The sequence below is a fragment of the Cetorhinus maximus genome, chromosome 13 (assembly GCF_964194155.1).
Source record: "Cetorhinus maximus chromosome 13, sCetMax3.hap1.1, whole genome shotgun sequence".
NCBI classification, from domain to species: Eukaryota; Metazoa; Chordata; class Chondrichthyes; order Lamniformes; family Cetorhinidae; genus Cetorhinus; species Cetorhinus maximus.
The window spans coordinates 28,744,661-28,816,749 of record NC_135891.1 but is presented as its reverse complement, the minus strand read 5'-3'; the positions used below and the strand labels follow the sequence as shown (position 1 = coordinate 28,816,749).

At 44.0% G+C, this 72,089-nt stretch overlaps 1 protein-coding gene across 1 annotated transcript; it reads right to left on the bottom strand.

Moving 5' to 3' along the window:
* Window positions 1-33,226: 33,226 nt before the first annotated feature.
* Window positions 33,227-54,810, bottom strand: oprl1 (opiate receptor-like 1). The gene is made up of 3 exons (XM_078556290.1): window positions 54,731-54,810; window positions 36,099-36,454; window positions 33,227-33,747 (listed from the first exon to the last, which is right to left on the bottom strand). Exons 1-3 carry the CDS (start codon window positions 54,745-54,747, stop codon window positions 33,227-33,229), a joined length of 894 nt encoding a protein of 297 aa, XP_078412416.1. The 5' UTR covers window positions 54,748-54,810.
* Window positions 54,811-72,089: the final 17,279 nt, after the last annotated feature.

Genomic DNA, 72,089 nt, shown 5'->3' with positions numbered 1-72,089 from the left:
AGGACAGGGGAGAGAGGGCAGACCTTGGACAGAATCTTATAGTCCACATTCAACAGTGAAATGGGTCGCCAATTTCTAATTTCCTGCCTTTCCCCCTTGTGCTTGTAGATGAGGGTGATGATGCCTTTCCTCAAGGATTCTGACATGCTGCCGGCCAGAAGCATACGCTCGTACTCTTCTAGCAGGTCTGGGCCGATCCAGTCCCACAGAGCCAAATACAACTCCGTCGGCAAGCCGTTGCTTCCAGGAGTTTTACTCTTCTTGAAGGACTCAAGGGCCTTAGTCAGTTCGTCAGGAGTTAGCGGTTTGTCCAGGCTCTCCCGTGTACTGTCGTCTAAGTCCTCCGTGATAGAGGACAGGAAGGACTGGGAGGCCGTGCTGTCTGTGGGCTTCACGTCATACAATCCGGCATAAAAGGATTTGCTGATCCTCAAAATGTCGGACTGTGATGACTTTACTGAGCCGTCTTCTTCCTTCAGGCTGCTGATCACAGAGATCTCTCTGTGTACCTTTTGGAAGAAGAAACGTGAGCACGTCTCATCCTGCTCCACGGAGCGGACTCTGGACCAGAAGATGATCTTGGAGGCCTCCGAGGCAAAGAGCAAGGCTTGCTGGCTCTTCACCTCTTGGAGTTCCTCCTTGACATCGACTCCCATCGACTGCAGCCGGAGCAGGTTCTGCATGTTTTTCTGGAGCCGGGACATTTCCCTCTGTTCCTTTCTAGCATGCTGGGTGCCTTTGAGGATGAAAAACCTCTTGATCGCTTCCCGCCAGTGTGTCAGGGACTCAAAGAGGGCTTTCATGGTTCTCCAACCTTTGTAATCCCTCTTGAGCTCCTTAATGTTCTCTGGGGTCAGCAGTTGCACGTTTAGCTTTCATGCCCCCCTGCCACCCTCTGGTCTTCCTCTAAGTGACAGTCAGCCAGTAGGAGGCAGTGGTCAGAGAAAAACACCGGATTGACATCGGTGGATCTGACTGCGAATGCACGGGACACAAACAGGAAGTCTATCCTGGAACGGATGGACCCGTCTGGCCGCGACCAGGTGTATCTACGCTGCACTCCATCTGCAGGGTTGCTGAAGACGTCGTGCAGCTTGGCATCCTTAACTGTTTCCATCAGGGATCTGGACGTAGCGTCCAATCTGCTGTCGGCCCTGCTGGATCGTCCAGCCGCATCGATGATGCAGTTGAAGTCACCGCCCAGAATGTCCGGCCTGGAGGTCGCCAGCAGCAGTGGGAGCTGCTGAAAAACTGCCAGCCGCTTGGCCTTTTGTGCCGGGGCGTACACGTTAATTAACCGGAGTGGAGCATTCTTGTACATTACGTCTGCTACAAGGAGGCGCCTGCCCACCACCTCCTTAACCTTGGAGAAGATGAAGTTGCCTCCCCGCAGCAAAATACCCAGGCCGGAGGAACGAGAGTCGTTTCCTCCTGACCAGATCGATGGCCCATGGGACCACCATCATGACCATTTCCTGTAGGAGCTGAGGTGCGGTATTGCACACTCCTGCAGAAACAACAGGTCAACTTTGACCTTGGCAAGGTAGTCCAAGGTCGCAACACATCGCGTAGTAGATTTAATGCTATGCACATTTATGGATACAATCTCTACACCCATTTTAAAGCATTTAGTCTCTTACCAAACCTGTTGTCTCTGAGAGACCCAGACCTTTGGTCTGCTCCTGCATACCCATAGTGTTCACAAATTGCCTCACTTTGGATGGGCTGAGGAAACTGTCCTGAACCTCCACATTGGTAATGTTCTGCTCAGGTGGCATCTGGGGGTTCATGCAGAGAATGGGATTTGAAATGACCTTTGTTGGAGAAGCTTCTCCAATCCTCTCCCCCTCTAGGGCGTTGATGCTTCTGGCTTCCCAGAGCTGGGGTGCACTGAGAGCTTCACTGCTCCCAGATTCCTAGGGCTGGGGTGCGCTGGCCTCATCAGGTTGTGGGCAAAGTTGGGGTGTGCTGGTCTCCTCATTGTCTCCAATGTTCTGGAGCTCAGGTGTCTCGTCCTCCAACTCCCTAGAGCTTTGCCGCTTCTTCTGTAGATGCTGCCCTTTCCCTTCGTCCGAAGAGCAGCTGCCTTTGCTATCCATGTCGGATGGGAGACGCCTCTTGCCACTTGTCTGGGAAGTGGCTTGGTCCCTTCTTAGCCCCTACTTCCTTTTGGCTCTCTTCACCAGCTGCCAGTCCCCCTGCTGATTTTCCGTTGCTTCCTCCTCTGCATTGATTCATTCTCCTGAGGAGTGGGAGGTTCAGGGGGTAGTGCTGTTGATTGGCTATCTGCTGCCTCAATCTTTTCCTCCACCTTGTCTCTCTCTGTGTCCTCCTTTGTCCCGTGTTTCTCACTGGGGGGCATGGTGGTTGGAGAGTTGCAAGTGTCCTTGGTAGTAGTAACATGAAGCATTTCCTCTGCTTCCCCCTCGTTGGCTTTGGCTACCTGTGCATAAGTGAGGCAGCGTTTGGGGCAGGTCCTGTAGAGGTGGCCTGCCTCGCCACACAGGTTGCAGCACTTAGTCTGTTTGCAGTCCTTTGTCTGGTGCCCTTCCTGTTTGCAGTTCTTGCAGAGGGCAGCGCTGCAGTTGGCCGCCACATGACCAGACTTGCCTCATGAGCGACAAAGTTTGGGCTGCCCAGCGTAGACAACGTGGCCACGGCTTCCCCCGATAGTGAAGCTGGAAGGAGGGTGGAAGATGGCTCCCTTACCATCGGATTTGAGCGTGACCTTAACCTGGCGTTTGCATGTACAAATCCCGAAGGTGTCTCTAACCTCGGTGCAGCTCCCAACCTTGTCGACATACCTGGCGAGGAAGGTGAACACATCGGCGAAAGGGACTTAGGGGTTGTAGAGATGCACAGTCACCACATGGTCCCGTTGCAACGGCAGAGCAAAGAGCGGCTCCACCGTCAGGATCTTCAATCTCCGGCTGGCCTCTCTTCTCCTCGAACACCTTCAGGAACTTGATGCAAGCTGCCACACGCTTGAAAGTCACGTCGAAACATCCAGCGCTGGGGAAGTCTTGCAGGGAGTAGATCTCCTTCGCCTCAACTCCACACGCCTTCAACAGGATCCGCTTGATGATGAAGGCCCGATTCATCGGTGCTCCTCCTTCACTGTCCTTCACCATCACCCGGACGGTGTTACGTACCCCATGGTATGGGGCTCGACTGGTTATAGCCATCGCTTCACGACTACACTTGATCTTAGTCAAAAGGCCGAGATGCAATGCTGGAGCTGCTATGGGAAGAGGTGTACCACAAAGAACTGGCCTATTTGGTGTTTCAACACAGCTTCTTAAGAGAGAAGGCCTATCACAAAGAGGTAATGCTATCTTCAATATCCAGGAGGCCTGGTTCCAAATTCAGAAAAGGCACCCATAGCCATCAAGATCAGACCTGATGATGCTATGAAAGCAGGAAAAATAGGAGGTCTTCTACCTTAGCTTAATGGAGCCTGAGGTCTACTCTAATTTCAATAAAGTGTTTAAATTATGCATGTAGTTCCCAGATCAAACGAAGATGAAACCAGCTTGTAAATAAAGGGAGTTCCTAAAGGACTCAGCAAGTCTAAAGAGAGGGCAGTCACATCCAGTAGCAATATAAATTATTCATATGGATTGTGGAATCAAAGAGTTGCGTTGAAGGTAAAATAGTTACTTTATATTTCTGTTTGAGAACATCCCAAAGTATACCACGTTGTCATTGAGATGGGCTGTGGTTGTTAGAAGGTTCCTTTAGTTACTTTATCTAGCTTTTTCTCACAGAAGGCAGTTGGTTTGGTGTAGGCTGCAGCTCACTGAGTTCATGGAGCCAAAAGGAGATGAATGTTAGTCAAGCTGCACACTAAGCAGCAAAATTACTAACTTTATCATTCACTGTGCAGAATGCAGTTGGTGTTGGAGCTCAGTTGGAAATTCATGAGGGGGAAAGAAGCTGGAAGATTTGCCTAATTTGAAGATAGAGGAAGAAATCTACAGTGGTCCGCATAGACACTTGTGGCAGAAAGCAGTCAGCAGAGTTAGCTTGGAAGGCTGTGAGATGCAGTTGGGTATCTGCTGGCAACTTGAACAAGGATCTGAGGCATCCACAGTGCACGAGGTCCTAAAGAAAAGTTGGAGGGTAACCTAGCCAAAATGCCAATGGAAAGATTGCCATAAAATCTTACCTTGGAAAATAACTGGAACACTGAGGAGAACTAAAGAGGGGGCTGGGGCACACCTTTGGGTTAGTCAAAGGAAAAATGAATGAATCTTCAAGATTCTTGTAATATATAAGGGGATCTTGGGGGAAAGTAACAAGTAGAACTGAGCTTAAAGCATAAGTCTTTATGAACTATAGTGTTAAAATAGTCGTGCTTTCTTTGTTTAATCTCTTTTTTGTATACAATAAAGTTTGTTTTTGTTAAAAACATGAAATATTGTTGTATAGTTCTGTCAGTTAATTACTGGGTGTTCAGATTTCTCTTTAAACATTTACAATCTCTAACAAGGTTGTAACAAGTCCCAGGTTTCTGCACCCCCTTGAGAATTGTGCCAATTATATTTTATTTTATATTATTAGGTAGGGAGTTCCACGATTTTGACCTGGCAACAATGTATGATTTATGATATTTGCCTAAGTAAAGATAATGTGTGACTTGGAGACGAGGATCTTAGGTGGATGGTGTTTCTATCCATCTGCTACCCATGTCCTTTTAGGTGGGAGATGGTTCTGAATATGATTTGGTGAGTTGTTATAGTGCATCCTGTAGATAGTATACACTGCAGCCACCGTATGCCAAGAGTGGAGGGTGTGGACTTTACACCTGTGAATGGGATGCAGATCAAATGGACTGCTTTGCCCTGAATTATCTCGAGCTCCTTGAGTGTTGTTGGAGCTGACCCATCCAAGCAAGTAAACAGTATTCCATCACACAACTCACTTGTCCTTTGTCGGTGATCGGGAATGTCTAAGAGCCAGGAGGCGAGCCACTCACTGCTGAATACCCATCCTGTGACTTGTTCTTGTGGCCACAGTAATAATGTGGCTGGTCTAATTCAGTTTGAATGCCAAGGTGAGGTGGTTATTTTCTCTCTTGTAGAATGCGTTTAATGCCTAACACTTGTGTGATATGAATGTTGCCTGCCACTTATCAGCCCAAGCCTGGATGCAGTGCAGATCATAATGCATGTGGGCAAGAGGTGAAATTTAATGCCCTTTCCATGGCAAGTTTGGAAGTGGGTGCATTTAATCAGGCAGGAGATTGATGGGTGGAGATCCCACCAATTTCTCACCTCTGCCCCAATTAAGTCTGTGGCGAGAAAGCCTGTGGATGGCCTTTCTGCCCCATCTCCAATTGAGGCCTTAAAGTGGGCAATCAATACCCACTTAAGAGCCTCATTACCCTGGCGCTGATCTCCACCCAGTGGCAGGCATGGCACTTGCCATTTGGAAAGCCCTGCCAGGTTTGCTTGTGGGCTTCCAGGGGAGGTCAAAAGCTCTCAGTGCCTGATCGAGGGACCTGGCATTGAAAATGGGGGAAATGCTTCAAGAGCCCTTGCAGCCGACCCACCTCCCCGCTTCCCTGTGGCCCCCATCCCCCAATTCCCCTACCACAATCACACATCTGTGTCTGGGTCTATCAGTGATCTTGGGCCTCGGGTGGGTGTATTATTGACAATAGCCACAGCCTCACCTGTGACACTGCCAAGCAAATAAGAGCTGCTAGTCTCTGATTGGCCAGCAGCTCTTGGTAGGTACTTCCTCCCTGGGGCCCTTGATCTTGAAGGCCTGCTACAGATCTTGAAGCCTGTCACTGACTGGTTAAGTGCCTGATTGGCACTTAATTCAATCGGCCTTCCGAAAAAGAGATGATGCGGGGCTCTTGCCAGCTCTGCAGCTGGTGGACAAGATCCCTATTACCTCCATTAAACATCGTCCATGCACTGTTTCATTATCTGAAGAATTAAGGACGCAGCTGAACACTTTTGACCAAATAATGGAGGAAATGTTATTGATGAAGCGGACGAAGAGTTGACCCTGGGACATTGCCATGAGGGACTCCTGAAGTGATGGCCTGCAGCTGAGATGATTGGCCTCAAACAGAACAATCTTCCTTTGCACCAGGTATGACTTCAGCCACTGAAAAGTTTTCCTTTTGATTGCCATTGACTTCATTTTTACGGGGACACCTCGGTGCCACACCAGTCAAATGGTGAACATGATGGCCAAAGTCAATCTCTCTCCCCTCATCTCTGGATTTCAGCATTTGTGTCCATGTTTGAACTATGGCTGTCATGAGGTCCAGGGCCAAGAGATTCTGGCAGAACCTAAATAATCTGTGGAGAGAGAAACAGAGTTAATGTTTCGAGTCTAATATGACTCTTCTTCGAACTTTACATGTCTCTGACTTGTCTTGACATTTGAATATTACTGCTAAGAGTAACAAAATACCCTACAAGAAATGGGTAAACTGCAATGTTTTTAACTGTGCCCTTAACTAACAACCTGGGCCACACAAAGGCCTTCAACATACCTAATTAAAGACCCATTTGTGTATTTTTTTAACACAGTGAAGAAATTATTTTTCCTCATGTAAAGCTTTCAACAACAGTAAGTTGTATCTTGTACCTTGAAGTTAATCATGGTCCTGATTTATGAGCCACAATCCAATCACACATAGACATCAAGAGGCGTGTTATTATCCATAAGTCATTCCTAACAAGGTCTGTTTGAGGTCAGCAAGACATTGAGATTTCTTGTCATGGTAGGGTGCTATTAAATGCAAGCATTGCTTATATTATTCAGTTGCAGCACACCACCAAATGTGCAATGGTACAGGTGCCTTCAGAGCTCTTTTATCATTGTTGCAATACTGTCCTCAGACACTCATATACTCATTTTGAGTCAGAAACTCTTAAGCTAATTGTGTTCTATTCTGAAATTTATACCATATAACCATTCTAAGTTCTGCAATGCTAAAAGTAAAATGAAGCTTTGTCTTAGTATAAGCTTTCCTGATCTGAGTCAGAAGATGAAAGGTTCAAGCGCCAGCCAGACAGCCCCAGTGACTGGAGATTCGAATATGGTTTGTAAACACTGGGTACTCACGTCTGGCAGGTATGGCCACAGGTTCAGTGGTGGTATTCCTGCCTCTGAGGCAGAGGGTTGTGTTTGATTCCTGGTGAGCGGCAAGCCAGCTCTGAATAAGACCATAAAACATAGGAGCAGAAGTAGGCCATTGGGCCCATTGAGTCTGCTCCACCATTTAATGAGATCATGGTTGATCTGATAATCCTCAACTCCACTTTCCTGCCTTTTCCCCATAACCCTCAATTCTCTTACTGATTAAAATCTGTCAACCTCAGCCTTGAACGTACTTAATGACCCAGCCTCTACTGCCCTCTGTGGTAAGGAATTCCACAGATTCACTACCCTCTGAGAGAAAAAATTCCTCCTCATCTCTGTCTTAAATGGGTGACCCCTCACTCTGAGATTATGCCCTCTGGTCCTAGACTCTCCCACAAGGGGAAAAGGCCTCTCAGCATCTACCATGTTGAGCCCCCTAAGAATCTTATATTTTTCAATAAGGTCGCCTCTCATTCTTCTAAACTCCAATGAGTACAGGCCCAACCTACTCAACCTCTCCTCATAAGAAAATCTCTCCATCCTCAGGATCAACCTAGTGAACCTTCTCTGGGTTGCCTCCAATACCAGTATATCTCTCCTTAAATAAGGGGACCAAAACTGTTCACAGTACTCTAGGTGTGGTCTAACTAGTGCTTTGTGTGGTTTTAGCAAGACTCCCCTATTTTTACACTCCATTCCCTTTGAAATAAAGGCCAACATTCCATTTGCCTTCCCTATTACCTGCTGAACTTGTACGCTAGCTTTTCGGGATTCATGCGCTGCTAAGTTTATGTCCAGCAGGGTTGATTATATTTGGTGGGTGTCGGTGCGCCCCCCCCCCCCATCAAAAAAGTAGGCAGAGCTCTTTATCTTTGGATGCAGCCTAACTGGGAGAAGCTAGCCACAAGATAAAAACTTCGAGGGTGGCAACGGGTAAGCGTAGTAAAGATTGAAGAATATTATGTGAGATTTGATATAGAACCTGAGGTCAGAACATAATAGATGTGATGCTGGAGGCCGAGGTAGCTTTAACTTAGTGATTGGAAAATTAAAAGTATACGCAAAAGGAGGACCTACAGGGGGATCAATCAATAGAAAAGATGTAATATAGACATTGCTGAAACCTTACAATCTAGATGATTGATTAACTTTTCACAAACTGTCAGCAAGCAAGGTAAAATATGAGCCTTCAGCATTCTTTTTTACCATGTTCACAGTTGGATGGTGTTGTATTATCCATTGCTAACCCCACAGTGTCACTACTTCTGTGCTACAGTTGATAAATTATTTCACTCTTGGTGGCTAGAGCACAAACAAATTTGATTTATGTAGTTCCACTGTGATTTTGAAGCAGCGTTTCCTTCTGTCACTTCAAACTGGCAAAGTCAGAGACTGCAAAATTTCCCAAACAAATACTGACGAGTAACAGACCAGGGATTAAGCACAGGATCTAAACAACAAAAACAACTTACACATATAAAGTGACTTTAACGTAGTAAAATGCCCCAAAGCACTTCACAGGAGTGTTATCAAAAATCATTTGAAACTGAGTCACGTAAGAAGTTATCACAACAGATGGCCAAAAACTTGATCAAAGAGGTTTTAAGGAGCATTGTAAGGAGGAGAGAGTGGTAAGGTGCCAGAGAGGCTTAGGGGGTGCAGTTCCAGACCTTTGAGCTCAGGCAGTTGAAGGCACAGCTACCATTGGTGGAGTGATTAAAATCAGGGATGCACAATGGGTCAGAATTGGAGGAGAGTAGAGATCTTCCGCAGTTGTAGTGCTGGAAGATGTTCTAGATATAAGGATGGATGAAGCCTGGATGGATTTGAAAATGAGGATGAGAATTTTAAAGTGGAGGCATCGTTATACCAGGAGCCAATGTAAGGCGGCAAGCACAGGTGAACAGGACGGGTGAACATGTTAAGAAATAGAGATAGTTTAATAAGTTATATTTGTATTTGTGGGTGTTATGAATGAGTTTAGCTTTAATGTTTAAGTTTGATTTGTATTTCTGTATCTGTGGCCTGAATTTTGTGCTCGTCGGGCGCACGCGATTGGCGGGCCCGGAAGCGGACGTGAAATGCGCTTCCGCCCGCGATCAGCCCCCGACCGTAATCTTACGCTGGCTGGCCAACTAACAGCTAGCCAGTGTGAAACGTGCCCAGAGAAAGGCTCAGCACTGCCATTGGAGGTGGGAAGAGGGCAGGCGCTGACATCACCGAGGGTGCTGGTGAGCGCTTCCACTGAGCTCCCTGAAGGCAGACAGGCGCCTCAGGGAGCTGCAAAACTCCAAATCAAGAAAAGAAAGCCCAAAAATGCTGCAAAAAATCCCCGTGCGGCACAATCAAGCACCTGAAAGCAGTCTCCAGATGTATATTTTTATTTTAAATCCTAATGGAGGTTTCATCCTGCCTTTGGATTAGATTTTGCCAAAAAATGTAAAGCCCGCCTGGCCGATTGGCCCATCCACTAACCATAAGGTTGGACAGGCCACGAAAAATCGTGGACTATTGGGCTGTTAATGGGCTTAATTTCCCTCTTAATTGTCGGCTGGCGCTCTTCTGACTTTTGCACACACCTGTCGAGCAAAATATCGCACAATTTCACACCCGTTCGGGTTGGGCATGTGCCCGCCCACAGGACATAAAATTCTGGCCTGTGTTTTAAGAAAGGTCAAATTGATTTTTAGTTTCACTTTAAAAGGTGCCTGCATTTCTCGTGAGAGTTTTACTGCTGTGGCAGCTAAGTTAAATAAACAGGAGTAGAGAACGGGGCTGTTGCCTAGTAACTGGGGTCCAGAAAGGCAGGTCCCTCCCACAGACACACACAGAAAAACTAGAAACAGCAGTTTTGAGTTTAGCTTGAAGTCAGGACTCCAGAGAGACTGGGCACTGGGAGAGGGAACTGCAGAGTGAGAGCAGATTTCCCACAAGAACCAAAGTTCCCAAGGCCAAAGGAGTGAGAGAGAAACAGAGGAAAGTCCCAGGCAAACCTTCTAGTCGAAGGAAGGACAGGAACCTAGAAAAGGCCCTGTTAAGTGAAGTTAAGAGTGAGGGGCAGAGAGAAAGGCTCCAAGCTTCAGATTTAAAGAGACAAAAGCTAAAGAAAGCAGATTTAAATTGAAAGCAGCTTGCAAGAGGCCAGAAGGACCAAAGAGACAGCCAAAGGTCTGTAACTCTTTGCTATGGGCATGTGAAGCAGCAGTGTACTGTTGGTGGCTGAGTCAGTGAGAGGGAGTGCATGGAAGACAGCTTGAATGCATGTGGTGACCCAGGGAAACTCTTTCGAGTTATCAACAGTCACAGATTGCAACTCTTTCGAGTACAATCACAGTTCTTGGTTTCCGGGAGTGGGACATGAACCCACAACCCTCTGATTCAAAGGTGAGGGTGCTATGAACTGAGCCACAGCTGACACCTCAAAAATTTCACCATCTGCCATGGTGGGATTCAAACCCAGGTCCCCAGAGCATTAGCCTGGGTCTCTGGATTACCAGTCCAGTGACAATACCACTATGCCACCACCTCCCCTTGACCCAGGGAAGAGGAACGTCAGAAGGAGAGTTCAAAATCTTGGAGGCGAACCCTTGCGGAAGGGTCTGAGAGAAGACATTGGTTTGGGAGAAGATTCCAAAGTGAGTTCTTGGAGAGTGGAACTTGGAAACCCACGTGTGAAAGACAGAGTTCAGTGAGACTGATTGGCTCATGGTGACAAGAGTCTGAGGGGAGTTGATGAGGGATCTATAGCATCTGGTTGAGGTGGCATCTGTTGCTTGGTTTCAGAGTGTGGTGCGTCTGACCACAGGTCACAAGTGATTTACATGGACTGTGTACTTACTGTGAACTTTAGGGTATAAGATAGCTTTGTAACTTTTGTTGTCCTTACAAATCTATATTTATATTTGTAAAGGTATAGTTGTGGGTGAAGGAGTATTGTAACATAATTCATTTTTTCTTGTTTAAGAAATGTTTTCAGCTTTTGTTAAAAGATCATTAGCTGACTCCAGCGGCTCTGTTCAGTAACCCCTCTCCACATATCTAAACAAACAAAAATAAAAGTTAGGATCTATCAAGCTGGGTTCCACCCTGGGATCAAGCTCGTCCAGGGGTAATCTCAGCTGGGATCATAACAAACTGGACTTGGTGCGAGTTACGATATGGACAGCAGAATTTTAAATGAGGTCAAATTTATGGGGGATAGAAGATGGAAGCAGCCAGAAAGCATTGGATTAGTCAGGTTTAATGGTAACAAAGGAATAAATGAGGGTTTTGTTTCATTGTGTGGTTGGGCTCTAGATTGGAGTTTTGGCGATTGTCTATTCTCTCAAAGTATGCTGCTGTAGTTTCTCAAGTCCATTACTTTTTATTTACAGTAAGTATTTACACATTTGGATCTCTACAAGAGCTTCTCCTCCTTCCAGATCTCTCTTACTTCTTAGTCATGTGACATGACATCATTATTACATCAGCATGTATACTTTTGACGTTAACCCTTTAGTCTTCATCTCCCCCCAAGCCTTTATCTCTATCATATTTACATCCTCCTACATCCCCACCAGAGTCTCAGACTTCACATGGTTAGTTTCTGAGGTACCTTGCCCAATCTCGCTGATCTCGTTCTGATCTCCTTTTGAGGTTGAGGATAGTCAGTACTCTTCCTTCTGTGGTGTGAGTGTTCTTTTCCTGGGTGGCCGTAGAGCTTTTAGCAAGTCTTTCTTCTTCTTCATCTTGTCTGTTTCAATTCTGTACCATCTTGGTTGTGGAGTTTTTTCAATGATTGTGCCTTCCTTTTGTTAGCCTCATATCCATACTCTCTCCCTGGGCTTCAGCACTGGTAACTCACATGCCCTATGCCTGTGATTAAAGTTCCGAGCCTGGTTGCTTCTCTGTTCTTCCTCAGGGTTTACCCTCTCATGGTGAAATTGGGTGTGAGTTTTTGTTCTAGACATGGAAGCTGTGTTCTCAATCTCCTACCCATTAGTAACTCTGATGGTGAGAAACTATTTTGTAGTGGTGAGGTTCAATAACTCAGAAGAGCTAGATTAAGGCCTTAATCTTTCTTCAATAAATCTTTGATAGTTCGTACCCCTCTCTCAGCTTCTCCATTTGCTTGAGGATAGCAAGGTGTACTGGTTCCATGAACTAAGTCATATTAGTTTGTGGAATTGTGGAATAGTTCATTAGCAAATTGCGGCCCACTGTTAGACACTACAATGTCTGGGATGCCATTGTATATTGCATAAATTCTCTTGAGGGATCGGAAAACTGATTCTGCTATGGTACTAGGCAATCAGTTTACTTTAATCCATTGTGATCAGTAATCAGTGTCAATAAGGAAGGTTATCCCCCTAAATTCAAATAAGTCTATTTTCAGGCGCTCCCACGGCCTTGGTGGAAAAGTAGAAGGTAATGGTTATTCTTCTTGTTCTTGGCTGTTGACGGCCAATGTAAGACAGTTAGAAATCATTTCTTCTATAAAGCGAGTAATGCCTGGCCACCAGACAGATTGCTGTGTTTTCCTAGATGACAGGGAAGAATGCCAAGCTAAAGCATTCTTGGTATTACTATTCTCTCATTGGAGACTAGTAAATCATCAATGACTGTAAGGTGCTTACACTGTTCAAAATATTGTCATAGTGTCATATTAGTGGGGATATAATCTGGCATCCTTGTAGGCAATATTCTGAGATTTGGAGACATTCTTCATCTCGTTTCTGGGCTTGTTTCATTTCCTGCAGTCGTTTTTGCAGTAGCTGGTAAGTGCTGAGTGATTAAGGATCTATAATGCTTCAACCTTCTCGATGACATGTAAATCCTCTTGCTCGGTTCTTTCTGATGGTCATTATGACAGTGTGTCTGCCATCGTTTGACACTTCATTTGCAAATATGATGTAATGGAGCCATATCTCATCAAACTCAATCTGAATCACTGGATTCTGGGTGGCATCTTCACAATTTCTTTCATGTTCAGAAAGGTAACTAATGGGCCAGAATTTTCTTGCTGGCATGTGGGGGCGAGCCCTACACGCTGGCATGTAAAAAGACGTGTGCTGGCATCGGGCAAGCGACTGGCGTCACCACGCACCATCGCGATATTTAGGTGGGCGGGCACACGATGTTCTCCGATGCACACCCGCCATTAATTAATCAGCTACTTAAGACCCTTGAGGCAGCATTTGTTTGCAATTTTTCAGGGCCCATGCGATCTTCAGGACGTCGCACGGGCGCAACGGGCAGGCAGGTAGGAGACATTTATATAAACCTCGTCCACGGGCAGGATAAGAGGGGTGAGTGGGGCTGCGAGTGGTATCTGTTAGATATTTAATTGTGAAAGTTACTGCTCCTTGCCTGTGTGAGCAGGAATACTTCAGAACTTATACCAGCTGCTTGGACAGGAGTAACAGCCTTCAGGACTCTACAATAAAAATGATTTTTGGGGCCTGCAGGTTTCAGGAAGCATTCCCTTAGCCTGGGAATGGGAGTTGTGCTCTCCACTGGAGGCACATCCTCCGAGGCGGAAGGGAGGGCCAGATGGGGGAGGAGGCCAGGAGTCTACATTCAGCCTCCAGAGGAGCCACCATTGGGAGGGGAGGCGCAGGTACAAGGGGCGCAGGGCCAACAGAAAGTCCAAGGCTGAAGGGGCTGCAGAACACCTATCCTGCTGCCAGGGTTTACAGGCAGCAAAGCAGCTACCTCAATATGTCTGAGGTGCAGTTCTGAAGGAGGCTCCGTCTCTCAAGGAGTTCAGTCGCCTCCATTTGTCAGATGATAGGCCCTGAGATTCCCGCCAACTGTGTGGGTGGGCACCCCATGCCAGTGGTGCTGAAGGTCATGGCTGCCCTCAACTTCACTGCCTCCAGCTCTTTCCAGGGGTCAGTGGGTGATCTTTGCGGAGTCTCCCAGTCAGCTGTCCACACTTGTGTGAAGCAGGTGACAGACGCTCTGTTCAGGCGTGCATTGACTTCCATCCACTGCCGCTGGGACAAGGCCAGCTGGACAGAGTGAGCCAGAGGCTTCATGGCCATTGCTGGCTTCCCCCGCGTCCAGGGTGCAATAGACTGCACACATGTGGCCATCAAGGTGCCAGCAGGTGAGCCCGGTGCCTTCGTCAACAGGAAGGGCTTCCACTCCATGAACGTGCAGATAGTGTGTGGTCACAGGATGCTGATTTTACAAGTCTGTGCAAGGTACCCAGGCAGCTCCCACGACGCTTACATCCTGAGACACTCCCAGGTACCGGGGCTCTTCAGTGCTCCAGCCCGACTGGATGGATGGCTGCTGGGTGACAAGGGCTATCCCCTCAGAAGGTGGCTCATGACGCCTCTCCACCATCCAAGAACAGAAGCTGAGCAGCGGTACAATAGGAGCCACGCCTCCACAAGGGCCGTGGTGGAGAGGACCATTGGTCTTCTCAAGATGCACTTCTGATGCCTGGACAGTTCAGGGGGCGCACTCCAGTACCTCCCAGATCGTGTGTCTCTGATAGTGGTTGCATGCTGCACTCTCCACAATCTGGCGCTGGAAAGGGGGAACGCAGTGAATGAAGAAGATGTAGGCGCAGTTGCCCCGGCTGCACTCGATGAATCCAGCAGTGAGTCCGAGGATGAGCACTCACAGGAGAATACTGAGGGCATAGATGCTGACCCGGGCATACTCCAGGGAGGCAGGGACACTCGGGAGGCTTTAATCCAAAGGACCTTCAGCTAGCACACCACAGATGGACGTCCAACACACGCCAGAGCTGCAGGCTCCATACTCGATACCTGAGCACTAAATCTACCCGGGTAGGAACATTAACTAAGGCCCTTGTCAATAAAACTCAATGTCAAACAACTCACTCATAACATCATGGGCTCCCGTCCACTTGCAGAAGTAAGGAATCATCCTGAGGCATGGTTACATATCAAAATTTAATGATATAACAAAATGAACTTCAGAAACCAAAAAAAAAGGCGTTGCACATCACACCAAATCTTAATGAACTAATAGTGGGGCAACATAAAAGCACCAGTGAGAAACCCGTGGTTTGCCTAAGGTGCCTTAAATTTATGCTTACAGGTGCTATGTCTAGGTGCTGTCCCCTCGCTGGCACTGACATCTGAGACAGCCTGCTCACTGTGATGTCCTGTTGGCCTCGATGACCTTGGCAGACATCCTCTGGCCCGTGGAGCCTGTGCTGGCCCCTTCTGGGAGGGAGCGGCCAATTCCACAGCTGGCATGTCCCCAGTCGCTGCAGCCTCATCGGATGCCACGGTCACTGGCAGAGGGGCGGAGGAGCTGCTGCCCTCATCCGGAATGCCCTGAGAGGAGTCCGCAGAGACAATAGGCAGCTGCTGCATCGACATGAGGTCACTTCGGACCTCTCTGCTCACCATAGATGGATCAGCACCGAGCTGGGATACTTGGTGCCCAAACCATCTCCCACACTGGCACTGACCAGCTGAGGTCAATGCCACTGTGAGGGCTTGCAGGTATGAGCGCAACCCCAGTAGGCCCTGATTGTTCTCCTGGAGGAGCCTCACCACGAGACTCGCCGCTCTCTCCATGGTGCTCGGCCATGAGGCTCATTGCATCGGTGATGCTCTCTGTGGAGTCCTCCAGCACAGGCACCACGCAACACATTGCCTCATGTATCTCCGGCAGATCCTCCCGCACACCCTGCTGCACTTCCAGCATTTGCTGCCTCACAGACGACTCCAGAGGTACATCATCAGCCACTGACCGAGCATGTGCCTGGTCCCCAGCAGACCTCCAACTGCCGGCGCCATGGGTACTCTCTGTCTCCGCCTGCACCTCAAGCGAGTGTGAAGTGCCCTCACTGCTGTGTCCTGGGACACTAGCCAAAGATCTAATTCCCAATGAGGTGCTATTATCTGCGCTGGTGCCTGCCTGGCAGAGATGGTGTGACGCTGGTGAGTGGATTTCCTCTGGGCCCTCAGGTGTGAGAGGTGGCCCCTCTGCCTCCTCCTCCTGGCCCTGCTCCAGTGATGCTGAAAAGAAAAACAAGGACATTTGATAAGTTAAACTGGAGACAATGTCAATTTGCATGCCTGTCCCCAAATCATTATGCGCTCATCCTTCCATAATCAAGGGTCAACCCATGTTGCAAACTTCAATTACTGAGCATTCAGCAGTGCCATGGCTGCTGGGACACACATGGTAACCTAAGTGCACGGCAAACATACCTCCCCGTGGCACCCCAGCCTCACCGCCACCGGTGGACCTGAGCGCATGGCACCTCTCCAGATCCACGGCCTGCTGTTCAAGTGGAGTCAAGATGGCCAACTGGACCTGGCCTCCACCAGTCCGCACGCGCTCAGCGGAATTGTGTGCAGTCTTCTCCTGAACAGGAGAGAAGAGCATTGGTTAGTCCAACCTGTACCTGGATTCCCATCGCATCCCTGCCACCCCAACCAGAGTGGGACATTGCAGGGCTCCAGTTCTTTGTTACCCCGCAGCTGCCACACACTCATACAAAGATGCCAGGGCTGCCCCCCCCATTGCCCACATGCTGCTTCCATCACATTTGGCAGCACAACGTGTAACCTTGCAAAGCAATGAGGCACAAGCACGTGGAACGCAAAGACCAGCAGCTGGATGGGTGCCCTGCCACCTGGAAGCTCCCCTCCCAGCATGTTAGCACCCTGACTTTAACATGCTTCCCAGTTCCAGCACTCTGCCTTGGTGCAGATCCTTGAGTTTGCCCCCGATTCTAAACTTTGGGTGTCAGTGTCACACATGCTGTGGGTGCAGAACCCATCTCAACACTACCCTCTCAGGGTGAACTAGGCATGGGCAGTATCTGCTGGCAGACCAGTGAGGGAAACATGCTGTGAAGGACTCAATGCTGTAACTGCACTCAGAGTTGCTGGGTGGGGCGGTGGAGGGAGGGGGGTGGGTGGGGGGGAGCGCTTTGAGGGGAAAGGCTGATGGCTGCATTAAGTGACCTCTTGGCCAACATGGTACCCACCCTTCCCAAGCACAGAGGTTGTTGAATCTCTTGCGGCACTGGACCCATGTGCGTCACATCACATCATGGGAGCTCACACTCTCGCCCATCTCCTCCCACGCACGTTTGGTCAGGTGGGGAGGACTCCGGTTCCCGTCCCTTGGAAGCAGGACCTCCCGCAGCGCTGTCACCTCCTCCAGGAGGCCGGCTAGGCACTCATCCGAGAACCGAAGGGCACACTGCCCCGTTGCCCTATCCTCCGGCCTGGCCTGCTCCGCTGGCCTACCCTCCAGACTTGCCTGCTCACTAGAAGCCCTTTGGTGAGCCCTTCTACCGGCCATTGTGAGCAGCCTTGCAAAGGCTGCCAGGGCTTCTTTTAAACAGGCCGCCAGGTCGCCATTGGATCCGGCGGTCAGTGCACTCCCACTGCCGCCCGCCCACTCCCGCCATCCTCGGGAGTTGAGAGATACACTGGGCAGGCCTTAATTGGCCCACCCGCGTAAAATGGCGGCACAGACCTGACCGTGGGCGGCAATTGGGTCCGTGCCCGCCCGCACCTGCTCCCACTTGGCCCACCCGACATGGGGAAAATTCTCCCCATGTTTATGGTTTATGGTTTGTTTTGATTTTGAAATGCAATCCCATAGCATAGTCTAAAAAATGTTTTGCAACCTCACGTTGCTGCCAATGCTTATTTTTCTATCAAGACATATCAATGTTCAATTTCTGTGAGTCACCTAGAGGCATAGTATGCTGCTCTACTCTTGCTGTCTCTCTGCACTTGATATAAAGCTGCCCTCAGTCCTGTAGGCAATGTGTCTGCTGCTATTATGGGAAGTAATGTGCCAAGATTTCAGAAGAGATTAAAAGCTGTTTAATGTTTTTAAAAGCATTTTGCTGGTATTCGTTCCAGCACCACTGTTGACCCTGTCTCAACAGCTGCCTCAAGGGTTCATTGACCTCTGCTAAATTTGGTTGGAACTTGCCCCACTTGGTTGACCATCCCGAGGAACCTTTAAAGCTCAGTTGTGTTCCTGGGTTGTGGAAATTCTCTTGATTGCTTTTGTTTTTTGTGGATTAACTATGATTCCAATGGATTGTACTATGTGACCTAGAAACGTGATCATAGTTTTGGCAAACTCACATTTTCATTCAATGTTAGGCCTGCGTCCTGTAAGACTCCCAGGCCTGCTCTGACTCTGCGGCAATGCTCTTCTCTCGTGGAGCCATGTATGAGTACATCATCCATATGGCATATTACTCCTTCCATTCCTTCTAGAGTGTGAGACATTGTTTTCTGGAAAATTTCCAGACTGGACACAATTCCAAAAGGCAATCTATTGAAATAATAATGATCAGATGGTGTTATAAATGCGGTCAGCAATCTGGATTCCATGTGCACAGGCAACTGCCAAAATCCACTGTTCACATCCAAATTGGTAAACAAAATACTCTTGGCTAGCTTGGCAGGGCTCTCATCCACTTAGGCCATTGGGTGGATCTCACGTTCCACTGATTTGTTTAATTGAGTTAAATTCACACAGATTCTTATAGAGCCATTTGGCTTTTGGACCATAACCATTCTTGAACACGATTTTGTTGGCATGGTGACTGGTGAGATAGCTCCTTGCTGCTGCAGCTCTTCAATTTCACGCTTGACTTTATCCAAGAGTGGGCAAGGGACTTTCCTCAGTGTAAAGAGGCAAATTGGTTTAGCAGCAGCTCGTAGGGTGATAAGGAATGTGGCCTTCTGTTTTCCTGCCTCGTCAACAATTTTGGAAATTTATTTTGAAATGCATTACTGTAATTCTCATCAGCAACTTCATTCAATTTATAGATCAATTTCAGCTTTAGGCGTGACTTTCTGCTTAGTAGAGGACATTCTTGATTTTGAATGACATAGAGAGGTTTGAGGATTTCTCAGTCTTTATATTTCAGCCTTTCCATGTGCTGTGAGTGGTGGCCAAGTTGGTACTATTGATAGAGTTGATCAGCAGACACTTCTTAGGTGGAAACATTTAGTTTATTTACAAAGGTACTTATATTTATTACACTTGTACTAAATTAACCTTCATCTATTTTACATACCCACATATTTATATGGGTACTTACTATCCAACATTGGTAAAAATGCCCATCCCAAGAGGCTGCAGCTGTTATCAGCTGTAAAGTTCACTGGAAAAGTTCCATACAAGTATATTGTTAACCCAAGTGGGGGGGGAGGGAAGGGTAAAACTCCAAGAAGTATGACTAATGTGAAACAAAGCAGCAGGTTAGCGTGGGGGGTGGGGTGGGGGGGGGGGGGGGGGGGGGGGTGGTGGGGTGGGGGGGGGGGGTGGGGGTTGGGGGGGGTGGTTGGGGGGGGATGGGGGGTGGATTCAACTTCATGGAAAATTATGAAAAAACTGAAAAGGAAGGGAAGCCCAGGAGAGGCTGTTAACGTCTCCAGGACACAAAATAGGACAGAGTGTTTGGAAAGGGCTAGGAATCTAACTTCAAGCACATCAGATAAAGGGACGACAATGAGAACGGGGACGGGAAATACAGGACTGAAGGTGTTGTATCTGAATGCATGCAGTATACGAAATAAGGTAAATGAGCTTGTGGCGCAGATTGAAATTGGCAGGGATGATGTGGTGGGCATCACGGAGACATGGCTACAAGGGGATCAGGACTGGGAGCTAAATATCCAAGGACATACATCCTATCAAAAAGATAGGCAGGTTGGCAGAGGGGGTGGGGTTGCTCTGTTAGTAAGAAATGAAATTAAATTGATAGCAAGAAATGACATAGGGTCAGATGATGTAGAATCTGTGTGGGCAGAGTTGAGGAACCGCAAAGGTTAAAAAACCATAATGGGAGTTATGTAGAGGCCTCCGAACAGTAGCCAGGATGTGGGGCACAAGATACACCAGGAGATAGAAAAGGCGTGTAAGAAAGGCAAGGTTACAGTGATCATGGGGGATTTCAATATGCAGGTAGACTGGGAAAATCAGGTTGGGAGTGGATCCCAAGAAAAGGAGTTTGTGGATTGTCTACGAGATGGCTTTTTGGAGCAGCTTGTGGTGGAGCCCACTAGGAAACAGGCAATTCTAGATTTAGTGATGTGTAATGAGGCAGATTTGATAAGGGAGCTTAAGGTGAAGGAACCCTCAGGAGGAAGTGACCATAATATGATAGAATTTACCCTGCAATTTGAGAGGAAAAAGCTGGAACCAGATGTAACGGTATTACAGTTCAATAAAGGTAACTACAGAGGCATGAGGGAGGAGCTGGCCAGAATTGACTGGGAGATGAGCCTAGCAGGAAAGATAGTGGAACAGCAATGGCAGGAGTTTCTGGGAGTAATTTGGGAGACACAGCAAAAATTGATCCCTAGGAAGAAGAAGCATATTAAAGGGCTGACAAGCGAAGTCAGGGACAGCATAAAAGCTAAAGAGAAAGCATACAATGCGGCGAAGAGCAGTGGAAAGCCAGGGGATTGGGAAGCCTACAAAGACCAACAGAGGACAACTAAAAAAAAAAATGAGGGCGAAGATTAAATATGAGGGTAAACTAGCCAGTAATATAAAAGAAGATTGCAAGAGTTCTTTTAGATATATAAAGGGTAAGAGAGAGGCAAAAGTGGACATTGGGCTGCTGGAAAATGACGCTGGAGAAGTAATAATGGGGAACAAAGAAATGGCGGAGGAACATTGCATCAGTCTTCACTGTGGAAGACACGAGTAACATCCCCAAAATTCAAAAGAGTCGGGGGGCAGAGGTGAGTATGGTGGCCATTACCAAGGAGAAGGTTCTAGGAAAACTGAAAGATCCGAAGGTGGATAAATCACCTGGACCAGATGGATTACATCCCAGAGTTCTGAAGGAGATAGCGGAAGAGATAGTAGAGGCATTAGTGGTGATCTTTCAGGAATCACTGGAGTCAGGGAGGGTCCCAGAGGACTGGAAAATCGCTAATGTAACCCCCCTGTTTAAGAAGGGAGTGAGGCAAAAGACGGGACATTACAGGTCAATTAGCTTGACCTCGGTCGTTGGTAAGATTTTAGAGTCCATTATTAAGGGTGAGATTTCAGAATACTTGAAAGTGCATGGTAAAATAGGGCAAAGTCAGCATGGTTTCATCAAGGGAAGGTCATGCCTGACAAATCTGTTAGAATTCTTTGAGGAGGTAACGAGTAGGTTAGACAAAGTAGAGCCAATGGACGTTATCTACTTGGACTTCTAGAAGGCCTTTGACAAGGTGCCACACAGGAGGCTGCTCACTAAGATAAGAGCCCATGGTGTTAGAGGCAAGGTACTAGCATGGATAGAAGATTGGCTGTCTGGCAGGAGGCAGAGAATGGGGATAAGGGGGTCCTTCTCAGGATGGCGGCCGGTGACTAGTGGAGCTCCGCAAGGGTCAGTTTTGAGACCACAACTTTTCACTTTATACATTAATGATCTAGATGAAGGAACTGAGGGCATTCTGGCTAAGTTTGCAGATCATACAAAGACAGGTGGAGGGACAGGTAGTATTGAGGAGGCGGGGAGGCTGAAGAAGGATTTAGACAGGTTAGTAGAATGGGCAAAGAAGTGGCAGATGGAATATAACATGGGGAAGTGTGAGGTCATGCACTTTGGTAGGAAGAATAGAGACATAGACTATTTTCTAAATGGGGAGAGAATTCAGAAATCTGGAGTGCAAAGGGACTTGGGAGTCTTAGTCCAGGATTCTCTTAATGTTAACTTGCAGGTTGAGTCGGTAGTTAGGAAGGAAAATGCAATGTTGGCATTTATTTCGAGAGGACTAGAATATAAAAGCAGGGATGTGTTGCTGAGGCCTTATAAGGCTCTGGTCAGACCATATTTAGAATATTGTGAGCAATTTTGGGCCCCGTATCTCAGGAAGGATGTGCTGGCCCTGGAGAGGGTCCAGAGGAGGTTCATGAGAATGACCCCAGGAAAGAAAGGCTTAACGTATGAGGAACGTTTGAGGACTCTGGGTCTATACTCGATGGAGTTTAGAAGGATGAGGGGGGATCTGATTGAAACTTACAGAATACTGAAAGGCCTGGATAGAGTGGACATGGGTTAGTAGGAGAAACTAGGACCCGAGGGCACAGCCTCAGAGTAAAGGGAAGACCCTTTAGAACAGAGATGAGGAGAAACTTCTTTAGCCAGAGAGTGGTGAATCTATGGAATTCATTGCCACAGAAGGCTGTGGAGGCCAGGTCATTGAGTGTATTTAAGACCGAGATAGATACGTTCTTGATTGGTATGGGGATCAAAGGTTACGGGGAGAAGGTGGGAGAATGGGGTTGAGAAATTTATCAGCCGTGATTGAATGGCGGAGCAGACCCGATGTGCCGAATGGCCTAATTTCTGCTCCTATGTCTTATGGTCTTATGGTCAAGTACAACCATGTTCACTCTGTTTTCTGTCTTCAGCTAGCAATGTTTCATTCAACTACACCTGTCCATTTATACATTGATTTTCAATGTGTTTCCCTGCAAAATTACCCCACAAGGTTTAATTTGTTGGCTTCAACAGGTGGCATCCTTTATTAAAGAAAAATCACAAGCCCAGAAAATAGGAACCAGTACTGCAGGATCATGCTATTTACTGAATCACCCACATTACTTGAAGCAGGTTGCAAGGCAGACTCAAAGTTTGGAGGATATTAGTGTGTTTGCAGGAAAGCACTGTATAATCATTGGTGAGGAATGGGCAGAGGTGCAGAGTAAGGATGACGCTCAGTTTGATGAAGTGTAATAATGCATGACATATAGCCATTGGCCCTGATAGTTTTCTTTGTGATTCTGACTTAATGGAGCTGTCAATGAAAATTGCTTGTTTCACTGCATGATATTGCTGCAAGCTGGCCCACATGGTGATGTGTATTTTATCATCCAGCTTGATAATGCCATACAATAAGATTTTTCCTGCTCTCTAGATTGCCACTGACCTTTATGTAGTATCAGTGGTTCCTGAAGGAGAGATCTCAGGTTGGTAGATGATGAGCACAGTTGGATTCCCTGTCAGGAAAGTTCCACCTAGTGATGGTGAGACATGATGATCCACAGGACAAGATGTTACGAAGACCAACTGTGAGCTGCTTGATAACATTGTAGGAGCAGCCATCAACAACAAGAACAGCATGAATTTACATACTGCCTTTAATGTAAAAGTGTCCCAAGTCACTTCATAGGAGTGTTATAAAACACAATTTAATATCAAGCCATATAGTGAGATTAGGGCAGATGACCAAAAAGATGTAGGCTTTAATAAGGAGGAAAGAGAGGTGAAGAGGTGGAAAGGTTTAGAGAGGGTATTCAGAGCCTAAGGCTTTGGCAGCTGAAAGCATACCCACCAATGGTGGAGTGATTAAAATCGAGGATGCTCAAGAGGCCAGAAAAAAAGGACAGATATTTCAGAGAGTTGTGGAGCTGGTGGTGATTTCAGAGATAGATCAGGGAGATATTTAAAGCAGCAGTACAATAGTTTCCACAGAGAGAGTAGGGACTTGGAAAGACCTCGACTTGGAGTAGCAGTGGAAGTACAGTGAAGAGTGAGCCAAGACCCTACCTCTGGAGAGGTGACCAGAGAAGCACCTGAAAACAGATATATGCTTAATCCCTTGTTAAAGGGATCACTCAAGATCACATTCTTTAGACAATATCTTGCCCTGTTCACTACTGGAATTTTCCAGCTCCAGTCAGTGCTCTTTGTTCTCCCTACCAAAATGCATCACTTCATACTTTTCTCCATTAAACTTCATTTGCTACGTGTCTGCCCATTCTACCAACCTATGTCCTCTATAAGTCTATCACTATCCTCCTCACAATAATTCCATCTGCAAATTTGGAATTATGCCCTACATGCCAAAGTCTAAGTTATTAATATATATCAAGGAAAGCAGTGGTCCTAGAACCCACCCCTGGAGGGACCCCATTGTATATGTTCTCCCAGTTCAAAAAGCAATTGTTTACCATGACTCTGTTTCCACTCAGACAACTTTGTCTCCACACTGCCCCTTTTATCCCTTGGCTTCAACTTTTCTGGCAAACCTACTATGTGACAGTTTATCAAATGCCTTTTGGAAGCGCATATATACCATATTAACCACAGCGTCATCACCAATCCCCTCTGTTATCTCAGTAAATAATTAAATCAAGTTAGATAAACACAATTTGCCTTTAACAAACCTGTGCTGGATTTCCATAATTAATCCATTCTTGTCCATGTGACTGTTTATTTTGTACTGGATTATCATTTTAAAAGCTTTCCCACCAGCAAGGTTAAATTGATTGGCCTTGCAGTTGCTGGGTTTATCCTTGCAATATTTTTTGAACAAGTGTGTAACATTTGCAATTCTCCAGTCCTCTGGCACCATTCCTGTATCTAAGGAGGATTGGAAGATTATGGACAGTGCCATAATTTTCTCTCTTAGTTCCTTCAATATCGTTAGATGCATCCCATCTGGTCCTGGTATTTATCAACTTTAATTACAGCCAGCCTTTCTAATATCTCCTCTTTATCAATTTTTTAGCCCATCCTGTGTCTCAACCACCTCCTCTTTCATTATGACCAGCAAAACCTTCTTCCTTGGTAAAGACAGATGAAAAGTACTAATTTAGTACTTCAGCCATACCCACTGCCTCAATGCATAGAACCCCTTTTGGGTCCTAATTGCCCCCACCATGCTCTTACTACCCTATTACTGCTTATTTGACTATCGAAGACTTTTGGATTTCCTTTTATGTTATCTTCCTTCTCATACTCTATCTTTGCCACTCTGATTTCCTTTTTCACTTCCTCTCTGAACTTTTTACATACAGCCGAGTTCTCACTTGCATCAGTAACCTGACTTCTGTCATATGCACCCTTTCCTGTTTCATCTTACTCTCTATCTCTTTCATCATCTAGGTTTTTGTTGTCCTACCTTTCCTCCTCGTGGGAATGTACCTGTACTGTACCTGAAATATCTCTTTAAAAGCAACCCAGTGATCCATTACAGTTTTACCTGCCACTCTTTGATTCAAATTTACCTCAGACAGATATCACCCATTGAAATTGGACCTCCTCCAACTAAGCATTTTTATTCTAGATTGCTCCTTGTCCTTTTCGTTTAACATAAACCTTATGATCACTGTTCCATAAATGTTCCCCAATTAACACTTGATCCATGTGACTCGCCTCATTCACCAGAACCAGACCCAGCAAGGCCTACTTCCTTGTTGGTCCTGAAACATGCTGACCAATAAAATTCTCCTTCACACTCTTCAAAGGCTCTTCCTTCTATTACATTATTACTTCCCAGTTTATATTAGGATCAAGTCCACTATATATATTGCACATCTCCATATTTTCCATGTAAATTTGCTCCTCTATATCTCTCCCATCAGTTGATGGCTTCAGAATAGACCCAATAGTGTAATGTTACATCTATTGTTTCTTAAAGATTTTGTCTTTGACTACTCCAGAACATCCTCTCTCTCCATTATTGTAATATTCTTCTTAATCAATGCCTCCAACCTTCCTTTTTCTTTCATTCCCTATCTTTGCTGAACACTTTGGGCAGAATTTTGCCCTTGGTGGGCGTGTGGGCCCCACCGACTCGGAGGTGGGCGGACAGCCGACCCCTGCCACAGAAAACAGGGCCCACTGCCATTTTGAGTGGGCAGGCCAATTAAGGCTCACCCAGCGGCCTGCCCGACAGGAAGCGCTATGCGATTCCTGTGCAGCAGGGGGTGGGGGAGGCATTCCCCATCTGTCAAAGTGCGTTCTTTCGCGCATGCGCGCGAAAGAGCGCACTGCTCCCTGAGACCAAGTACTGTCTCAGGGAGATTACTGACAGGTAAAAAAACACCAAAAATAGAAAAATATTAAAATTATTTACATGTCCCCTCATGTGACAATGTCACACGAGATGGGACACGTTAATAAGAAACACATTAACTTTATGAAACTTTTAAAAAACGGACATGAAACCTCATCCCGCCAGTGGATGAGGTTTCATGTATTATCAGAAGCCTGCTGGGGCTCCTGGCCTGCCTGCCAGCCTTAAGGTTGGATGGGAGGGTCTTTAACAATCTTAATTAACCTGTCAATGGCCTTAATTGGCCATTGACAGGTCGGCGGGCGGACAGCTGATTTCGCTGTCCACCCGGCCTCCTGATAATTTAAAGGGACCGGGATGACGTCGGGGGTTCCTCCCAACATCATCCCATGTCATTTTCCTGTCGGCGAGCGGGCCCCGCCCCCAAATCACCAACGGGAAAATCCTGGCCGTTATATCCAAGAATATTTTACCCTAGATCTCTGTTATGACCATAACATCATATTCCCAGAAAACCGGAGAAATTATGACTTCTTTGCCCATTTCTGTCTCGATTGAAGCCATATTGCATTAGGGTCTCACAGGCCCACCTGGAGAGAATGTCTACAATTTCCGCAAACAAAATGTCATTTTTTGTTTGCACCTGTTGTTCTGAGATGCTCACAGGATGAGTGTTACCAACTGTGTCAAAAAATATGAATTAATTTAGCACATATTTATAACTTGTATTTATTGTTGCAGGAGACAAACATTGCAATTAACTTTCCACATTAACACATTTTTATTTTAATGTGGCATAAAATGTTGACAACAACAATATTTGGAACATTCAAGCTAGTATAAGACAAGACTTAGTTTTAATTTGAAGATTTATGTACAGCTAGTGAAAACATATCTCTTTAACTGAACTTTTCTTCAATTAACATGTAAATGCAGTTAAATTACAGATGAATAGACCAATACTTTATATTTATTAGCACAAAATATTTTTACTTTAAGTTACTGCACTTCAAATAGAATCCGCCGTGCAACACACTTTGAAATGTTGCTATATAAATGCAAGCAATATCATAAACATTTATATAAGTTAATAAATTCCCTAAAAGAAACTGCAGCAAACAGCTTTTGAAACAAGATAAACAAACAATTAATGACATGACTGCAGAAAAAATGTCAACTGCTCCCCATGAATGAGTGTCTGAGTGACTACAGTCTTAAAATGGTGCTGTGTAATGGCAGAGTACAAATGCTTAATGTATTCAGATACCAATTCTTCATTCTGCTCTCTGGCATTTGCCAGTGTTAATCTATGAAAATGGGGAAGCACCCTCAGTGAAATAGGACAGAGATAAATTTGATATTAATTTGTTCAGCATTAATATGCTAAATTCAGGGAGTGATTGCAAACCTCATTTATGCATTGCTGCACATTAGAAATTTTACTGAGATATTAGAACATATACTGTTCACAAGCATCAGCTTCAGCTCATAAATGTGTTAAATTGGAAATATGTAAAAAAAAAAATCAATGGATAAAGTAGTTATTGACATGGGAAATTGAACTGTAAGAGTGGGCGAAGAGGACCCAGAGGCAGTAAACACTACCTAGAAGAACGGGCAAAAAGAGGACCCAAAGGCAGTAACCAATGTCTAGAACAACAGGTGGAAAGAGGACCCGGAGGTTGTCAGCACCACCTAGAAGAGCAGGCAAAAAGGGGACCTGGAGGTAATAACCACGCCTAGAAGAGCGGGCGACAGAGAGGACTGAGAGGCAATACCCACCATCTAAAAGCGCTATCCAATCCAGTCAAGTCTGTGGCTTCAGAGCAGAGCAGCCACGTTCTGAGAAAGTGAAGTGTGACATTACATGAAAACAGGCAAGTGATTGGTTGGTGAATATTTTGCTCATTTAACTTCAAAATTTGTGTAATTTATTAGTAATTGTAAGGTTTTATTAGTTGTAGTATGGTTTACTAGCAGTACTAGTTTTTATTAATTATAAATTAAGAATGAATTAATTAACACATAATAAAGATGGCAAGGCAGGTAATGTGTTGTGACTGCAGAATGTGGTATTCCTGGACACCGGGGTGATCCAAAGCAAACAGTCCTCCAGTAAGTGTCTGCAGCTGAGGAGTTTTGGCTCAGAATCATTGAGCTGGAAGCCAAGCTGCAGACACCGCAATAAATCAGGGAGGGGGAATGTTATCTGGATACTTTGTACCAGGAGGCAGTCACACCCCTTAGGATAGAGTCTGTGGTCAGGGACAGGAGGGTGAGACTGCAAATGAGGCAGGTATGAGGGGTCCCCATAGGTAAAGGTGGAGGAGCCTCAGGCTTTGCAATTGTCCAACAGGTTCAAGATCCTTGCAGCCTCAATGGATGAAAGTGGAGGCTGCAGCATGAATAAGCAAACTGACCATGGCACCATTGTATAGGAAGCCATTCAAGCAGTGGGGGGTTAATAGGAATATAGTGGTAGTTGGGGAAAGTATAGTCAGGGGGATAGGTACAGTTCTCTGCAGTCAAGAGCAGGGGTCCAGATGGCTGTATTGCCTGCCCTGTGCCAGGGACATCTGCTCTGGGCTGGAGAGGAACTTGCAGTGGGAGGGGGAGGATCATGGTCCACATAAGTACCAACATCATAGGCAGAACTTGGAAAGAGATTCTGCTGATGAAGTATGTGCAGCTAGGGGCTAAATTAAAAAGCAGAACCTCAAAGGTAATAATTTCTGAATTATTACCTGAGCCATGAGAAAATTAGCATAGGGTAAATCAGATTAGGGAATTAAATGAATGGCTCAAAGATAGGTGTGGGAGAAATGGGTTTTAATTCATGAGGCACTGGCACCAGTCCTGGGGAAATTGGGAGCTATACCATTGGGATGTTCTTCACATGCTGGGACAAGTGTTCGAGCAAGTTGTATAACTAGGGTGGTAGAGATGGTTTTAAACTTAATAGTGAGGGCAAGGAGCAAGTTTGGTAAGATGTGATAAATTAAATAGAGAAGGCAAGTCAAAAGAGCAAGGCAGGATTAAGGGAAATGATGATCAGAGCATGGCAGGAAGGGACAGAGTATAGAAATCTAAGAGTTAACTAGCAGGTAAGGCTAGAAGTTACAAAAAATATAAAAAGACAGAACTAAAGACTGTATCTGAATGCATGTAAACTCATATCAAAATAGAGGAACTGACAGCATGAACAGAAATAAATATGTATCAACTGATAGTAATTACAGAGACATGACTGCAGGATGGCAAAAGACTGGGACCTGAATATTCAAGGTTACATGGCATTTAGGAAGGACAGGAAGCTAGGGAAAGATGGAGGGATAGCTCTGTTAATTAAGGATGACATTGGTACAATTGAGAGATATGACCTTAGAGATGAGAAATAATAAAGGTAAGAAGTCACTTGTGGGAATGGTTTATAGGTCCCCTAACAGTAACCACACTGTAGGACGGGGTATACAGGAAAATATAATGGGGACCTGTGAGAAAGGTATGGCGATAATCATGGGTGATTTTAATCTACATATAGATTGGACAAATCAGATTGGCAAAGGTAGCCTGGATGATGAGTTCATAGAATGTTTTTGGAACAGTTTCTTAGAGCAGCTCGTTATCACACCAACCAGAGAGCAGGCTACATTAGATCTGGTAGTGTGCAATGAGACAGGGTTATTCCTATGACCTCATAGGGAAGGCATCCTCTAGGTAACAGTGATCATAATATGATCAAATTTCACATTCAGTTGAGGTAGAGAGGAGTGGATCTAAGACTAGTGTTTTAAACTTAAGTAAGGGCAATTATGAGGGCATGAAGACACAGCTGGCTAAAGTGAATTGGGAAATTAGGTCAAGGGTTAGGTCAGTAGAGATGCAGTGGCAGACATTTAAGGAGATATTTCAGAATATTCAGAAAAGATACATTCCAATGAGAAAGAAAGACTCTGAGGGAGAGCCACACCATCTGAGGCTAAATAAAGAAGTTAAAGATAGTATCAAATTGAAAGAAAATAAATGTATAATTCTGTAAAGATGAGTGGCAGGTCAGAAGATTGGACAGAATATAAAGAATGGTTATAAGATTAATAAGGAGGGAGAAATTATAGTACGAGAGAAAGCGAGCTAGAAATATAAAAACAGATAGTAAGAATGTCAACAGGCATTTAAAAAGGAAAAGAGTAAGTAAAGTGAGCGTTGGCCCTGGGAATTAATAATGCAAAATAAGGAAATGGCAGATGAACTGAACAGATATTTTGGTTCTGTCTTCACTGTAGAGGATACAAATAACAGCTCAGAAATAATTGTGAATCAGGAGGCGAAAGGGAGGGAGGAACTTGAAACAATTACACTCACCAGAGAAAGGGCACTGAGAAAATTATTAGAATTAAAAGCTGACATGTCCCCAGGCACTGATGGATTCATCTGAGGGTCTTATAAGTGGCTGCTGAGATAGTAGATGCATTGGTTTTAATTTTCCAAAATTCCCTAGATTCTGGAAAGGTCTCATAAGATTGGAAAATAGTGAATGTGACTCCTTTATTCTAGGAAGGAACGAGACAGAAAGCAGGAAACTACAGGCCTGTTAGCTTATCATCTGTTATGGGGAAATTGCTGAAATCTATTATTAAGCAGGTTATAGTGAGGCATTTAGAAAATCCCAATGCAATCAAGCAGAATCAACACGGTTTTGTGAAAGGGAAATTATATTTGACTAATTTACTGGAATTATTTGAGGAAGTAACAAGCAACGTGGATAAAGGGGAACCTGTGAGTGTGCTGAGCTTATATTTCCAGAAGGCATTTGACAAGGTTCACATCAAAGGTTACTATGCAAAATAAGAGCTCACGGTGCACGGGGTTACATATTCGCATGAATAGAGGATCACTTAGCTAACAGGGAACAGAAAGTAGACATAAATGGGTCTTTTTGGGTTGGCAAGATGTGACAAGAAGAGTGCCACAGGAATCAGTGCTGGGGCCTCAACTAATTACAATTTATATTAATGACTTGGATGAAGAGGCTGAAATTTGCTGATGACACAAAGATAGGTAGGAAAATAAGTTGTGAAGAGGACATAAGGAGCCTGCAAAGGGACATAGATAGAATAAGTGAGTGGGCAAAATTTTGGCAGGTGAAATATAATGTTGGAGAATGTGAACTTGTCCACTTTGGCAGGAAAAATAGAAAAGCACCATATTATTTAAATGGAGAGTGATTGCAGAACTCTAGGGTACAGAGGGACCTGGGTGTCTTGGTACATGTACCAGGGAAAGTTGGTATGCAGGTACAGCAAATGATTAGGAAGGCAAATGGAATATTGTCATTTATTGAAAGGGGAATGGAATATAAAAGCAGGGATGTTTTGCTACAGTTGTACAGGGTGCTGGTGAGACCACATTTGTACAGTGTACAGTTTTAGTCTCCTTATTTAAGCAAGGATATAAATGCGTGAAAAGCAGTTCAGAGGTTCACTCGACTAATACCTGGGATGGAGGGTTATCTTACAAGGAAAGATTGGACGAGCTGGGCCTAGATCCATTGGAGCTTTGAAGAATGAGCGGTGATCTTACTGAAACATATATGATCCTGAGGGGACTTAACAGGGTGGATGCTGAAAGGATGTTTTTTCCCTGTGGGAGAGACAACTGGGGTACACAGTTTAAAAATAAGGGGTCTCGCATTTAAGATGGAGATGAGAAGTATTTTTTTCTCTCAGACAGTTGTGAATCTTTGAAACTCCCTTCCCCTGAGAGTGGTGGAGGCAGGATCAATGAATATTTTCAAGGCAAATGTAGACAGATTCTTGACCAACAAGGGAAGGATGTGATTGCACTGGAGGGGGTGCAGAGGAGATTCACCAGGATGTTGCCTGAGATGAAACATTTAAGATATGAAGAGAGGTTGGATAGACTTGGGTTGTTTTTGTTGGAGCAGAGAAGACTGAGGGGTGACCTGATCGAGGTGTACAAGCTTATGAGGGGCATGGACATGGTGGATAGGGAGCAGCTGTTCCCCTTAGTCGAAGTGTCAGTCACAAGGGGGCATAACTTCAGGTGAGGGGCAGGAGGTTTAGGGGGAATGTGAGGAAAGTCTTTTTTACCCAGAGGGTGGTGATGGTCTGGAATGCGCTGCCTGGGAGGGTGGTGGAGGCGGGTTGCCTTGCAACCTTTAAAAAGTACCTCGATGAGCACTTGGCATGTCATAACATTCAAGGCTATGGGCCAAGTGCTGGTAAATGGGATTAGGTAGGTAGGTCAGGTGTTTCTCACGTGTCGGTGCAGACTCGATGGGCCTCTTATGCACTGTGATTCTGTGATTCTGTGAAGGGAGTCAAAGTTTATCAGGAATAGGCGGAATGTGGAGTTGAGGCCACAATCAGATCAGCCATGATTTTATTGAATGGCTGAGCAGGTTTGAGGGGCCAAATGGCCTTCTTGTGCTCCTAATGCATATGTTCATATATATGTTCATAAGGATTAAAAATCCCATCCAGTGTAAGATGTAAACACCCACAAATAACGAAAGTTAAAAAGCAATTATTTTTTCATGCTGTCAAATGACAGGCCAATAAGCAGCAATATTTCAGCGTGTGCCTTGCAATAGGTTTTATTACAATCATATAGATATTTTGGAACATTGATAACTAAAGTATTTTAAAAAGCAGAAGTCTGTTTTGTCCTTACCTCTTGGCTATTTGACCTCAGCAGCATGAATCCAAAAATATTTGATGTTTTGTAAGATCAATCCATGCTTACAATCAAATAGCCCCTAACTGGAATACTGAAAGTTACAAAAAATGCTTTGCATTCAGTCACAAAAGGCAAACGTTAACATCATTATTAACTTTGTAGTGAAACAATCACAATTACTCATATGATGAAAGGATTAAATATTTCATTAACATGCAATAATACTTTTCAAATGTTCATTAATATAGCTGACAAAATTAAATACTGTTTTTTTTGTTTGTAGCCAAACATTACTGTGGCTGAGAGTTGCTTAACCCATCACAAGTTTCTAATGGGAAGCTAGTCTTATGTGAAAAAAAATACTGTTGTGTTAACTTGCCTGTATTTTTTAAATTTCCTACAATAATTCATTTCATATCAGGTTCTGACTCACTATCCATCATGATAACTCCTCACTAATTGGATTTGTTCATTTTAAAATAAACAGCACTTGATTTATTGAAACCAGTAACGTGACTGCCTTATTCATTTTAAAAATGCAGCAGAAGGTGTTTATTTTCAATGACCTATGTAATTCGAGTCAACTCCACATTTAAATTAATTTTGTTCTCCTGGTGGCCAGTAGCTGAGTGAGTCGCCATCTTTAGTCATGCAGCATTTTCTGTGCCATCTGTATTCTTACATGAGTAAGCAACACCTCTTGTGATACTTCTCATCCCGTTTGACACCTTAAGTTCTTTTTTAAAAATGGAGGGAAAGCAGAACTCTTTAAAGCACCTTTTGAAGTTTTCATCCAGAAAGGCATAAAGGACAGGATTGAGGCTGCTATTGGCATATCCAAGAGCAACACAAAAATACCAGCTCGGCATAATTGTCATGATTTCATGATTACAGACAGCCTGCACTAACACTAGAATATGAATTGGGGTCCAACAGATGATGAAAACTGCAACAACCACTAAGACCATTCTTGTGATTCTACGCAAGTTCCTGTCCTTCTCTTTTGATCCAGAAAGCACACGCACACTTCTCAACCGTCTAAGCATTAGTGTGTAGCAAACTGTTATGATAGCAACTGGAATAACGAAGGAAAAGAGGAACACAGCTATTTCAATTGTGGGCTTCCAGTAACTGTGGGGCTGTGGATGAACCAGAAGACATTCAATTTCTGTAACAAAAGAAACAGAAAACAAGTTAAGATATGTTACCATTTAAATATTTTAAATCAAGTTTGCTGCAATGATCATGTACATTTTTGCATTACTGGTTGCTCCTTTGTGGCATTTCACATGAGGGGAAGAGAAAACATGACCCACGAGTGCAGGTTTCATTCAGTGTCCATTTTAAAGTCATAGACCTGAAAATCTGACACATGTTGCCAGTGTTTTCATCACTGTGTGTTGTTTTGTATCCAAAATGGCACCCATGCCACACATATGGCCACCCTGACACCATTTTGGGTAGTTTGGTAGCAAGGGCACGAGGAACATGCATTAAAAGCATGCAGAGTAGGCGGATCATGATGTTAGTCAATGTGTAAAACTGAGGTGACTCTAGAGCCAACATTTTCAACTTCAGTGCTGCAGCTAATGCCCTCTCTTAACCTCACACAACTGAACATACAATCAGCAGCAAAAAGAACTTCCCACCAAGGCTGCTGTTAAGCTGGTAGAAGTGTTTGATAACGTGTGCTATCATTTAAAGTTGGCGAAGTCTGCAGGGAATGGATTTGAATATGTGGAAGGCCTTGCTTCTGATTGGTTCTGCTCTTAACACTTGCTCCCAGTTGTAGAGAGATAAGGGGAGGAGAACTCGGGTCTTCAGAAAACCAGCATCTTCAGAAAGCAATTCTCCTACTTCAAACTCAGTGAGGAACAGTGCATTTGTTACCTCCATTTCATTTATGTTCACTGAAATCTGCCTCCAGCTACAGGCAGACCTATGGCCTCAAAGCAGGCTGAAGACTGTGCTGTCAGTGGCTGTGAAGGTGACCATGGCCATGAACTTCTTTTTTCATGCACACATGGGCAGCATGTATATGGGAACCATGCTGCCACATGGAATGTGGCTGGGGGATGGGAGGGGACAGGAGGAGGCAAGGGCAGACCTGGGTTGGAGGGGGTGGGGGGGCAATTGGAAAAGGGGCTATGTAAGGGAGGTGCCCCTGAGGCCCAAGAAGGCCTGCTAGGCATCCCCCCTCCATCCCTGACCTCCTCCTGTGTGCCTAAAAATTGCAGCCTGGAAGGAAACAGTCCTTAAGTGGCCACTTAAGGGCCTGAACCGGGGCAAGGGCAGACCTCGGCCTCCCATAGAACTGCTTCCAGGTTAGGTTGGAAGGGTAGATGGCGGGAAGGCAGTGCTTTTTGTATGTTTCACGCTGTTAATGATGAAATTACGTTTTAATTTCAGATGCGCACTCTCAGGCCAAAAACAGCACAGGTTAGATGCATTTTAAATCCTGCCTAGGGTACCCCATCAATGTGCCTTAATCTCAATTTCTAAAGAGCACTTGGAACTGAATGACTGTAATATTTCCACTTCACAAACTTGTGTTATGGACCATGTCATGCTGAATTTGGAATGCTCAAAATCACTTCACATTGGATCCTTTTAACCAATAGACAGAAGAGCTTTCATCTCAGAAAGCAGGCTTTGAGTATACTAAAGTCTGCAAGGTGAAAAAGTAATGCATCAATCCATCAGCATAGAACTGTTACTGATGGAACAATGTACATTAAGAAACACAAGGCTGAATTTTACAGTGGGGGTGATGGTGGTGGGTGATATTGCTTCTCCCCACCACCCCCCGGAAGAAATGTAAGATGCCAGCCAACCCACATTAAACAAGGCTGCTCCGCAGCAATAACACGTTGTGGAAAGCATAAACAAGGCAAGAGTAGCCAGTGGGAGAAGTCCCACCCTCAAGAGCTGATGGCTAATCTGATTGCCAAGCAGCTCTCGCAGTCCCAAACACAGTAGTGGCTATAGTTGGGACTGCAAGAAGCCCACAGATGAAGACACCCATGGCCTCCGAACCAGGTAAGTCCAGGGTTTTGGACGAGGGCCCTAGGAAGGGAAGCGGTGAGGAGTGTGTAGAATCAGGCAGGAAGAATAAAGGAAGAGCAGCATCTTGGGGGTGAGGAGGGTGTCCCCGATGTACACAGGGCACCCCCTTCCTTCCCAGCTTTAAAGCAGTTTGCTTAAAGAAACTGCCTGCCCACTTCTGCCTTCCGGCCCACAGCAGCCATATTGTAGCATAAGCATCATATTATTTGGGTCAATTGGCTTGGTATTGACTGAGAATTATTTATTTAAAAATGGTAGACGGGCTGCTGATTTTGGCATCCATTCACCTACTCTATTATGGGAACAGATTGGGAGTGGGTGGGAAGCTGATGGACTTGCCACCTCTCATACACACTCAATGGGGGCCATAAAATCCAGCCCAATGTTACTTTATATGAATATATATCATACTCTATCAAATCTATAATATCTTAATATTTTGTTGTGACTTACCATTGTTTTCCATGTCAGCCGATCCCATAATCATTGCTGGTACTCCAATCACAGAAGCAAGTACCCAGATGCACATATTGACAATCTTAGCATTGAAAGGGGTTCTTATATCTAATGCTTTAACAGGGTGGCAGACGGCTATGTACCGATCAACACTCATCACTGTCAGAGTAAAGATACTGGTGAACATATTGTAATAGTCAATTGATATTACTATTTTACAGAGTATATTTCCAAAAGGCCAGAATCCCAGAAGAGTGTCGGTTGCCTGGAAAGGTAATGTGATTAATTCTAATGCATCTGCAAGGGCTAGATTGAAAATATAGATGTTTGTTGCTGTCTTCATCTTTGTATATCTGAAAGAAATGGATCTTATGAAAGTCATTGAGTTTTAGTAGGAATTCAAACAGCACAATTGAAAAAATGATCAGATTTATACATCACTTATCATCAAGATACTGAAACTTTGCTTTTATAAACATACAATAGAGAAGAGGCAACTTTCACTTTATAGTTAATCTGACCTGGTGGATTGACAATCCATTGGAAAATGCCGTCTTATGTTCATCCTATTGTATTTGTGAAAATTACCTCTAGGATTGTTTTACTTACAGTGAGCTGTCAGTCATTGGAGTAACTCTCTTGTTATTGTGCTTTACTGAATCTTAGTGAAAACATGGTCCCTCACTTAATATTCTACCTCTGCAACAATGCACGTCAGTAAACTACGGCACAATGACTATACTGACATACCATCCCAGTGCACAAACATGAAATATATCTTTCTGTAAATACACCAAAGACTCTTAAACAATAACATTTTTCAGCTTTACTATTCAAAGTCAAAGAAATTATGGGCTGAATCTTCTGTTTGGCGGGAGGGCAGAGTGGGAGCGGGCAGGGGTGTAACTGATCGCTGTCCGCGATCGGGCCCGCGCTGCCATTTTATGCAGGCGGGCCAATTAAGGCCCGCCCAGCGTAATGCCCAACTCCTGAGGATAGCGGGAGTGGGCGGGCAGCGGCAGTAGTGCATTGTCCGCCAGGTCCAATGGCGACCCAGCAGCCTGTTTATATGAAGCCCTGGCTGTCTTTGCAAGATGGCAAGTGGAAGGGCTCACCAGAGGGCTCCTGGTGAACAGGCCAGTCCAGAGGGTAGGCCACCGGGACAAGCCAGGCTGGAGGGTAGGGCAGCGGGACAAGCCAGGCTGGAGGGTAGGGCGGGGAGCCAGTACACCCCTTGTTTCTCAGATGACTGCCTTGCTGCCCTCCTGGAGGAGGTGGCAGCACGGTGGGAGGTGCTGGTTCCCCAGGATGGGAGGAGGCGGCCCCCTCACATGACGAAACGTGCCTGGGAGGAGGTAGCGGAGGTGGTGAGCTCCTGTGACATGGTGCGGCGGATCTGGATCCAGTGTCGCAAGCGCTTCAACAACTTGTTGCGCTCTGGCAGGGTGAGTACCATGTCGGCACTGGGCATTTAACCCAGCAGGTAGGCTTACCCTCCTGCTGCACCCCCTCCCCTCCCAAGTCTGAGTGTAGTGACTGCATTGAATCATTGACGGCATGTGTCCTTTACTGGGTGGGCCAGAAGATATTGTCCAAGCTGAGGTCAGCCTGAGAAGTTGATGAAGAGATGTGTTTTTCCCCTGCAACATGCCTTACACTGAGTCCGACATAACTGGTTTGGGGGAAACCTGGAGGAGCTGCACCTAGGCGTAGTGTTTGAACTCCAGGACATGTCCAAGTCAGGGTGATGACACGCTGGGAGGGGAGCTTCAAGGTGGCATGGCAACGAACCATCTGCTGTCCTCTGCGCTCCACGTGCTTGTGCCTCCTTGCTATGGAAGGATATACCGTGTGGTGCCTAATGTGATGTAGGCAGCATGTGTCCAATGGGGGGGGAGCGAGGGGGTGGGGAACAGGCCTAGCATCTTTTGAGTGTGTTCGGCAGCAGTGGGGTGAGGAGGTACTGGAGCCTTGACATGTTCCACTCTGGTTGGGGTGGACCGTCCGCGAAGAGAGTCCATGTGCAATTTTCACTAATCAATGCTCGTCTCTCATTTTCAGGAGAAGAATGCTCATAACATGGCAGAGCGGGTGAGGACTGGCGGCGGCCAGGCGCAGATCGCCATTCTCAGCCGCTTTGAGCAGGAGGCCCTGGCTCTGGAGAGGCGCCATGCGCCCAGGTCCACTGGTGTCGGTGAGGCTGGGGTGCTATGGCCAGATATGTATGACCAGCAGTGAGGTCAAGCATTGCTCTCCCAACAGCCATAGCAGTGCTGAATGTTAATTGATTTAATTTTGCAACATGGCTTGACCATTGGTTATGGAAGGATGAGCGCATAATGATCAGAGGGACAGGGATACACTTTGACATTGTCTCCATGTTAACTGATCCAATGTCCTTGTTCTTCCTTTCAGCATCTTCGGAGCAGGGCTGGGAGGAGGAGCAGCAGAGGCTCCCTCTCACACCTCAGGGGCCTGAAGTCTCACCAGCGTCACACCATTTCCGCGAGGCAGGCACCAGAGCAGATACTAGCACCTTGGTGGGAGTTCGAACATCAGCTAGTGTCCCAGGGCACAGTGTTGAGGGCACTTCACAGTCACTGGAGGAGCCGGCAGAGACAGAGGGTGCCCATGGCGCCAGCAGTCGGAGGACTGAAGGGGACCAGGCACATGCTCAGTCAATGCCTGACGATGTGCCTCTGGAGTCGTCCGCGATGCAGCAGATGCAGGAAATGCGACCGAGTGTGTGGGAGCATCTGGGGGAGATACATGAGGCTATGCTTGGCTTGGTCTCCATGTTGGAGGTGTCTCCGCGGTTGATTGCAGAAGCAATGAGCCACATGTCCGAGCGCCATGCATCCTCCATGGAGAGAGTGGTGCCTCTTGTGGAGAGGCTCCACCAGGAGACCCATCAGGGCTTCCTGGGGATGCGCTCTGATCAGCAAGCCCTCACATTGGCATTGACCTCAGCTGGTCAGTGCCAATGTGGGAGATGCTTTGGGCAACAGTTTTCCCAGCTCGGTGCCTATCCATCCACGGTGAGGAGGGTAGTCCAAAGTGACCTCACATTGGTGCAGCAGCTGCCTGGCGTCTCTGCGGGCTCCTCTCAGGGTGCTCCGGATGAGGGCGGCAGCTCCTCCGCCCCTCTCCCAGCGACCGTATCATCCGGTGAGGCTGCGGCGACTGGGGAGATGCCAGCTGTGGAACTGACAGCTCCCTCCCAAGCGGGGCCAGTGCAGGCTCCACGGGCCAGAGGACGACTGCCAAGGTCATCGAGGCCAACAGGACAGCAGAGTCAGCAGGCTGTCTCAGATGCCACTCCCAGTGAGGGGGCAGCACCAAGACGTAGCACCCAGAAACATAAACATAAGGCACCTTAGGCACACCACGGGTTTTTCACTGGTGCTTTTGTGCTGGCCCGAGATGAGGTCCTCATGATTTGTTTTTTTTGGATAACACTATTCTCTGTTTTTTGGAATAAGTTGGTTTGCTTGACAGAATAAATTCAGATATGTCATCCTGGCTGAGGGTGCCTCTCTTCTTCTGCATGTGTATGGTTTCCAAAACTGTAATGAGTGCTTGTTTGGACATTCAGCTTTATTAACAAGGCCCTTAGTTACTATTCCGAACCTGGAGGATTTGGCACTTAGGTATCGAGTATGGAGCCTACAGCCCAGGCTTGTCCTGGAGGTCCATATGGGTGTGCTAGCTGAAGGTTCATTGGATTAAAGCTTCCCGTGAGTCTCTGCCTCCCTGGAGTATACCCGGGTGAGGGTCCACCCCCTCAGCATTTCCCTGTGCGGGCTCATCCTCAGACTCACTGCTGGACTCATCGTGTGCGGCCGCAGCCACTGCATTAATGTCTTCATCGTCCACTGTGCCCCCTTTTCTAGCGCAAGGTTGTGGAAAGCACAGCATGCAACCACTATCAGCGACACACGATCTGGGGTGTACTGGAGTGCGCCCCCTGAACGGTCCAGGCAGTGGAGGTGCATCTTCAGAAGACCGATGGTTCTCTCCACCACAGCCCTTGTGGAGGGGTGGCTCCTATTGTACTGCTGCTCAGCTTCTGTTCTTGGATGGCGGAGAGGCGTCATGAGCCACTTTGAGGGGATAGTCCTTGTCACCCAGCAGCCATCCATCCAGCCGGGCTGGAGCACTGAAGAGCCCCAACACCTGGGAGTGTCTGAGGATGTAGGTGTCGTGGGAGCTGCCTGGGTACCTTGCACAGACTTGTAAAATTAGCATCCAATTGGATCACACACTATCTGCACGTTCATGGAGTGGAAGCCCTTCCTGTTGACGAAGGCACCGGGCTCACCTGCTGGTGCCTTGATGGCCACATGTGTACAGTCTATTGCACCCTGGACGCGGGGGAAGCCAGCAATGGCTGCGAAGCTGCTGGCTCATTGTGTCTAGCTTACCTGGTCCCAACGGTAGTGGATGAAGGTCAATACACGCCTGAACAGAGCGTCTGTGACCTGTTTGACCCAAGTGTGCACAGCTGATTGGGAGACACTGCAAAGATCACCCACCAACCCCTGGAAGGAGCCAGAGGCAGAGAATTTGAGGGCAGCTGTGACCTTTAGAGCCACTGGCATGGGGTGTCCACGCACACAGGTAGCGGAGATCTCAGGCCCTATCATCTGACAGATATAAAAACAAAAAACTGCGGATGCTGGAAATCCAAAACAAAAACAGATATACCTGGAAAAACTCAGCAGGTCTGGCAGCATTGGCAGAGAAGAACAAAGTTGATGTTTCGAGTCCTCATGACCCTTCAACAGAACTAAGTAGAAATTTCCTATTTCTACTTAGTTCTGTTGAAGGGTCATGAGGGCTCGAAACGTCAACTTTGTTCTTCTCCGCCAATGTTGCCAGACCTGCTGAGTTTTTCCAGGTAATTCTGTTTTTGATCTGACAGATATAGTTGCCTGTCTCCCTTGAGGGATGGAGCCTCCTTCGGCACTGCACCTCAGACATATTGAGGTAGCAGCTTCGCCGCCTGTATACCCTGGCAGCAGGATAGTGACATCTTCTGCAGCTCTTTCCGCCTTGGACTACCTCTTGGCCCTGCGCCCCTTGTGCCTGCGCCTGTCCTCCCAAAGGTGACTCCCTTGGAGGCTGAACGTGCACTCCTGGCCTCCTCCCCCTTCTAGCCCTCTCTTCCCCCTCAGAGGAGCTGCCTCCAGTGGACAGTTCAGCTCCCATTCCCCGGCTAAGGGAAGGCTTCCTGAAATCTGCAGGCCCAGAAAAGGCTACTCACTAGTGTGCTTACCTGAACGTTAAGTGTCCAGACAAAGCAGCTGGTTTGCCTTTTGAAGTGCTGCAGATCACACAGGCAAGTTTCAAAAACTTTCATGAATAAATACTTGACTGTGTATACTTGCGACCGCAGTGAGCCTTCTTATCCCGCCCGCGGATGAGGTGAATACAAATGTGTCCTACCCGCCTGCGCATTGCGCCTGTGCGCCGACCCGAAGGTCACACAGGTGTCGAAAAATTGGCATCAATTAGCGCCTCAAGGGCTTTAACTGGCCCATTAATTAATGGCGGGCATGCGTCGGATGTCATCGCACGCCCTCCCAGCGAAATATCATGATGGCGCGCGGTGACGTCGGGACAATCGCCCAATGTCACTGTGCATCATGTTATGCACGAACGTGTGGGGCCTGCCCCCACACGCCAAAGGGAAAATTCAGCCTTATGACACAGAAAGGCAACTATTCCTTCCAGTACATCTATACCAATAGTAGCTCTTCAAGTGGGCCTATCTATTCTAACCACATTTCCTATCTTTTGTCGTATATACTTTTATGTTCTTTCTCAAATACATATTCATTTCTTCTAGTGATAATCCTGAGTCTATGCAAAGATTTGTAGGGCAGTACAGATAGATGAAATAGAGGACCTAGCATGCCAACAGGTTCTGGTCTGACAGAAATTCATATCTAAAAATTCAGTTTGTCTTGGATTGAGAGCAAATGAGTCATCAAATGACAGTTTTCAGTGAAGGACAAAACAGCATGATAGTTATCATACAAATTGAAAGGGTCAAAATATGTACAGCATAAATATGTAGTAGTTTTCCTTAGCATAAAAGACTTTGAACAGTTATCCTCCACATTGTGCTCAAACATACAAAATGATATGCTATTCGTACTCTTATTCCACAAAAATAATTTACCCCAATAGAATTGCAAACCAACCACTACAGTAACACTGTGCCCATTAAATTCAAATAGCAGTTGAAGAAAATACATTATTAGTTCATGAATATTGAAAGATGAGACAAATGAGGCAAGTTATAGTTTGTTGCACAACCCTGATAGGTTGTCAAAGATGAAAGCAAATGTATCTAAATACTGTTCTGAAACTGCAATTATGAAATCCACTAATTTGTTTGCTGTGATTGGTAATTGTTTTTCCATCATACTTAATATAATAGCAATACTAATCTGGAGTTACCATTTCATAATCTATGATTAGGGCCAGTGAAAACCTCCTGGGATTTTATTTTTTAAACTCTGCAGAAATAATGAATTAATTTGCAGAATCACACTGGGAACACACATTTTGGAGTCACAATGTGAAACACCTTACCTTATTAACAATAAAAGCACTTGAAAATAATTAGAAAACATATTTATTAAATAAGCAAGCACTCCATTTACACGTTCATTGATTGCATACAATCTATGGTTCAAAATTTCCTGTCTGCCACAAAGATAGTGAATTTTCTGTCATTTACCAAGGTCAAAGGATTTAAATATTTTTTACAGATGCTGGGGCCTTTTCCAGGGTTGCTGGACAGGAATCTTTGGTTGAGGGAGGCTGGTAAGGAGGGAGGGAAGTTACTTCAATAATTTTCCATTCTGTAAGTGACAGCCTGTAATCGATTTCATCAAGGAAATGGCTTGAACACCATTGATACACAACTGTGTCCAGGATTGCTCAGGTGAAAATACCATCAATTGTCTCTCATTATGATATTTCTACCTAATGTCACTTCTGGCAGGATATGTCAGAATTTCCATCACAATGCCCCAAATTTCTTCCCTGCTTAACCAGATTGAGAATTTACAGGCAATTACCTAAAAGGAGATTTATTTCCTTTTAGTTAAATTTATGAGATAACATTCAAACTCATTGTGCAATCAATGTATGGTTTTGTTGCACAGTGCTTGTGGAAGCATTCATTATTACTTTAGGATTATTAGCATGTTGTGCATGCAATGTTGACACTGCCTTTATGGCAAGGCAATTTGGTATGGCCCCAAGAATTCATTTGTGTCCTCCTGTTACATAACAGAACCTGCTGATGTAGACTAGAAATCAAAAAATTAGTGTTTTATTCATGCTATGTTATGTCAGAAATAGAACTCTATAATGTGGCAGTCTTGCTGAAAAAAGGGACATGCTGTCGAACCTTCTCGTCTTGCACTCATCAGGACAGATTTGCAAGAATACCAATTATAAAAGGAACAACAATTCATACTGCATGAGAAGAGAGTGCTGATTGGTTGGCAAGTTGACTCTGATCAGTAGAGGTGCTTCCATGAAGAATGCACCAGGGAACAGTTAACTGCCAAGGTTTTGTTTAAATTCAAATCAGACAGGTCGGCTCTGATTGGTCAAGACATTGCTATGGGGAATGGCTGTTCCCAAAGCTTTTGTTTAGTTGAAAAAGACACAATGCATGGACATGCTCCTTCTGTCTGCAAAGGGAAGAGCCCTGTGTGTGAATATGTGTAGCTTCTAGCACGCATAAGTGAGTCACACTGTGAACTTAACTGATAATCTTAAATTGCTTGTAATTCTTAGCACAATCAGGATTGTTTAGCAAGTGTTGTCCAATCGTGGAATTAAATCTAATGTTGGACACTGTTATATAATCTTTGACAGCACGTCTCTTGTTTTCAGCAGCAAGTTCTGTACTATCAAATGTGGTAATATTTTAATCACGCTGCTAATTCTGATTGTGATTTTGTTTATTGCAAGATGAGGTTTTGTGTCATGGCAGTTCTATGGAGTCAGGAAAGCAATAGGTTCAGTTCTAGTCTTGTCCAGTATTTTTTTGCCTAATCCAGAGCTCAAAAGTAAGCATTTTCATGGGGTCTTTATTGTAGAAAAGATCCCAAGATATTCTAGAGTAAGGAGTAAGCAAGAGAGATCAAAGAGGTAGCTAAAAGCACTGTTGAAGTAATGGCTTAATGGAGAATTTTCAAGGTGGGGAGAGTTGTAGCAAGATTGAGGAATTTATGGAGGGCATTCTCTTCATAAAGTGGAGTGCAGAGACAAGATGGCTCAAGCCTTAGTCATTAAATATAGAGGAGAGAGAAAGGGGTGAGTTTTGTAACAGAGCTGCATTAAAAGGTTGGAGGGTCCAGCCAAGGACACAGAGCAAAATGATATTGCAAAGGTAATGAGAGGCTAAACAGTGGATAGTTAAAGGCAGGGATTTTGGTATTAATGAAGGTTGACAAGAAAAAAGGTGATAGGTGAAAGGGATTTTATGCATAATAGGGTGTAGACAACATAATTCTGAATCAGTTGGTGTTTATATAGAGGACAGCCACTGAGGAGGGAGTTGGAAAACTTGAGAGCTGACAAAAGTAGCCATGCGAGTTTCTGATAAGTTTCATAGCATTGCATCTCCCTTCTCTTAGTGAACACCTCTAATCTCAGATTTCTGCATTCATCCTCTACTCCTCTATCACCAGACTGGATCTTATTTCTTCCCCATTACTGGTCATGCTTTTAACTGCTTTAGTCTATCCTCTGGAATTTGCCGTCCATTTCACTCTACCTTGCTAACCTTGTTTTCAAAGATCTCCTTGAAGCATTTCTTTCCAACAATCAACACCCACTCTGACACCCACATTTTTTCCTTTTTCTCAACTGCTGAACATCTGTTGCCTTTCTCTTCTTACAGTGAAGCAGTCAACCAGTCATCTTCCTACACAAATGCAGCACTGTAGAAATGGAACTTGTTGTCACTGATTGGCAAAAATCACTTTACTATTATTCACCTACCACTTACTCTATTTCTCAAAAAGTTCTGCCATATTCACTGACTCATTGTTAATAATACCACGTGAAATCCATGATTATATAAGTTTGCTTCACATATAAGAGCTTATGCAATCGTCCCTTTTGAGATGAAGTTCAGCTAGTTTTATAGACTATATGTCATCTCTTAGGGATTAAAATTAGAATGTTAAGTAAGAGGACCACTTACAGAATAATAATGACAGATCAATTACCATTTCTACTGGCACAATAGTGTCGGGAAGCTGTAAGTTTTCTGTTCTTCATGTATATTCTACTTTCTATCAACAATTCAGAGCACAATGCTTTTTTGTTCCATGGCTGGATGATGTATGTGTATGATACCGGAAACCAAGTAGTTATTAAGAAACCTGCAAGCAAGTCTGATCCATTATAATTATCAATTAGCTTAAAAATTGTAGCTAAATCCACACTTTCAAACAAGCATTTTTCATTAGCATAGGACATGCTTAGTGGCTGTTTCCACCCTTTCCAAGTAACCCCCATGTGTATTTATGGCCTATGGCTCCAAGATTGTTGAAAAATATTTTATAAACATAACATAATCAATAGCAATAAAAGATTACATAATTCAGATATAATTACATATAATTATAGCTACTATTAAAGCTGAGAAACCACCACTTACTGTTAGTAACATTTGATGGTAGAGGAGATTCTATTGTTTGCTACTTAGTTATTAGAAATTAGAAATTCATTCTTTGTACACCCAGTTATGGTTTCTTTATAAATATGAGGCAAACATAAAAATTCCTGATTTATGACCCAAGTTAGCTTAATCTTCTACAAAATTGGATGTAGCTCTATCAGAAGAAACATCTTTCAGGCTAAAAATTGAACATGGAGGCCATGATTAGCCTGCACCCATTTCTGTTGAACAGGCAGAATGCTCCTCATTCGATGTTTAGCCATGTCACCGGCCTCTTGTTGCTTGTTCCTGCTTCTGCTCATGAGCGAGGCAGTCCATCTGGTCATCAGGCAGGAAAATTCTTCACAAGGTCCTGTCATTAAGGTCGGCACCACCATTCTTGTTGGATTTTTCGCGTTCTACCAGGTATCCCCTCCAAGGGCAAGCAGAGGTTCATTAAAAATGATAAAACAATAGCTCAAGGGGACATAAAATTAACTAAAATCTTAGAGCTGATTTTATGTGTTATACACAAATCAGAAATAAAAAGGACAAAACGATTTTAAAATGTGTTGAAGGAACGTAATGGGATCAACAAATACCTTGTCTACTAAAACTCAACAAGTCCGGGATTTAAGTGTTAAAATTTAAAGGTTTTCTTTAGTTTTGCTGGTACTGATAGAACTACGCCCGATTTTGTAGAAGATTAATCTAACTTGGATCATAAATCAGGAGCTTTTATATTTGCCTCATATTTATAAAGAAACCATAACTGGGTGTACAAAGAATGAATTTACAATTTCACTAAGTAGCAAACAATAGAATCTCCCCTACCATCAAATGTTACTAACAGCAAGTGGTGGTTTATCAGCTTTAACAGCAGCTGTAACTATAAGTAATTATATCTGAATTATATAATCCTTTATTGATCTTGATTATGTTATGTTTATGAAATATTTTTCAACAATCTTAAAGCCATAGGCCATAAATACACATGGGGGTTACTTGGAAAGGGTGAAAACAGCCACAAAGTGCGTGCTGTGCTAATGAGAATTGCCTGTTTGAAAGTGTGGATTTAGCTACAATTTTTAAGCTAATTGCTAATTATCATGGTTCAGACCTGCTTGCAGGTTCTAAAGCCAAGAGAGGTGTCATCTGTGGCTCAGTTCATAGCACCATCGCCTTTGAATCAGAGCGTTGTGGGTTCATGTCCCACTCCCGGAAACCAAGAACTGTGATTGTACTCGAAAGAGTTGCAATCTGTGACTGTTGATAACTCGAAAGAATCTGTCAATTAGATCATTGTCCTTTGAGGTGTCAGCTGTGGCTCAGTTCATAGCACCCTCGCCTTTGAATCAGAGGGTTGTGAGTTCATGTCCCACTCCTGGAAAAACCAAGAACTGTGATTGTACTCGAAAGAGTTGCAATCTGTGACTGTTGATAACTCGAAAGAGTTTCTAAAGCCAAGAGAGGTGTCAGCTGTGGCTCAGTTCATAGCACCCTCACCTTTGAATCAGAGGGTTGTGGGTTCATGTCCCACTCCCGGAAACCAAGAACTGTGATTGTACTTGAAAGGGTTGCAATCTGTGACTGTTGATAACTCGAAAAGAGTTTCTAAAGCCAAGAGCTGCAGGTTTGGCAATCAATCACTGATTAGAAACAATTTTTCCTGCCTTTGTATATATAGCCTGCACTCACCTGATTCCACTGAAAGTGTGGAGTGCACTGACTGGCTGAGAAGAAAACGTTGAAGGGCAGCTCAGGGAGCAAGAGTGAGGACACCTAGTTTCTTGAATGTGTAAGTGGAGGCCCTGGTGGAGGAGATCCAGAGGAAGAGGGATGTCCTCTACTTACAGGGAAGAAGCAGGCCATAGAGGCAGCTAAAGCAGCACTTGGGGGAAAAGATCACCTGAGAGATACCAACGAAGCAGCCCTGGCACGGGACATGGCTCGAGTGCTGCAAGAACTTTAATGAGTGGTTAAGGGAAGATCACATCTCACAAATACATTGCACAATAACTTTACCACTACCACCATCGCAACATTCCATCCACCATCTAGCTATACATCAACATTCACACACCTCCCAGAATTGCATCCTTCACAGGCACTCGGCAAACCTTTGACACACCTCACAGGTCATCAGCTCTGAAGAAGAGCCATAGGGACTTGAAACATTAACAGTTTCTCCCTCCACAGATGCAGCCAGACCTGCTGAGTTTTTCCAGCATTTTCTGTTTTTATCACAGATCATCAACCATGTAAGGCATCACACACACACAAATACACCTGCGAATACACTCCTTTATAATCACCAATATAATGCAAAACAGGCGGCAGCAGGACCTGACTGGTCGAGGGGAAGCACACCTGCATGATGTCACTCCCCTGTGGATGCAGTGATGATCAAGATTGGGAGGAGTCTGGGAGACGCCATCGCCAGAGACAGAACAGTTGGTATATCACTTATAGATATGTGACCACTTCACCTTCTTTATAGATGTATTTATAGATGTGCAACTATCCCTAATCCCCCAAACTAATCCTTACTCCCAAGCTCCATAAGGTCTCATCACATGCATTCTATATCGTGGCCACACATGCTGCACCCTAACTCTTACAGCTTTATCACTACAGACTCCCAGGAGCAAGACCACCTCATCCTCCAGAACAAGTGCAAGGTCCACCTTGCCCCCTCTTGCTATGGTGCAACATAAGTTCAAGCAGCTCCCACGGTATCTCTGAGCTCTTGCCTTGAAAGAGGCATGCAAAGTGTTTCTAATTCCCACAGGTCTGTCCTCTACCAGATCACTGGGTTGGCTGAAGACAGGACCCAAGATAGTGATGTGGGAATCACAGAGTTGGAACTTAACTTCTATCCAGGTGCCTACATTGCTTCTTCCTCCCTCATCACTCCATTATTGCTCTTGCCTGATGTCAGGAGGCCCAACCTGCTGAAGCCATTGCCAAGATGGTGTAGTCTGAGGTGGGCCAACAGAGACCATAGCCTACTGTTCTGCCTCTGGCGATGGTATCTCCCAGACTCCTTCCAATCTTGATCATCACTGCATCCACAGGGGAGTGACATCATGCAGGTGTGCTTCCCTCGATCAATCAGGTTATGCTGCCGCCTGTTTTGCATTATATTGGTGATTATGAAGGAGTGTATTCACAGATGTATTTGTGCATGTGTGTGATGCCTTACATGGTTGATGATCTGGGATAAAAACAGAAAATGCTGGAAAAGTTCAGCAGGTCTGGCTGCATCTGTGGCGAGAAAAACAGTTAACGTTTTGAGTCCATCTCAGAAGGACATCTGAATTGCCCTCACCTTCCAGCTGCTGACACTGGGTAGTGATGGAATCAATGGTCTTTTCTTATAGTAATATAGTAATTGAGTACAAAAACAGGGAAGTTACGCTGAACCTATTATAAAGCTCTGGTTTAGCCACAACCAGAGCATTGCATCCAGTTCTAGTCACCACATTTAGGAGGGATGTGAAGGTCCTTGAGTAGGTGCAGAGGAGATTTACCAGAATGGTTCCGGGGAAGAGGGAATTTAGCTACAATGTTAGGTTGGGGAAGCGGTGTTTGTTCTCCTTGGAGTAATGGAGATTGAGGTGTCCAAGATTAGGACAGATTTATATAAGGTGGGAAATAAAAGCTGTTCCCATTAGCTGATGGTACAAGGGCAAAGGGACACAGATTTAAGGTTTAGGGCAAGAGAGAGGTAATGGCCTGGAACTCGCTGCCTACGAGGGTCATGGAAGTGGAGATGATGAATGGTTTTGAAAGGAAAATGGATGTGCATTTGAGGGGAAAAAAACTTAAGAGTTATGGAGATACAGTGGGGGAATAGGACTGATTGATTGGATTGCTTTACAGAGAGAAGGCACGGACTTGATGGGCCAAATGCCCTCCTTCTGTGACTCTGACTCTAATCTTCATGGGGAAAGGGTTGAAAGGGTGGAATGCAGATGATGGACATTCTGAAGGGTCCATCATGAGACAACAATGCTCCAGAGCCTGATGGTGGAGCACATCTCTCAAATGTTCTCTTCAAATAGATGGTGACATGTGTCCCCCCCAGATGTCGGACTTCTACCTGGGAGCCCCTGGCGCTCTTCCTGGTCCCCCTCCACCTCTTGTGGCTCCTGAGCTTGACCCTCTGGCACAATTGCTGGCCATAACAGCTGGTCTCTCATAATTACTCTATTGTGGAGATTGCAACAATTCACCAGGAATCTGGACACCTTCTCAGCAGAGCATCTCCTGACTGACCAAAGCATCTAAATCTCTACTTGAGGGCTCCAATCCTCAATGATGTGACTGGGCAGCACTCATTTTACTTGGTGTTTGGGGCTTTTGCAGGAAAGTTATGAGCCATGGTGTCGGAAGGTATCCCTTGTCACCCAGTTGTGCACGTTACATAACATTTCAAAGATCAAAGATGGACTCAAAATTATAAAAGCATTGTGGCAGCTCCCTGCATAGCAGGCAATCAGCTGCATGATGTGCTGCTGCTGGCCACACACAAGCTGCACACTGAGGGAATGTGAACTCTTCCTGCTCCTGAACCTCCAAGTTTAAATGAGGGGCTCACATAGCCACATGTATACAGTCAATAGCTCCCTAGACAATGAGGAATCCCACGATCCTGACAAATCAATACAGCTCTCTGCCTCAGATCTTCTCTGGCAATCAGTGGTGATGTAGTCATTCCTCAGAGTGTATAGAGCTGCAGCAACCTTCATTGTTCTGAAGAGCAGAGAGGATTGTGAGATGTGACTGATATCACATGTGGCAACCTGGAAGGTTTCAGTAGCATAAAAGTTAAATGCTACGGTGAGTTTGACTGCCACAGACAATAGAGTCCTGCCTGTACTGCAAGGTTTGAGTCTTAATTTCACAGAGCCACAGATCTCTGTGATGATCTCCTTAGAAAAGGGCAGCCTCCACATGCACTGGTCTTAGGTCATGTGAATGTAAGAATCATAATCTCTGAATAGCTGGGGTGGAGGGAGCGTCCTGCTGAAAGCCCTCCTCACCCTCCTGTCTCTCTCTCTCCTGGTGCTGCTCTGCCTGCCCTCATCTCCTCCTCCAATTCCTCAAGCAGAGCAAGGGAGACCTCTAGCAAAATGCACATAACGAAGCACTGCCTTTCGGACAGTGACTGCTATGCAAGGTAGCACAGCACTTCACCTTTTTAGATGAAGTCCTGAGAGAATTTCCAGGAAAATGTTCATAGACTGTTGGTGAAGGCTTGACAAAATGTCCCAGGAAAGCGCCTGAAGTGTCTCAAAAGCCTTTTTCACACACAGGGTAGTCAGTTGATCTCTAGCAGTAAGTAAAAATTGAAAGCTGACCATGGCATTAAATTGTGCTTGAAATGCTCAAAAATGACCTGTTTACTCTTGTTCAGACGGCTGCTGTTAGAAGAGGTTGCTAAATGAAGTGCTATCCACTAAAATCACATGCAGTCTTTTTATTGAGCACTCAGAGGTAATTTAATTTTCAATCTGCCCTAATGATCTGCTGGGAGGCCATTCCTAGCCCGCACTTCAACTTATTTACCATGATGGGGTCTTGTGCTATACATCGGCTAAATCTGCGATGCAGTTTAAGACATCTTGACTACGTCGCAGGCTCTTTATTTCCTAAAGTATCTGGGGGAAAATCACGCCTATATTAATTACTTCAAGGCTCTGTTCCTATGTTATCTATGCAATCACAATGAGGCACACTTAGCAAAAAATTACAGTCAAATTGCAAGCAGAAATACATATCTATTTGTTTATCCCTTACAATATCATATTGTATATTGTAGTTGCAAAATTGCACAAAGTACTGATTAAAAGCAAAAATGATTTTTTTTGTGCTCATGTTTTATTCAGGCACAGTAATAATTGCACATGTTGTCACTTTCAACCTTTCCTGATCTCAGAGGCTCAGTCAAAATGCATTTTTCTACATAACAGTGTCAAGTGTAACATCCCTATAACATCACTCCAGTTAAGGTTTCTGAGCTGGTTAACTCTTTGCAGTTCACAAACAATACTGATCTGGTCCAAAAGTCTGTTGATATGCAAGCTGGAGCTAGTGATAAGTCATAACAAATGGAAAGCACTTTGGACTCCTGAAAGCAATAATTTTAGCAAAGGTGGAATTTAATTATTTACAAAAAGTAGAAGGGTTGCCATTACAGGGTTATGAGTAGCTGGGCCATCATCTGCCCGTAAAAAGATTCCATGGTACTACTCAAGGAATAGGGTGTCCAGCAAAATATTCTTCCCTGAACCAAACACCACTAATGCAGATGAGGAGGCTGCCTGTCTCATTAACTATTTGGAGTGCACAAACTGAATACTACATTTGACTACATAACAGTAACCACACTTAAAAAGCACTTTTGAATGTCCTGAAAAGAAAAGTGTCACTATAAAAGCAAACACTTCCCGCTTGCTTTGCTGGATACATCATATTTTCCACATTTTCCATTAGGGCTACACCACGACTGCACCAAAGATTTGCAGATTGCAGCCCAATGAATGCCTCTTTAACAACTTAATAAGTAACGCACTACTCTGAATGGACTGGAGAGTCTATGGGAATGGAAGAGGAATGCCTGTGAAGGGGACAGACTTTGTGAAGGGGGAAGGGAGACAACCTCTGAACAGGAGTAGATGGATCAATTAATGGGCCAAGCATGTTAATGAAGAAGGAAGGTTGCACCTATGAAGGAGGAAGCATCTCAGTGACAGGGAAAATGGTCTCTGTGAATGGTAGAAGTGCATTCTGTGAAAGGGGATGGTGGTTTGCTGTGAAGTCGTAAATGGCTTTGCATTAGCAAGGCGAGTGCCTATCTATGAAAGGGAGAACAAAAAAATTTTTCAGTAAAGGACAATGGCAGTTCCCGCTTGAAGGGAGAAAAAAAAACTGTTTTTGTGAAATGACTGGGATAGAATAGATCCAGGAAGGGGTGACAATAATGCATCAGTTAAGAGGCAGTGGCTAAGGTTGGCACCCTTCATTCTGTAAGAAATGATGGGAATGCAGCTCAGAAACAGTGGCTGTAAAAATGGGGAATGGCTACAATATAAGGACATTCTGGGACAGTGATGGTTTGCTGCATGTAGATTAAACCCAGGTGTTATTTATTTGTCTATGTAATTTTAGATGAAAAATCAGTCAGTTGAGAAAGAAAAATACATTTCAAATTTAACTAGAACGTCCCAATGAAATAAAACAATTTAGGGGAGCATTCCCCTTCTCCCCACTCCAAGAAATGCACGTCAGTGAGTTGGAAGTGTAAGGCAACAGATGGAAAGGCTGTGTACAATCGTAAATGTGCTGCTTTTACCCTTGGCTCCAGCAAATCTGTATTTGCATAGATAATTCTGCTCAAATTAATAATTGCTCCTGAGCATGGGTTAAAAAATCTAGGGGGGTGGGGGAGGGAAAGAAATAATCCCCATTTCACACATTTTGTGTCGAACGTAGAACCTACTTCAACTTGTTTCAGGAATATATTGACATTTGGCCCTGCTCAAGAAATTTACTGATGGAAAGGGGACCAGGGACAGCGGGGTGGAGATGAGGGGGCAAGAAGGGAAGGGCAATGAGCAAGACAGTATTGATCTACTTAACAGCATATATCCCTGTGGTTGGCATTGAGCACAAAGAAGATCCTGCCTCCCAGCTTCACCATTGTAAAAATATTGGATTCATCCTTCACATTGGAGGGAGAGAAAATGCCTGTTTTGTAGTATAAAGAGATAAAAATTGCACAAGACTAATGCATGGTTTTATTGTAACTAAATTGTACAAGAACTGTAGGGCAGGCGTACAGAGACAACCCTAATCAGTTCTTTGTAGGAAGAGGAATGTATCAACAGTATGGGCGATTTATTCTTGGATTCTAATCTCCACACCCAAGGAATCAGGTAATATTCTATAACAGTCAGGCACAACACTGTGTGTACAGCGGAGCATGGGAAATAACTAATGTAAAACACAATTTTTAATATTTATATATCTATTGCTCAGGAATGTTGACGGGTCCAGTGCTTACAATACATGTGCAAGCTTTAAAATATTTAACGAACTTAATTGGACAGTGGTTACATTTGATGGATATGAGCCTGAAAATATATAATCAGATGACCAGAATTGCAAATGAACATTTTCTCTTTCCATTCTTCTCTGCAGAACTGACATATTCCACTGTATCGCTGGTCTACTCCAATAATCACAGACTGGGCAAATGCAGTAAATGCCAGTTTCATTTTGGAAAACATAACGTACTAGGGTGCGTCTTAGTTCTGAACGTGTTAGACACTTCGTGCTGCCCTTAAAAATTAAATTAAAGCCATTAACAACCCCATCTTAGAAAAAAAACCCAAAACGCTCGAGTTGGAGAATCCGCATCTTCCCCCCCTCTCTACAAAAACAATCGTTTAATTTCGGTAACTATTATTCTTGTAACTAAAATCCTTGAAGAAAATTTAATGAATACAATGGATTCGTTGTAAAATCTTAAATTCCAAAAAGTCATATATGAGATTTAAAAAAATTGTTTTTTAACGTCAATTTGGGTCCAGATGGAGCCAAACCCCTCGTAAAATAGAAGCCTTTTTTTAAATCAACTTATTCTTCAGTAAAAGTTTATCAGCCGTGGGTCTGACTGCAAGATCAAACTGTCTGGGCGACAATCTGTAAAATGTTGGTGTTCTGTATTATACGGTACTTAATATTGGGACATGGGGGATTTATGGATTGGGAGCCAGTCTGGAGTGCCCGGTCCCCTCTGGAGGGCGCTCTAAGGCAGTAACCACAACACTAAGTTGTCCTTTAGCTTTATGAACTTTTACAAAAAAAAATGTTGAAATGCACAATATAAATATGACAAAAAAAAAAATCCAAACCTTACCTGATGATAACGTACATTACCAGACAGTTGCCCACCAGTCCCACTATGCAAACAAACAGATAGACCACAATGACGGTAATTCTGAACGTGGTTGACCGTTCCAGACTGAGATCCGTAATATTTTCAGACCAGCGATCAAGTAGAACGGTGTAATTCTCATCAACAGAATCATTTAAATATCTGTACTGTTTAAGGCTCCCAAAACCACAGACCGTGTCAATATTCATGGTGCAGCCTGACCTGGAGTAACACAATATCAAGATACAATGGCAATATGGCTTGTTCACTGATAATATACATATACGGTAAATAACTTGTAAATAAATACGTTATTACAAAGTATTACAATTGCACCCTAATCTTAAATTCAGAAATATATTTCAAACACTGTACCCTTGGCAAGCAATTGGACTTCAGAAGCCTATTTCATAGTGTAGCTTGACAGCAGATACGCTTCGATGTTCTTCCCCGAACAGAATGAAGAAACTCAAATTCTCTACAAGTTATATAATTTGAAAGCCTAAGACAGGTTTTTTTTTTCCCCTTCCCGGGTGGGGCCGGGGAGGTCCTCAGTTTCAGCGTCGCCAAGCGCTTGAAGTGTGACAGATGTAATACCTGCAGCCTGTTACTCCCGACTAATATTAAGCTGGTGCTTGTCTGGCTCCCCTTGGTTCTCTATTCCAGCGTGCTGACTCCCCTTTCAAACTGTTTCATCTCAACCAGCACCGCAGCTCGCAAGCCCGTTCCCATCTGTAAAAATGCAAGTCCGAATACCTTTGCAACAAAGCCTTTTCGCAGAACAATGCAAACATCCCCTGGATGCAGTCTGCCAGCCGCACACCAGGGGGCAGTCGGAGCACTGAACTATTCTCACCGCACCTTGATTTCCTTGGAATCTTCACGCTGGGAAATATTGGGACCACTTAAATAAACCTCTGTAGTAAAGTCGGGGATCTGGACCTGAAATTTCGAGTTGTCTGGTTCCTAATTATTTATATGGTTGTCGACCTAGGTGTAGCGAAAACGAGCAAGGGTTTACTGTGTTATTGCAGGACAACCCGATTTAAAGATGCTAAGGTTTAATTAGTTGAAGAATAATAAATGTGCTATTTAAGATTAACCCCTAACCTCTATTAACATATCCCAAAAGCCATTTAAACAGATCAGTTTGTGATTTATGATGGTCAAGCCACTCGGTAAAGCGACATGCCAAGGCGTTGTGGTCCAATACCATATAATCACAGCTATTAAATTGATCGTTTTGGTCTGCTTTTTCGTTAATAAACTGTCCTCATTTTAATTGTTCAATTAGTTCGTGGCTTGCTGTAAAAGTAATTAATTTGATTTCACATTTCCTTTGGGCACAGCATCGTAAATTATCAGTTGCCGTAATAGTTCACCTTTCCTGAATGTGCACATGCTGAATACTTCCTACAAAATCAAATGCAGACTCGACTTCCATTTGCAACCCGTAAAAGCATGTTAGACTCTCTGCAAAAAGAGCAAAATTGTCTTCGCTTTATTGCGGAAAAGATGTTAAATCAAAGCAGTGATTATGTGCGGACACAGTAGACACTTCATCTTGGTGATTATTTTTAATTCTCCATCTTAATTTGTTTTGCACATGGAGGGTGACTAAAGGATTCACCTTCGTTTAAAATCTTATCGGTTAAAGCAATCTATCCTGTGAAATAATCAGTGTTCGTTCTGTGGTTCGCCTTATACATTTAATTGATACTCATTTGTTTTCAATCAGTTAGATAAGTTGCCAGCATTGATCATTTGTGTATATGTACGACTTATCAGGGGCTGCTCGGTGTAAAGGGTGTACAGGAATATTATGGTGTACAGGAGTATGACCCTCTGAAATAGAAGGCATGATTGGGTTTGGTTCTGATGGTTTTTCCCAAGTCCAACGACCTACTAATGTTCATAGTCCAGGCTTGTCCAGCACCAAGAACTAAAGAGGATTTGGAATATGAAGCAATGAACCATTACTGAAATTAAACAGAATGCTGATCAGGCCTCAGACCATGTTGTGTTTGGCTTGTGGGTCCCTTAGGAAAGATATGCATACTTTGGAGAAAGCTAAAAAAAATTTGATTGATCAGATGATATTTAGAATAGCTAAATGGGTAAACAAAATCAAAAATACCTGGAAAAACTCAGCAGGTCTGGCAGCATCTGCGGAGAGGAGCACAGTTAACGTTTTGAGTCCGCATGACTCTTCAACAGAACTAAGGAAAAATAGAAAAGGGGTGAAATATAAGCTGGTTTAAGGGGGGTGGGAGGTGTAGGGGAGGGTGTTGGGACAAGAGAGCTGGATAGAGGGCCAGTGATAGGTGGAGACAACCAAAAGATGTCACAGACAAAAGAGCAAAGAGGTGTTGAAGGTGGTGATATTATCTAAAGGAATGTGCTAATTAAGGGTAGAAAGCAAGACAAGCAAGGTACAGATAGCACTAGTGGGGGTGGGGTGAAGGAATTGAAAAATGCTAAAAGGTAGAGATAAAACAATGGATGGAAATACACTTAAAAATAATGGAATTAGGTGGGAAAAGAAAAATCTATATAAATTATTGGGGAAAAAAAGGAGGAGGAAAAATCAGAAAGGGGGTGGGGATGGAGGAGAGAGTTCGTCTAAAATTGTTGAACTCAATATTCAGTCCGAAAGGCTGTAAAGTGGGTAAACTTGGACTGTATTCCCTGCAGATGATAAGGAGTTAAGGGTGATTTGATTGAGGTGTTTAAAATAATTAAAATGTTTAAAATTCAAACAAGGGCAATAAAAAAATAATGTGGGGCAGGTTAGGCAGGATAATTGGTCTGTATTGTACCTTTGTTCTTAGGAATGACCAGTCAGGTGAGGTACAAAGGAATCATCATCCTTCAAATGTACCTAACCTGAATCATCATCTTAGAAGAGGAATGGTAAGAAGGTTATAATAAACAGACAACTGAAGGGGAGAGGGGTGGGTGAGGTCGAAGAGGGGAATGAGTGGTCATTATTACATTCCTATTTAGGGGACTTAGCTGGGCACAAAATGTGGCTGCTATTACTATTTACAATGTGATAAATGCAAAATACTGCAGATGCTGGAAATCTGAAACAAAAACAAAAATTGCTAGATAAACTCAGCAGGCCTGACAGCATCTGTGGAAAGGAAGACAGAGTTAACGTTTTGAGTCCGTATGACTCTTATTTACAATGTACCTGACACTGGCTATTCACCTCATCAAGGATCAATTGCCCTCTGGTGTCAGTTTTAAATACTGCCTAGATGGAAAACTCTAGGCCACCTGGTGAATTTTACAGTGCCCCAGCCCCCACTTCTGACCTCTTCCCGCTGCACCCCCCACCCCCCTCTTCTGGCCAACCTGCAAACCTGCCATGGGGGGGCTTGTAAAATTCTGCCACACATTTCTTCTGGTGCATAGATTTTGAAGTGTCAATCTATTCCTCTTGCAATGCAATTTTCAGTGCATATTTACAGCCATGAAACAGACCATTCGGCACTGCATGAGCCTCCTCCCATATTCCTTTATCTAACTCCAAAAATATATCCTTCTATTTCTTTCTCCCATATGTGTTTATCTAGCTTTCCCTTAAATGTACCTATGCTAGTCACCTAAAGCCTTCCTTGTGGTAGAGAGTTCCACATTCTCACCACACTAAAGGTAAAAGATTGCCTATTGGATATATTATGACTATCCTATATTTATGACCCCTAATTCTGGTCTCCCCAATAGTTAGAAACATCTTCTCTATGTCTACTCATTTAAAAAACCTTTCATAATCTTAAAGACCTCTATCAGCACATCCCTCAGCCTTCCCTTTTCTAGAGAAAAGCTCCATAACCTGTTCAATCTTTCCTGATAGGTTCCGGTATCATAAATCTTTTTGCACTTTCTCCAGTGCTTCTATATTCTTTGCATAATATGGAGATCAGAACTCTTCACCGTATTCACAATTCTAATCAACATTCTGTAGAAGTTTGTTTTCTATTCCCCTAGATATAAAGGCCAACATTCCATTTGCCTTTTTGATTTTTTTTGTACCTGTTTGATGATCTATGTACATGGATCGCCCAAGTCTCTTCAGATTGCCATTGTTTCTAGCTTTTCCCCATTTAGAAAGTACACTGCTATGCCCTTTTTAAGGTCTAAAGTGGACCACTTCACATTTGCTTTTCATAAGAGCTACAAAGAGGGAGTGTGAAATGAAACTTGCAAAGGATATCAAAATCAACACAACAAATTTGTACCATTACATTAGGAAAAAGAGGGTGGTCAGAATCATTGTGGGACCCTTAAAAACTGATGCTGCCAATGAAAATAAGGAAATGGCAGACATGCTAAATAATTACTTTATATCAGCATTTACAGTGGAAGAATAGGTCAGCATGTCAGATATCCCTAGGAAACTAATACTGAATCAGGGGCAGAACCCACCAAAATTAATGGAAGCAAAATAACAGTAATGAAGAAAATAATAGCACAAAGGAGTGACCAATCCTCAGGACAAGATAGCTTTTATTCCAGAATTTTAGAGAGTAGTAATAACATTGCAGACGCCCTAACCATAATCTTCCAAAGTTCTCTCAATTTAGGAATGGTTCTTTTAGTTTGGAAAATTGTGCATGTCATTGGGCTACTTAAGAACGGTGAGAGACAGAAACCAAGGAATTATAGACCAGATGGCCTGATATCTGTTGTCATGAAATTAAGAGTTTATAATTTAGAATAAGGTGACTCAACATTTTGAAAATTTTCAGCTCAGCAGAGAGCGCTAACATAGATTTGTAAAGGGTAGATCACCTCTGATGAACCTGAGGTGGTGGCACAGTTGTATACAGTAGGGGGAGAGTTGCCCTGGGAGTCCTCAACATCGACTACAGATCCCACAAAGTCTCATGGCATCAGGTCAAACATGGGTGAGGAAACCTCCTGCTGATTACCACGTACCATCCTCCCTCAGCTGTTGAATCAATGCTCCTCCATGTTTCTATCGGTATGTGTAGAGAAAAAAAATTAGTGAAGATAAATGTAAGTCCTTACAGTCAGAAACTGGGGAATTTATAATGGGGAACAAAGAAATGGCTGACCAACTAAATACATACTTTGGTTCTGTCTTCACAAAGGAGGACACTAATAACATATCAGAAATGTTAGGGAACACAGGGTTTAGTGAGAGGGAGGAACTGAAAGAAATCAGTATTAATAGGGAAATGGTATTGGGGAAATTGATGGGATTGAAGGCCGATAAATCCCCAGGGCCTGATAATTTACATCCCAGTGTACTTAAGGAAGTGGCCGTAGAAATAGTGGATGCATTGGTGGTCATCTTCTGAGATTCTATAGACTCTGGAACAGTTCCTACAGATTGGAGCGTAGCTAATGTAACCCCACTATTTAAAAAGGGAGGCAGAGAGAAAACAGGGAATTATAGACCAGTCAGCCTGACATCGGTAGTGGGGAAAATTCTAGAGTCCATTATAAAAGGTTTAATAGCTGAGCATGTGGAAAACAGTGGCAAAATCGGACAGAGTCAGCACGGATTTATGAAAGGGAAATCATGCTTGACAAATCTACTGGAATTTTTTGAGGATGTAACTAGTAGAGTTGATGAGGGGGAGCCAGTGGATGTGGTTTATTTGGACTTTCAGAAGGCTTTTGACAAAGCCCCACATAAGAGGTTGGCGTGTAAAATTAAAGCGCATGGGATTGGGGTTAGTGTATTGAGATGGATAGAAAACTGGTTGACAGAAAGGAAACAAAGAGTAGGAATAAACGAGTCTTTTCCGAATGGCAGGCAGTGACTAGTGGGGAACTGCAGGGATCGGTGCTGGGACCCCAGTTATTCACAATATATATTAATGATTTAGTTGAGGAATTAAATGCAATATCTCCAAATTTGCAGATGACACAAATCTGGGTGGGAGGGTGAGCTGTGAGGAGGATGCAGAGATGCTTCAGTGTGATTTGGACAAGCTGAGTGAGTGGGCAAATGCATGGCAGATGCAGTATAATGTGGATAAATATGAGGTTATCCATTTTGGTAACAAAAACAGGAAGACAGATTATTATCTGAATGGCTATAAATTGAGAGAGGGGAATGTGCAACGAGACCTGGGTGTCCTTGTACACCAGTCACTGAAGGTAAGCATGCAGGTGTAGCAGGTGGTAAAGAAGGCAAATGGTATGTTGGCCTTCATAGCCAGAGGATTCGAGTACAGGAACAGGGATGTCTTGCTGCAATTGTACAGGGCCTTGGTGAGACCACACCTGGAATATTATGTGCAGTTTTGGTCTCCTTATCTGAGGAAGGATGTATATGCTATAGAGGGAGTGCAGCAAAGGTTTACCCAACTGATTCCTGGGATGGCGGGACTGACATATGAGGAGAGATTGAGTCGATTAGGATTATATTCGCTGGAGTTCAGAAGAATAGAAACATAGAAACTAGGAGCAGAAGTAGGCCATTCGGCCCTTCGAGCCTGCTCCGCCATTCATTATGATCATGGCTGATCATCCAACTCAATAGTCTGCTCCCGCTTTCCCCCCATACCCTTTGACCCCTTTCACCCCAAGAGCTATATCTAACTCCTTCTTGAAAGCATACAATGTTTTGGTCTCAACTACTTTCTGTGGTAACGAATTCCACAGGCTCACCACTCTCTGGGTGAAGAAATTTCTCCTCATCTCAGTCCCTAAATAGTCTACTCCATATCCTCAGACTGTGACCCCTGGTTCTGGACTCCCTCGCCATTGGGAACATCCTTCATGCATCTGCCCTGTCTAGTCCTGTTAGAATTTCATAGGTTTCTATGAGATCCCCCCTCATTCTACTGAACTCCAGTGAATATAATCCTAATCGACTCAATCTCTCCTCATATGTCAGTCTCGCCATCCCAGGAATCAGTCAGGTAAACCTTCACTGCACTCCCTCTATAGCATGTACATCCTTCCTCAAATATGGAGACCAAAACTGCACACAATATTCCAGGTGTGGTCTCACCAAGGCCCTGTACAATTGCAGCAAGACAACCCTGTTCCTGTACTTGAATCCTCAGGCTATGAAGGTCAACATACCATTTGCCTTTATTACTGCCTGCTGCACTTGCATGCTTACCTTCAGCGACTAGTGTACAAGGACACCCAAGTCTCGTTGCACATTCCCCTCTCTCAATTTACAGCCATTCAGATAATAATCTGCCTTCCTGTTTTTGCTACCAAAATGGATAATCTCACATTTATCCACATTATACTGCATCTGCCATGCATTTGCCCACTCACTCAGCTTGTCCAAATCACACTGAAGCATCTCTGCAGATGAGGGGGATCTCATAGAAACCCATAAAATTCTAACAGGACTAGACAGGGTAGATGCAGGAAGGATGTTCCCGATGGTGGAGGAGTCCAGAACCAGGGGTCACAGTCTGAGGATATGGGGTAGGCCATTTAGAACTGAGATCAGGAGAAATCTCTTCACCCAGAGAGTGGTGAGCCTGTGGAATTCATTACCACAGAAAGTAGTTGAGACCAAAACATTGTATGCTTTCAAGAAGGAGTTAGATATAGTTCTTGGGGTGAAAGGGATCAAAGGGTATGGGGAGAAAGCGGGAGCAGGCTATTGAGTTGGATGATCAGCCATGATCATAATGATTGGTGGAGCAGGCTCGAAGGGCTGAATGGCCTACTCCTGCTCCTAGGTTCTATGTTTCTATGTAACACCACTTAGAGGAAGCACTAAAGGTTGCAAGGGCATAGAATGTATTCAGGGCGGAGGACTTCAATGTCCATCACCAAGAGTGGCGCAGTAGCACCACTACTGGCCGAGCTGTCCGAGTCCTAAAGGTCTTGGCTGCTAGACTTGGTCTGCGGCAGGTTGCGAGGGAACGAACAAGAGGGGAAAACATACTTGATCTCGTCCTTACCAAACTGCCTGCCACAGATGCATCTGTCCATGACAGTATCGGTAGGAGTGACCATCGCACAATCATTGTGGAGACGAAATCCTGCCTTCACATTGAGGATACCCTTCATCGTGTTGTGTGGCATTATGCTAAATGGGATAGGTTCGAACAGATCTAGCAACTTAAGACTGGGCATTCGTGAGGCGCTGTGGGCCATCAGCAGCAGCAGAATTGTACTCTAACACATGGCCTGGTATATCCCCCACTCTACCATTACTATCAAGCCAGGGGATCAACCCTGGCTCAATAAAGTGTGCAGGAGGACAAGCCAGGAGCAGCACCAGGCATGCCTTAAAATGAGGTGTCAACCTCGTGAAGCTATAACACAGGACTACTTGCATGCCAAACAGCATAAGTAGCAAGTAATAAACAGGGCTAAGTGATCCCACGACCAACGGATCAGATCTAAGCTCTGCAATCCTGCCACATCCAGTCGTGAAAGCTGGTGGACAATTAAACAACTCACTGGAGGCAGAGGCTCCGCAAATATCCCCATCTTCAATGATGGAGGAGCCCAGCACATCAGTGCAGAAAATAAGGCTGAAGCATTTGCTACAATCTTCAGTTAGAAGTGCTGAGTGGATGATCCATCTCAGCCTCCTCTGGAGGTCTCCAGCATCACAGATGCCAGTCTTCAACCAATTCAATTCACTCCACGTGATATCAAGAAATGGCTGAAGGCATTGGATACTGCAAAGGTTAGAGCCCCTGACAATATTCCGGCAATAGTACTGAAGACTTCTGTTCCAGAACTTGCTGTGCCCTTGCCAAGCTGTTCCAGTACAGCTACAACACTGGCATCTACCCGGCTATGTGGAAAATTGCCCAGGTCAGTCCTGTACACAAAAAGCAGGACAAATCCAACCAGGCCAATTACTGCCCCATCAGTCTACTCTTGATCATCAGTAAAGTGAGGGAGGGGGTCATCAATAGTGCTATCAAGCGGCACTTGCTTAGCAATAACCTGCTCACTGATGCCCAGTTTGGGTTCTGCCAGGATCACTCAGCTCCTGACCTCATTACAGCCTTGTTTTAAACATGCACAAAAGAGTTGAACTCTCGAGGTGAGGTGAGAGTGACTGCCTTTGACATCAAGGCAGCATTTGACCGAGTGTGGCATCAAGGAGCCCTAGCAAAATTGGAGTCATTGGGAATCAGGGGGAAAACTCTCCACTGGTTGGAGTCATACCTAGCACAAAGGAAGATGGTTGTGGTTGTTGGAGGTCAGTCATCTCAGCTCCAGAACATCACTGCAGGAGTTCCCTAGGGTAGTGTCCTCAGCCCAGCCACCTTCAGCTGCTTCATCAATGACCTTTCTTCCATCATAAGGTCAGGAGTGGGGATGGTCGCTAATGATTGTACTATATTCAGCACCATTTGCGACTCCTCAGATACTGAAGCAGTCCATGTCCAAATGCAGCAAGACCTGGACAATATCCAGGCTTGTGTTGACAAGTGGCAAGTAACACTCATGCCACACAAGTGTCAGGCAATGACCATCTCCAACAAGAGAGAATCCAACCATCGCCTCTTGATATTCAATAGCATTACCATCACTGAATCCCCACTATCAACATCTTGGGGGTCACCATTGACCAGAAACTGAACTGGACTAGCCATATAAATGCCATGGCTACAAGATGTTGGTCATAGACTAGGAATTGGGCGACGAGTAACTCACCTCCTGACTCCCCAAAGCCCGTCCACTATCTACAAGACACAAGTCAGGAGTGTGATAGAATACTCCCCACTTGTCTGGATGATGCAGCTCTCACAACATTGAAGAAGCTTGCCGCCGTCCAGGACAAAGCAGCCTGCTTGATTGGCACCATATTCACTAACATTCACTCCCCCCACCATCGATGCATAGTAGCAGCAGTGTATACCATCTACAAGACGCAGTGCAGGAATTCACCAAGGGTCCTTCGACAGCACCTTCCAAACCCACGACCACTACCATCTAGAAGGACAAGGGCAGCAGATAGATGGGAGCACCACCACCTGGTATTTACTCTCCAAGCCACTCACCTTCCTGACTTGGAAATATATCGCTGTTCCTTCACTGTCACTAAGTCAAAATGCTTGAACTCCCTCCCTAACAGCACTGTGAGTGTACCTACACCACAGGGACTGCAGCGGTTCAAGAAGGCAGCTCACCACCACCTTCTCAAGGGCAACTAGGGATGGGCAATAAATGATGGCCCAGCCAGTGAAGCCCACATCCCGTGAATGAATTAAAACAAAACGGGTACAAAAAAGTATCAAAAAGGCCAATGGAATGGCATCTCTAGTTATCTCAAAAAGTGCATTATTTAGAAATACACTGTAAGGTTGCTGCACTTGCTACATGTAACACCTGTCTTAGTTGTGACAGTGTGTACATCTGTTCTTGTCTATACTCCACTGACATCTTTCTCTTTGAAAGCTCCGCCCTCCACGCCCCATGTAAAATAACCTGATGTTTTACTAAACTCTTTGATTTATGACGGATATTAGTTTATAAGAAAAATTCAAAAGTTATTTTTTTATATCTCGAGGAATAGTATACAAAGGGGTAGACGTCATGCTTCAGTTAGACAAAGCCCTGCTTAGACCACAGCTGAAGTACTCTGAGTAATTCTGGGCACCACATCTTAGGAAGGGCATATTGGCCTCGTGGGGAGTTCTGCAGAGATTTAGCAGAATGATACCTGGTCTCCAAGAGTTAAAGAGATTAAACAAACTAAGTTTGTATTCCCTGGCATTTAGCATTTTGAGGAGTGATTTGATCAAAGTTTAGGACATTAAATGGAACAGGTAGGGCTTATAGAAACTTTTTCTACTGTTTGGAGAGTTTAGGACTAGAGGACATAGTCTAAAAAAAAGCTCCTGACCATCAGGAGTTGAATTAGGGAACATTTCTACATGTACAGGGTGGTAGGAGTTTGAAACTCTCTTCTGCAAATGACATCTGTGGCGGGGTCAATTGGTCATTTTAAATCTGACATTGATGGCTGTTTGTTAAGCAAAGGATTAAAAGATATGGGGAAAGGTACGTCATGAAACTAACATTTTTTCATTGGGCAGAATATTGTCGCTGGGGGCCGGGGCAGGCCTGACACACTGACGCATAAAATGACACACGCTGATGTTGGGCGTGCGTCCCGACATCATCACACGTCATTTTAATATTTTTTTCGGCGGGTGCGCACCAGAGGCGGATGCGCTCCCGCCAAACTGTCAACGGCCTATTAAGGCCATTAAAAAAAGTAATTAAACCTGTTTAAGGTTGGCGGGCAGGTGAAGAGCCCAAGGGCCTTCGCGTTTTTCAGGAAACCACATCCACGGGTGGAATGAGGTTTCCCAAAGCTTGTATAAAATAATCAAATAAATTTTCTAAACATCACAAACATGTCCCAACTCGTGTGACACTGTCACATGAAGGGACATATTTAAATAAATTTTTACTTTCTTTATTATAAAGTTTTGTAACCCATTCAATCTCCCTGAGGCAGCTCTGTGCCTCAGAGAGATTGCTGCGCTCTTTCGCACACATGCGCGTGAAAGAGCGCAGGCCCCGAATCGCCCTCCTCCCCCTGCCTGCACAGGTAGCATTGAGCGCTACCGGTTGTGCGTTACGCTGGGTGGGCCTTAATTGGCCCGCCCACATAAAATGGCAGCACACAGCCAAACGCGGGTGGTGATCAGCTCCGTGCCCACCCTGCCCATTCCCACCCAGCCCGCCTGCCATAGGAAATATTCATCCCATTCTGTTATTGTGGTTTATTGTAAAACAGGTTTATGGTTGTGAGTGTAGATGGTTCAACCTGTGTTATTTAATTGAATTAGAGTCAGATAGACTGCATGCTTGAAATTATCAAAAGAAGTTAGGGGTAAAAATTGTGCATTTTATCGTTTTTTTTCTGGTCAGTCTTTTTGAGCCGCAATGAAGTCAAACATTTCCACACTTCGTAACTGGAATCTATCTATCGGGATTATGAGAGTAAGTCAGGGAAGGGGGACCCGTGTTCTTAGCTTTTAAAAAAAAAATAGATGTTAAATCATTATTGAGCCTCCCCACCTCCATCTTCACCATAATTAAAACCAGGCTGGCAGTTTGCTGTGTCTGAAGCTAAGAACACGGGTCCCCCTTCCCTGACTTACTCTCATAATCCTGATAAAATTGAAATTTTAATGAGGAAACGTGGATGAGGGCAGCATGTAGGGTGTGAAGGAAATTTGCATTTTTAGATAAGGGGAAGAGTTGTTTAGGTTTCAAAGGGATGATAGAATGTTTACAACTAACAAGATAAGCAAAGCTAAGCCATATGTTAATTTTTTTCCAAAGGTACTGACCATATTGGCAACATGAAAGATTTTTATATTATGGGGAAAGTAAATTCCCAAAGACATATAGAACAATGGAATTTACAGATTAAAGAGAGAGAAACATATATAAAGAGAATGGAAGACTATGTTGTGGGGCCATGTAAGATCTAAGAATACCATGTAAAACAGCCTTGGTGAAGCCTCCAGCCACTTTAGCAGAAGTCTGCTGTGTCCATCAATCAAAGGTGGAGGAAAGCCTTTGGAATTCCACTGTCAAGTGGGTATTGTGGTAAACCTGCTGGCTTGCTAATTAAAGTAAAAATCTATTTTGGATTGTTGCCTTAATGGAGGTGTATAGTTGGGAGACAGTTTAATTAGGAATTTTGGGATTTGTTATATTATTAAGCAACTGTTATCTTATGTGTGTGTTTGAAACCTTTTCTTTTGTTAATAAATATTTTAATTTAGTTTTTAAAATCTCTAAAGGTGGTAGTGCACTCATTACTTCTGAATTCAGTGCACAAATCTTCTCGTAATAAATACAAATTGCAAGACTATTGTGGTAGCATGACCAAGTTTCCCTTGTGGATTTCCCTGGCACATATCACCTGCCACATAATAATAGGTGATGGAGTTAGGTTGCAGATCAGCCATAATCTCATTGAATAACCTACTCCAGTTTCTATGTTCCTATATTCATTTATGTTCATCTAGAAATGAGCCCTAGGTCTTCATTTGCATTTTTATTGACTTATTAGCCTGCATCACTACTATTATATTTCTGATCCAACTGCTCCTCTATCCCATTTAGATACTTATTCTCCAGGAGTATGTGACTCCAAAATCTCTAAAAAAAATTCTTTACTCACCGTGAATTTCCTTGGGTGTTTTTGATTAACCACTGTGTTTTTCAGAAGATCGACAAAAACCCTATTTATGCAACTATTTGGTGTTTCTACTAATGTTAGCAGTGGCCATTTGGAAGCGCTTCAAGGAAATTCCTGGTGATTGTCTCCAAAACATGTATCCTTCTCTCTCTTTCTTGTCTTTGTAAGCTTGCCTATTTCTTCTCTATGACTTGAAAATGTTGGATTCTTTTTTTTTCTTGCAGCCATTCATTTTTGTTCACTTTCCTCAGCTCCTTTTTACCCCACTCCTCTTTACACGTCCTGAATTTGTTGACTCCTTGATGGGGTACAGTTGTACCCGTGTCTGTCACCTTCCAGCGTATCACACAGACGGTCATTCTTCAGGCATGAGTCTGGTCAGTGAATGTTGGTAGGTTAGTCAATCATGTGTAATCATGACCTCACACAATGTCTACAGTGCATGTTTTCCAGCAGGTGTCATTGAATGGTAAGGTTCTGGCTGATTTCCCTGTCCCTAGCCAAGGCCCAATTGTAACATCCTACTCCTCCAACTAAATACAACTAAATCAGCTCAACATCAAACCTATGGTTTTCATGTCTTTGTGGCAGAGTTGCCAATTGAATCATTGGAGGTTTCTCTATTGATATTCAATCTACTCCAAACTGAAGACACACTGCAATAAAAACTGTGGATAAGACTTATCACAATGCATTGTTATCCCAAAATTTCCTCAAGACTTTTGTCAATGGAATGGTCCATCAAGAACATTGGATCTATTTTCCCATACAACAGTCCCTGGATGTTATGGCGTACATGACACTATAATTTTGTGGGCCTTTGTGCTCTCCAGAAATATCCTCACCAAAACCATGGTAAGTTGATTATCGTAGCTCTGCTCAGCACTGCCCATCCCCGTTCAAGGCAATGTAAATTGCCTGGATTTATGATAGTTTTCTCGCTACTTTGGTCACCTGGGGTGACGTGATTTATGGCTTTCACATGATTCGTAGCCAGGGAGGACAATTATTCATTGATGTATGCTCCACATGCATTTTTAATAGTTTAGAATTTAAAAGTCTAGTCTTGCAGGCTGTATTCACAGAACAATTGATTAAATAACATAAATTTGTAGTAGACACACTTTAAAATAATTTCTTTCAAATAATTGTTCAGCCTCATGGACCTACTGATAATGCAGCAGAGTTCTGTGATTCTTGATTTCCTGAGAAAAATACAATTTTCTGAACAATCTGGTAGTATTGGCCTGGTGTCATGAAACCACTTGAATCGTAACTGTTTTCACTAAATCCAGCTGATTCTTATGCTGAATTGCACCCGTGTTCTTAGAAAAAAACAGCAGCAACTTAAATGCAGAATATTTGTGTGGAAAGGGTTTTGTGAGTGAATGAGTCCAACTGCACATTAAATCCCTTAGACTCCACATGATTGTGCCATCATATAGTGACTCTATTGTACACGATTCTACATCCTTTTCTATAGCAATATCTTCAGAATAATGACGTATGCTGACTCAGTCTTCAGAAATAAATGAAACAAGTTCAATAAATCTATCAATTTGCTTTCAAAACATATAATGGGATTGGTCGTTTATGGAAAAAGTAGCCACTACTGAATTGGTCCTACATAAGTTGCTTTCCCTTTTGTCTCATACCTTATGTGGTTGATACCGGTCAATGGTTTATTTTTTAGTAATCTTCCAAGTCCAGTCTTGTGTCTTTATCCAATTTTAGCTATATGTTTTCACATATAACCCAGGTTAGATTTTACTTCACAGAAAACATGTGTACCAAAAAAGAATTGAAAATATCTGCTTAATCAGAGCAGAAATGTCTTTTGAAGACTTTTATTTCCATTGTACAAACTGTCATTAGCAAACAGAGGACTCTAAAGAATTTGTTAATGGCAATACTACACAATAGATTTGTAATGCATTTGGTTCAAGTGACATATAAAGCTCATATTTTAAAAATCATGTATTCTATGAATTAAAATAAAATCTAGCCCATTCCAGCTACACAAATTGATGTACAGTATAAACTATGTCTAACACCGTGGTATCCTTTGTACTTTCTGGTCACGGTGCGTTCACAGTAATATCTATTAATATTCTAACAATCACTTTATCATGCTCTTTATCAAGCCTCAGGTTGTTTTTAACTGGCATTTATGTAACATCAATTGTCTCTTTCTAATGGGGAGAGATGACAATGGTTCTTTGTGGACCATGGCTAATTACTTACTTACTTTATGATCATTTTTGTTTAGCAGTTATATTCTGAATCTGAAATACTTTTTCCATGGTTTCTTGAACTGGGTGAATCCAAATACATATCAGGTGACTGTTCACAGTTCTAAACTCTTGTTACTATCCATTACATGGTTAAAAGATGAAATCAGTGTCTATCTGATACAGCACATGTTTCAATAAATAGCAAATAATTGATTATGTAACTTTTGGTATTGTTCTGAAATATACACTGAAGCTGTATTTTATCCTTTTAAAGCTTCTTTTTTAACCTCTGGTTTCTGAATCCAATTGCTGTATTTGCCTTTTTGGATCAAACTCTTGGTCAACAACAGAGGATTGTAGTTAAGGAATTGCAACCACAATTGAAAATGCAAACAACAATACTGTAGAAAATATGGCCTGTGGGAAGCTGGAAATGAAAGTGGAATAGATTGTGTTGAATTTCCTAACTCAATTTTAAGAGTCATATATCTGAGCTGCTTTGGCGTGAAAGAAACCTCTTTTCTATTAAGGAAAGGAAACAGCTTTTATACATTACATTTCTCAGAACGCTTCATAGCCAATAAATTACCTCTGAATTGCAGCCATTGTTGTTTTGTATGCAAATATGCACTCAATTATGCAAAAAATAACCTCATAAACACCAAATTAGATGAATGTCTAGTATTTAGTGATGTTGGTTGAAGGAGGAAAATTTTCTGAGAAAACATAGCTAGATAGATAGTGACATGAGACCTTTTGCATTGGTAAGTGGCAATTATAATGGAATTATCAGCAGTCTGATTTACCTATGCCTTGGAAAACTGCAGACAAAATTCACTAGCAATCAAATGGACATGGGGAGTGCAATATGCAAGTAACTTGCATCCATTGATTGCAATACAGGAAGCACAGCAATTTTGTTCTGCCTGCTCATTTTAATTATCTCAGTCAAAAACAGAATTACCTGGAAAAACTCAGCAGGTCTGGCAGCATCGGCGGAAAAGAAAAGAGTTGACGTTTCAAGTCCTCATGACCCTTCAACAGAACTGAGTAATATTAGGAGAGGGGTGAAATATAAGTTGGTTTAAGGTGGGGGGGGGGGGGGGGGTGGTGGGGGGAGAGAAGTTGGGGGGGTGGTGGTTGTAGGGACAAGCAAGCAGTGATAGGAGCAGATAATCAAAAGATGCCACAGACAAAGGAACAAAGAGTGTTGAAGGTGGTGATATTATCTAAACGAATGTGCTAATTAAGAATGGATGGCAGGACACTCAAGGTACAGCTCTAGTGTGGGTGGGGTGGAAGTACTGACAGGGCATTAAAGGTATAGATTTAGAAATAATGGAAATAGGTGGGAAAAGAAAAATCTATATAAATTATTGGAAAAAACAAAAGGGAGGGGGAAGAAACGGAAAGGGGGTGGGGATGGAGGAGGGAGTTCAAGATCTAAAGTTGTTGAATTCAATATTCAGTCCAGAAGGCTGTAATATTGAATTTAACAACTTTAGATCTTGAACTCCCTCCTCCATCCCCACCCCCTTTCCGTTTCTTCCCCCTCCCTTTTGTTTTTTTCAATAATTTATATAGATTTTTCTTTTCCCACCTATTTCCATTATTTCTAAATCTATACCTTTAATGCCCTGTCAGTATTTCCACCCCACCCCCACTAGAGCTGTACCTTGAGTGTCCTGCCATCCATTCTTAATTAGCACATTCGTTTAGATAATATCACCACCTTCAACACCTCTTTGTTCCTTTGTCTGTGACATCTTTTGATTATCTGCTCCTATCACTGCTTGCTTGTCCCTACAACCACCGCCCCCCCCAACTTCATCCCCCCACCCCCCCCACCACTCCCCCCCCCTCAACCTTAAACCAGCTTATATTTCACCCCTCTCCTAATATTACTCAATTCTGTTGAAGGGTCATGAGGACTCGAAACGTCAACTCTTTTCTT

Bases quoted from the DNA above. Each gene is read 5' to 3' on its own strand.
- oprl1 (XM_078556290.1), bottom strand. The intron at 33,748-36,098 runs GTAAGTCACAAC...CTTTTGTTACAG, and splicing joins GGCTGACATGGAAAACAATG to AAATTGAATGTCTTCTGGTT.